Below are 72,089 nucleotides of genomic sequence, written 5' to 3' on the forward strand. Positions count from 1 at the left end.
ATCCCATCCCATCCCAAAAACTCTTTAATTTCCACAGCTTGAAAACAAAGTGTGAATTGTTAGGTTTTCAAATGTGTGTTGGAAAGTTAACAATTTGTGTGATTTAACAATTTAGGAATTTAATATTTTAGGTTAAAAGGCAGGAGTTTTATTATTGTACATTCTGAACAGCTAAGCATTAATCATTTAAAAAGAAGCAAGCTTATGTATTTGGCTTCAATGTATTATATAATGCATATTGTATTATTATTGTTTTGTTAAACCGCTGTACACAATATAAGTGTATACCTACAATCCTAAGTAAATATATTATGTAATTGTATTATTGTCAGATAAATGCTTATGCACTTGTACATAGCATCTGATGTAAATGGCTGTACAGAAAATGTGTGAAAAAAATAAATAAAAGCAATCTTTAGCACTACATAGTTTGACCAATACAATTACTGTAATGCTAATTTAGACATTTACTGAAATATGTTTATAATAAACATTAACCATTCTGAATAGCATTATCTGATGATTTAACATCTCCTCTCCTACGGGGATCCATAAGAGGATTAATCAATATGTTTTACTTGTATTCTTATGTTAGAACAATTGATATGTAGTCTACTTGCAAATCTGTGTATCCATAAAGGAGCTCTAATGCACTAATCTGATCCAAGGTAGAGAGAGAGAGAGAGAGAGAGAGAGAGAGAGCGAGAGAGAGAGAGAGATACTCCACAACCAGCTCACCCACAGCTGCTGCTTCACCTTGCCAATAACCTGGACCAAGGGCAAATGGTTTATTTTAAGTTCAATCAATACTTTAAATTCTAACAGCATGTCCTCTCCCCTATGCAGCTTATCCAAATCAAAGTCAGTGTAATCAAGATCTACTTTCTTCCTACATGCCTATCAGGAATCTTAATCTCCTATTTAGCAAGTGCTGTTTAAACCTTGGTGTTCCTAAATGCACAGGGACCTTTTGCTGGCTTATCCATTTTCTTTGACCATGATCCCCCTGGGCATTTGCAGATGGAAGATTATCCCCACACAGCTCTTTCTCATTTCATACAACAGGACAGCAAGTGAAATTCTGTTTTCTTTGTGCCACAAAAGTGACAAGGATAAAGTGAGATTGTTTATCAAAAGCCTTGGCTCTGAAAGCTCTTTTCATTAATAATTCTTCAAGTGGGAATGCCTCAGGGCAGAATTCTTCAGTGATCAAAATAGAAGTCCACTGTTCACTTGCAAATGGATATTCAAATGTACTTTTAATTTCCAAATTATTGTAAAAAATACATTCCCTTTAATAGGTACATCTTCATATTAGCATCCTCTACTCTGAAACATAAGGAATAAATGGGTTTTTACTTAATTTCAAGGTGACAGGTTGGGGAATGTGATTTACCTAAACATGAAAGTGGTGGGATCATTATAACAAATTTCCCCATTAAAGTCAAGAGTTGTCTTCAGTGTCAAATATCTTGTGTAACAGCTCTTATCTTGTATCACAGTATGTTGATCCCCTGGGTGCTTACGTGTTGTGAAATGTTCATCTCCTGACTCAGCCATTTGACATAGTGGGTTTGCTGGTTATATGGGGCATCCAGCTTGGGCACTTCCAGACGTTGCTATTGTAGCGTTATGGTGGGTTAGTTTGATAAGAGCATTTTAGCTCTGAGCTGAAGCACTGATCCAAAGAAGACCTCTCCCCCCAAAGTTATCAGATTTCCTTAAAGCATGGGACTGGTTTGCATCAAAGTGACAGTCTGGGAGGATGGCACCGAGAATAGGCCAAATAGTTTGGAATCCTGCTGTGAAATGTCTGGGGAAGGGGGCCTGTAGGTAATAAAAACTCTTTGAAATGGACGAGAGCCGAAATCCAGACACAGAGCTACGAACCCGGGCCAACCGGCATTTCCAAAAGATGGCATGGATTGACATCAGTCATAAATCAAGCCCCCCCCCAATAGGACACTGGGGTCTGAAACCGAAATCCAATCTCAAAAACTCAAGAACCAATCACCTATTGATCTGACAGACGTATAAAGAACAGCGCACGGTCTCTCACTCTCTCTCTCTCTCTCACCTGAACCAGAAACTCGCTGCCACAGCTCAACCTGTAGCTCTGTTGCCCGAACCGGAACCAGAAACCAACCAAGTCTTTGCCGGCAACAGAAGAGTTAAACTGGGAGAAGGAGATTGAGCTGTACGAAGACTTCTTTTAAAGAACTTTATTAAATAAAGAACTTTACAGACTGCGCTGCCCGCCTGTGCCCACCTGATCAGTGGAGTTTTACAGCTGGACAATTGACTAAGTCGACTGCATACGAAAGTGTTCAGTCATTTAAATAGCTATTTGAGTCTTAAGAAACTTGACCCTTGGAACGAACAGGGCCCTGCTTTCCTCAAAGACTTTGTCTTCAAGTAACTACGGTGGAACCCTGCTTACAAAGAAGATTTTGTGCACAACCTTGGAGCCTTCAAACCAGTGGAAAATCTGTTTGTAAAAGACTCTACATTCGCGAAACCCCAACTTCCAGGTGCATCGACTGAGTGGAAGTTCTTGGACAAAGCCGAACCGGACTGCCTTTGTTCCAAACCACACGGACCTCGTGCCGTGTGCTGTTATCTGAGCCCGAAGCCAGAGAGGCTTCATAACTCTAGAATGTGTAATATCATTTAGTTTTCTTAAATATAAATGTGTGTTGCATTAAACTGTTTTGTTGATAATTTTAGAAATAAAATCTGTCAACGCCGAGAAATATCTTCTCATTCCTGTTTAACTGTTTAGTCTGAAATTGACACAAGTTAATAGACACCAGATTATAGGTGGCCCTGCCTATCCTTAATCATTGAATAATAATCAGTTAAGGGAAATTGTGGTAACAAGTAATGATAGGATCTTTCTCGGCACCTAAATGTAAATGAGACTGATATATATATAACGAGAAGTTACCTGACTAAGCTTAGTTATTTAATGTCTGACTAACAATACTAATGAGAGACTCACCTTCGTCTTACTAACCGGTATTGTAGTCAATGTGTTTATAACCTTTTTTGTTTAACGATTTGTGTGTTATCATATGCAATCCCATGGTCTTTGATTTGGTCACGGAAGTGATTTGTCTTTGATTTGTTGATCTAGAGTTGAATTTTTATTAGTTTTTCCCTTTTGTATAATTAGTGTAGTGCTACATTTAGTCTTTGTTTTTGAATAAATTTGACAATTTATATCTTTGGAATTGGTGTCTGCATCCAATTATTACAGAAATTGAGTTCTACAAGATTCCAGGATTCATGATAAGGTGATACTATAAATTCACTTCTTTAATTGAAATTTATAAGTGTACCTTACGCTACACTATGAATTATGGTGGTTTGATTCCAGGATCTCACTGCATAAGCTAATGTATTATATAGCCTAGACCATTAGCATACTAATACATTCACTTTGTGAACACTTACAACATTTAGATCTTAGTAATCTTCAGCCTTCCCCATGCTGAGAGATAGGCCTTGCAAAGTGATGACCCAAAAAACAACTGAATCCCTGAATACAGTAGTGACAAATCAGCAGTGGGGTTTATTATTTTAGATGTAGGCTTAATGAGCAGAGCAACTATAATTTTATTTTCAGGAATTTTTGTTGTTGTTTGCTTGTGTATTTTTGTGTATTGTATTTGTGTATCAATGGTTTAATAGTATTTCGAGTCTCCCTTTCTTCTCCTACAAAGTCTGAAATCATTCTGTTACAACATAGAAAATTAAAATGGACAGCATTGGAATTCTTTAATGTAACGCACAGGTAATTTCCACTGAATGTCAATGATGCTATTGCTTGCCAACAATTGCATACAAATACAGACTAAATGTTTCAGAGATGTAATTGTTGTCCTATTTTTCTCACAATAAAGGGATTCAATTTATTTTCAGTGCAAAAAAGAAGATACAGCAAAATCAATGGATGTATTCTATGTGTTAAAGGACAATAGTTTCACACTTAATAGCAATGTTTGCTTTGTCTCTTAAATTCTGTTGTGGAAATGATATTTGCCTACTTTTCAGCTGGCTGACATTCCCAATTAAATTAGTTTAATCTCATGGAAACTGCATAGTTATACAATATTAGTACGAGGTATTTTCTTTCATATAATATACCTATTCTGTGAAATTCCATTTCATTCTCTGCAAAGCATGTTTTTAGTTATTTGAATCATGGTATGAAATGATATCCATTTTGTACAAACACAAATTCAACTACTATCCTCTCTGCCACATACAATACAGCCTCTACAGTATTAAAATCCTCCATTATTTCAGAATTAAATTATATATCAGTAATTTGAATATTCAGTCCCTATTGCTTATTGAAAAGAAGAAACAATAGTTAAAAAAAATGTCCTTATTTTTTCCTCGACAGCATACACACACCTGCCTACATATACTTTAGTCATGAGTATGATGGGAAAGGGAAGGATGAAGCATAGGGTACCTCTCATTTACACGAATAAAACCTGCATTCCATGTGAAAATGTTGATGAGCTCAAGTGAGTGCACTGTAAAGACTCAGATGGCAGCAGGCCAATTACTGTCGGTTCCATGGCCCCAGTAAATGGCTAACAGGTGTTTTTTATGGTTAGCAATAGAGTATTTAATCATAATGATAATGTGGGCAGCTATTTTATTATTGGTATTGAGATTTGGTATTTGTTTCTGTCCTGCACTTGTCCATTACTGATGTAATAATGTAAATCATGCTTTATACTTAAGTGGATTTATAGGTCTGTATGAAACCACCTGGAAATGATCCATAAGCTACATTCTCCGCTTAATGTAGCATTAAGCAGTGATTTCAGAAAACCCACACTGTATAAACTATAGACTTACTGTTAATTCCCAGTCATATCTAAATAAAATGCATGACCACACTCATTGTGAGAGAATGCATCAAATAAGCTCTACAAGGTAAGACTCTCTGTAAACAGCCTTGGAAAAATTTCAGGAAAGGTGTCTAGCACAGGTCTTAATAATCCTGTTTTTGTTAGTTTTCAGTCAAGGCAGAAATGTTATATATTTATGGAAACCACATTTTCAGAACTCCTGCCTTTCCCCTTCATTTGCGTGACGTTTCAATGTGGAACCCATCGAAATGTAGAAAGGAAAATGTTTTGTGTATAACTGAATACCAACAAATGAATGGATGGTGGATGTTGAAGGTAACCTTTTTTCAGCTTATTTTGAAATCAGTTTGGTAAATCATGCAATACCTCTAGGAAAGTGATTAGTGGTTGAATAGTTTTATCTTCAACATGCTAATGACCAGCTGTGATAAAACCCAACCTAACTTAAAATTAATTCGAAAGAAAGAAGGAAACAAAACAACAGATGCTAAAAGTAATGCACTGGTCTCACGTGTTGCCTTAACAGCATTCACATGTGTAGTGACCAGCATATTGTGTTGGTTCAATTAATAACAATTGATACAAAGTGGTGATTCTTTAACTCTTCTTCCTCTCAAGGTCTCTGACCTTTCATTGTCTGGTCAGTTCGAGCAGGTCATACAATACATCAAGGATTTACTGTTTTGTCTCTAATGTCCACAGTTTGTGGTGGAATACAGACATCTTGATAGTAAGCCATTATTCAGGAGATGAGACTTCAGCCTGCTCGGCACCAGCTTGACACTTTTTCACACAATCAAAATCTACAATTCTGTTAAGGAAGGTGTCAGTATATTCACATTCAAAGACTCAAACCGGTGTTTAAGACTTGCTAAAACGAACTTTGAAATAACTAACCAATACTAACATATGAAGTTAGGGTTGCAGTAACAATATTGAATATTAAGACTAACCTTTCTCTTAAGTAGGATATTGTCACTGTTATAATCATTAAGTCACTTTTATCCCTCCTTCATACAATTTATCTGACATTTTGATCTACTTTTTAGTATTTTAACATAGTCAGTGTACCGTTGTTTTGAAATAAAAAGTTTTTTTGTTTCAAACTTGTGATTGTGTCCAATCTATTCTAATGAATCAAGTTCTATTGGTCAAACGTATTACAAGAGTTACCGAATTGGGAAAGCACTACACGAGTTATTATACAATATTTTGATGAAAGATTTAAAATTCCCACAAAATATACATATATGTGTGCGTGTGTGTGTGAAATTTTATGTCAGGTCTCAGATTCAAACTGCCATCACAGATACTACCATGGTAGTATAAAATTTGACCCACATAAGTTTGATCCAAGCATTTTCATAACTTAAATAAAATAGTTTTTATATAAATCCCAGAAATATCAATTGGACTTTAAAAACAAATTTTATAAGAAAATATTCTGTTGTTAATTTAAGAAAAAATACTTTTTAAAGACAATCTTTAGACTACTTTGCATGTCACCCAATGTTATTGAAAATATATGGCATGAGATCAAAAAGGGAAAATGCACTTTCTTGGGATCGAAGTAAACATTAATGTTAACTGTGTTGGGAGTTCTGCTCAGTTGCCGTATATGTCTAGAGCAGTTATAAGCATCCTGCAAAGAGAAACCCACTTCTTCTTTATGATTTGAGTTTGAAGCCTTGCTGAGTCAATGTACACATTCAGTTTTTCATGGTTTGACTAGATTAAGTTATTCTCAGTCCCCTGCTAACCCCCTGCTCCCATTCATGTTTTTCACTTTTATTTATGAATTTATTTATTTGTCATGTTGTTTTTACTATGCACTTTTAAATGAGAAATGAGATGTTCTCCCTTCTCTGTTCCTGTGCAGTGCAACACTTTTTAAATTAATTTTGGATAAATGTAAAGCCCTGGCCACTCCCCACAAAGTGCAGGTTAGAGGATGCACAGAACTGCAGAAAACTGAGCCACATGCATTTTTGTAATACATTAGAGACAGTATAATTAAAAGAGAATGGAAGGTTTAATTTTACAACTACCTACTCTCATCTGCACTGGTCACTGATTGTATCTCTTGTAAGCATGTGTATGTGTTTTGTGCATTTTAATTATATTTGGATCACTTGTATTTTAAATAGTTTTAATAAATGTCAGCCAATTATTATAACCCAGCTGGTTGACTCTCCCACAACACTGCTCATCAAAATCAAAATAATGTAATTAAAAAGTGCCACGAATACAAAAAATAAAATAAACCAACAGCAAATTTTAGTAGCAGCCCCAGAGGTAACAGGTGCTGAACAGATATGAATAAAGCTCAACTTGAAGAGCAAATAACCCATGGGTGGCCTACACCTAGGAGAAAGCAATACAAAATTAGCATATAGTTTCACTTAAAATGATGAATATTACCCTCTAATCTACATACCCAATCTTCTGAATACATATCCTTGCAGACACATTCCCTAATCTTCTCCTGTCATCTCTAGAATAGCTCAAAAAACAAAACAACAGTAACTGTTCTGCAAAGGAAAACTTTGAAACTCGGAATGCTAACTGCCAATTTAGAGCATAAAGGAAACACACTTTGACAATTCCCAAACCACATCTTATAAAAAATGTATATCTTATGCAACACAGTTTGGGGTGTGAGCCGTGCGTGTTTGGGGTCGCAACTCTGGATTGCGGTGTTGTATGAGGGAGCCAGACAGTCCCGTTGCCGACAATCGAAATTCTCAGTTTGACAGGTGTGTGACGCGGTGTCTTCACCGTCATGCAACGTGTGAAAGGTCAAACGGGGGGAAAAGTGCGGTCCTGAAGTATCTCCATTGTACACCATTGCCCGTAAGCTGTCACACTTAGAATCATGAAAAGTGTTTCATACAAGAAGATATATTTGCATTAATAATAATAATACATTAATATATAATTGTTTATCTTTTTGTTATAGCCAAACGCCACCTGTAAAATATTGCCTGGCAGCTAATAATAGTTTGGTGACAGCAGGACTGACAGCTGTTTAATCAGAAGGATTGCAATTAGTTCTGGTCAGGGTGTTCATCTATTTTATCATCTTCTGGAAGGAGAAGGCCACCTATCTAAACAGCAGTGCAGAGAAGTACGTACCCAAGTCACACAAGACAAAAGAGGAGGGATGAGCAAACTTCAACAATACAAACAAATTGATGCAGTATTATTATTGTAACAGTATTGCTGTGCTTAAAAGCTAGTGTGTCTTAAGGAGAAATTTAACATAGGTGGAGGCCACTTAACTTACTGTGTGATTTTGAAGGCCTTTGCTTACACCTGAGCTACTTTAGGTTTGTAATTTACAAGGTGGGTGGACACTTATCCAACCTATTTCAGTGTGTATATATTTAATTCCAGACTATTAGGCAACAAAAGGTGAAAGGTTTGAAAACAGGTCAAGACTTTCTATTTGTGTGTGTGTATATATGTATAGTGTCCTTCACTTTGGTAAAAATATTATTTATTTCCCTTAAAAGCTACCTGTTAACATAACACCATGTATCATACAAATAAGCAAAATGAGTGATACATTAAATTACTTCACCTATGTCTTCCATTGTCCTTCATAAATATTGTGTATTCCAAATGCAAGGGAAGACTATTATGCTGAATATTAAGACAAACATTTTGTTCTGATACATTTAATTGCTCATAAAATACATTCATATCAGATCACAAACCATTAAGCAAAGATGTTTCTTCAAAAAATTCTGTTTACTGTATTCTGCCAAATACATGAAAAACATGTAATCTGGCATGTACTATAATTAACAATCCACACTGTATATTCATAGCATATAATCATCAACAAAGCACATAGTTAAGTGTACATTTTAATGTATAATTAAGAAGAAGTGCAACATTGACATATATTATATATGATAAATACAATTTCACTTTTAAGGGAAATTTTATATCAATGTATTTGTGTAACACATACTTTAATAAATTAGGTTTATCTTCTTATCAAAGCAAAATGTTTTAATTTCAAACAATATAGAAACATTTATTTTTATTTTCACAATATATCTAGCACTAGAAAAAAAGATTTAAGTACAGGGGAAAATATATAAACATTTAACATGTATTATGTTAAACTAAATGTACAATGCCAACAGTTGATGGCTGATTCTTTAGCTGACAGAATAATTTCTTCAACCTAATGCACTCAGTTATCAATAATTGTGTATCTAAATTTGAATTGGAAGGTGGGTTGAAAATCTGGTCCAGTCTCTTCTTACACAATGTATGTAGTCTTTATATACAATATCACAACATGCACCCATGACACCAGAGTTATAATGAACAATACATTACATAATTTCTTATTCATGGATAATAACAGCATTAATGTCTTCCAGAGTGACGACTGGAAAATCCACTGAACAATTTCTCAAAGGCAAGAGTAATGAAACTACCAAATCGGTCTTCAATTCGGTCTTTCACTCCATCATAGAGGTCTGGAGATTTCCACTGCTCCTGTTCATTTTCATACTCTGCTGTCTCATCTTCCTCTTGAGCATGTACTATGTGAAATAAATTAGAAGAGACAGAAAGTTTGTATTAACACAGTAGAAATAACCAGTATTTTTAAACCAATACATTTAATCTACTTGGATTACTATAAAACATAAATAGGATCGTTTTACTCATCATTGAATCATTATCAATTATCAATATTACTTGTTAGACAAAGTAGATCTTGGGAAAGGTTTTATTTTATTAATTAGCAAAGCATAATAATTCTATAAAATACTAACAATAACACTTTTAAATAGCAGTCACAACTACACATTTATTTTAAATACCACAGGAATAATAATAATAATAATAATAATAATAATAATAATAATAATAATAATAATAATAATAATAATAGATTAGATGAGTGATTTCTAATATAATATGTGGTCAAGAAAACAAATAATTTTATTTCTTACCCATAATGGCAATCAAAAGAACTATGAGCATCATTGCAGTGGCCCTCATATTGTAAGGTTTTCGAGTTTTCAGAGGTTTCTGAGTTTTTTCTCATTATTTATCTTCTGTTTCTCTACTCCACCCTGTAACACAAACCAATCACAGAACCTGAAACACCTGTAAGGAAATCTTCACAGCTGTCTGTATCTCAAATTCTGCTGATCACTGACATACCTACATACAGTAAATGCACTGCAATGCAATTTCAGAAACTCTACATCTATTTTTTATTTGATTATTAGTTTGTTTCAGATTCACAGTAGGGCTGTTACATGATGTGTCAGAATGCTAAGTCACTGATGCGAATAAAGTTAGCCTAGGCAGAACACGTACACTGCTCACCTATGGTTTGAGTGTGACTAGTCAAAATACAGAGTGGAAAATCTGCTGATGTTTCTGCAAACAATGTGAATCAAATATTTAGACAGATTTAAATTTTGCTGAGATTAATAAATTCTTCTTGTGAGTAACTGGTCTTAAATGCAAGTTGTGCAATGGAGCAAAATGCATTTAATTTTTGTTGTTTAATTTATCTAGCAACATCACCAATTACAATTATATGTATTTCAAGAAACTTAACATAACTATCAGACAATGTAATCAGCTATCCTGTTGTACCATAACATTAAATATAGTTTTATATTCAACATTATTTTCTTCTTGTTATTTATATTCACCACTGCTTTCTATCAAATACAGTTTTTGTACATACAATGTCACGTTTACATCTAGAATTACTAATATGAATGCTTGTCATGTTTTCAGTCAATTAGTCTCGTCTTATTATTTATTTATTTATTTATTAGCAGACACCCTTATCCAAGGTGACTTACATATTATAAGCACAATACAAAGTGCAAACATACAGTGCAATTCCAAAGCATAAAACATTTTACAACTGAATTCAAATTAATGAGTGGATACATTTTGCATGTTGTTATTGGTATGGCAAAAAGTGTCAAACAACATTTTAAAAGCGTAATCATAATATAAAACAAATATTACTTAAAATATTTGATTGAAGCATCAGGCTAAACTTATTTATTTATTATTTATCTCACTATGTGTTGAAATCATATTTTCCTTATTTTTAAAGAGGCTTGTGTTTAATCTAAGGGGCCATTCTTGTTTTTCAAAACATGCAATTTAGTCTGTCGGGATTCAGGACAAGCAAAGTCTGTAAAGAAAACCCTCAAGAAACAAAGTAGTAATTTTAAACTATGTGTACAAGACACATAACAAGCACCACTCCAACACATTACATTCCTTATTACAATCAGACACTGTGTTTTTAACTTGCTTAACATTGTGGGTATAGCAATACTGTAAGCACTACAGTTAACATCCAGTAAGAGTATCACAGTACATATATGAAACTTCTTATTTCAATTTGATAATGTATAGCATCTTCCATGTTATTTCCATTTAAATTTAACCTTTCACAGGTATCACATTGGTGATGTTTTATTTTTATTCTCCTTGGGTGTCTGCCTAAGTGGAAACTGCATGGTCTCACTGTGGCTGTGTGGGTTTTCTCCTGGTGATCCAGTTCCCTCCCACATCCCAAAGGCATCATACATAGGTTGATTGGTTACTGTAAATGTTCTTGTAGGTGTGTGTGTGTGTGTGTGTGTGTATGTTTATGTGCTGCCCTATGATGGACTGATGTCCCCTCCAGGGTGTATATATATATATTTGTGTTAATGTTTGATTGGTTAATTGGTATTGGTCACGTAGAGTGAACATGTGGAGAAAGACTCGCCTCGCCTGGGAGAGCCAGAGTTGACGGTGGGCCGCCACAAGGGTTGCCAGGGAACTGGCGCCTAGCAGGACTTGCTTCTGTAAGCGCATCTCCACTGCACTGGGGCACTGGGTTTGAAAAACCAGGGAACACTTCTACCAAGTTGTGCCTTTACTTTTGTAGCAACACGGGAGGTCCCAACGAGTAACACCAAGCACCGTCGAAGCGCGCTGAACAAAGCACTGCACACTACAAGCACTGCGCGGGCGTACAGGCCTAGTCGCACCACGTGCACCTGGGGTTGGGGGGGTTCTGGGGGCACTGTGCGCTGTGCTGAGCGGAATCCGGGGGGCTCATGGTAGAAAAACCACCAGCCCAAGCGGGGCTTAACACACCAGAACCACTACATGGATGAGGGAGCGCAGCAGAGCTCTGTCCAGAAAACTGGACTAATAATAATATTAATATGAAACGACTAGTAGTCGTGTGAAAGCTGAGATGAACCGAGGCGCCGACGGAACAAATCATCATGGCTAATTTAAATAAAATTAAAATAGCACAACAACACACAACTGTAGCGAATCGGTGGAAGGAAAGCACAGTATGTACTGCCAGCCAACCGAAAAATGCAGATTTCTGGTTTGGACAAACACAGAAGGCTCTCTTATGCGTCTTGACGAATCAAGGCAAAGGGCAAAAAGAGGAAGTCTTTGTGCAGACGTCACCTTTCATACAAACAGAAAGTGGAAGGGTCCTGTTTGAGTGACGGGCACAAGGGCCAATGGCAGCTTTGATAGACAAAAGTCTTCGATGCGTTCCAGCGATGTGCGCTGAAAACCCCTCCCCCTTGGGCAGTGCTTCTGACTCGAAAGATAACCGACAGTATTTGTAGTGGGGTCAGGGCAGGTGAAGTGTTGAGTCAGTGTTGGTAAAGAACGCTTGTTGGAGTTACTTCAGCCCCACCGTTTGTTACACTATCAATCTCTTCTTGAATTAAATGTTGGTCAGAGCTACAGAAATTAATTGTCAATAGTGGTGAATGACGTTTTAGTCTATACCATGTGTGAAAGATGTTTTAGCATATATGCTCCAATTTTCTGTTGTGTCGATGGAATTGTGAGATTTTCTTTTTTAAGTTGCCATTATGCCACCTCAGTATTGATATATTCTGCATGTATTTGCAACAAAAAAAGGAACTTCCTTTTTGGTTATATAATGAATACCTTTTTTTTGTTTTTTTTACATTTTATACCTTAATATTTGACATGTTGGCAGAGCAGAGTAATACTTTGGAAACAATTTCATTTCAGTTAAACTGAAGCATTTCCTGCTTTTTCTCACACAGTACTGTTAATGCACAATTGATGGTATGGTGTTGTTGCATATTTTTAAATAACTTAAATAACAAAAACAAAACAAAGCACTCTATGGAGGTTACCCTATGAGTAAATAGGTATGAGTAAATTAGGCAGCACTGTGGGTTGTGGGTTCAAATCCTGGGTGGTGTTGTACCCTTGAGCAAGGAACTTCACTTAGATTGCTCCAGTAAAATACCCAGCTGTATAAATGGGTACAAATGTAAGTTGCCCTGGATAAGAGCGTCTGTGTATGTCTATGTAATGTAATGTAAATATAAGGTGCTTTACTATGTATAATTTGGACAAATAACAGTACCCTATTTTAAGTTGTCGGGCAGCCACTAAATTACTATGAGCTGAAAGTTAAGGGTAGCATTTCTCAGACTCAGGTACCCTGTTACATACTAAAAATAAACAATAAAAAAATGAATAAACAACTGAACAAAGCATAACAAAAATAATCATACAATACAACAGTTGCAACCCCTCTTTGGTAAATGAAGTCATTTAAATCACACCTTTCGAATACAGACACAAACATGAAGCTATTTGTAAATTATTTTAAAGAAAAGGAGATTGGTTGATTTAAGGGTGGTGGTTAGATATTCTCGTGAATAAATAGGAAGCCTGAACCAGAGAGAATCATTGCAGAACTGAAAGTTAATCAAGACATACACAATGAAGACCATTTTTTTCATTTTCTTGACCCTCTTAACAGTCTACCGTGGTAAGAATCTCTTTGATTTTAATTCTACAGCACCTCATTAATCCAAGGCTTGCATTAATTAATTAACAAGAAATATGGTTGAGATTAATTAGTTAATTATGTTCCTGTCACTGCCATCTTGCCATCTGTAAATTAACATTTCCTGTATTTTAAGTATTTTCCTTCTTTATGTAGGGTTTGGCTATCCTGCAGTACTCTCCACATACCATAAACAATGCTGAATTGTATTTTATAAACTGTCTGTAGATTAATTTCATGGTACATTGCTTTATTGTACCCCTAACATATGATGTATACAACACAAAATATTTTGTAATTTTGTAAGTTGTTTGGGGTGGGGAGGGTGGGTGGGTTGGCTTTCTTTTAGGATAGCATCTGTATGTGAATTGTCATCTTAACTATTTGCACAACACAAGAGTTAGAGAACTTAATATTCTGTGTCTACAGTTAGTAGTGAGGAGTTTGGTGAGGTGATGTCATGAATTATTTTGATGACTGGGTGCTAACATTCATATTTTATGTATTTATTTAATACAATTGTTCTTTAAAGGTTAATTAATTATGAATTATTATGAATAATAACTGTACTGTTATTAATAATGTATGTATTTATGTATTAATTTTAAAGAATACATAAACAAAGCTAAATGTTTTTGCTCCTCATGGTCAGAATAAGTAAAATTCCATCATAGAGAAAATGAAAGATGCTTAGTGAAACTAAGCCAATCTGTTTACCATTCTAAGCATGAAGTATAATTAACCTGAGTCATGAAATAATGTGCAACAATGAAGGACAAATATGAGAATAGTTCTGTTATTGATTAATTTTCCAGCATATTATGTATGACTGAACTGAATACATATTTATTTAATCAGACTATTTAAACATATTTCCTGGTCTTAGTTGATAGCCTAAAGGCGGTTTACAAGCTGCTGTACTGTGTTTTGCACTAGTTACCTATAATATCTGCCCATTGTTAACCTATTCTTTCAGGGTCTCCTGCCTGTGCTGAAGATGACGAAGAGGAGGACCGTGCTGAGGTTGCCATTATGCGAGAGCAGTATGCACTCCTCGACCTCTTTGATGGACTAAGTGGACTGCAGGAGAAGTGGAGGAGATTCCGTATACTAAATAGTATGAATTTCCCCACCGTTTCTGCTGATTCAAGGCCTGAAGAGGACTGATACACAATTGTAGTGTACAAGAACAAGCGACAAAAACAAAATGTAAAATGCAGAATATTGTTTAAGCTTTCTAAATATTGCATAGAGGCTTGTAACACAGTGCATGCACACACAAGCATGATATAAATACAACATAGTTAACAGCTAAAATTGATGAATGCACCCTTTTCAGCAGTATGTTATACTGCTGTTTTCCTATCACATGATCACAAAATTCACATGGTACATTTCATGTTTTTTTTTTTTTTTTTATGGAATTGTTGGTATAGTATTGTTTTTTTTTGGTTGTTGATCAATGCCCCTCAAGAGGAGGGCAATATTGTTGGTTGTATATTTTCTTTTTGTTAACTGATATGTACATATAGCAAGTTATTTAGTTTTTTTTCATAAACAAATGTATAAAACCCAAACAAATATAAATTTCCAGCAATTAATATTTAAAGGATTAGTGTTCTGATGTATAGTTTTGGTTCCTGCATGAAATAAGAAAAATAAGCTTTATGTAATAACATAGTTCCTGTTAACCCAAATTCTTAATGTTTATATTATATATAGTGTGTGTGTTCCTCAATGCCCTGTCTAGATGTACAAAATATTATTTTTGCACCATTGTTGCAGCAAGATTGTGTAACCCATGTATGAATTTGCTTTGTGTGTTCTACCGGAGAGACCAGGTGCACTAGTTCTGTCTAGCTGATTTTTAGAAAAACATTTTCATCCAAGGCCATAGAGTGAACAAAAGACAAAGGATAAATGTGTGAAAGTTTGGGGTATCTCATTGACGTCATGTAGTTGCCCAGCAACTAAAGCAAGTCATCTTCTATATGATAGTATGTTATTTAGAAAAACTATAGATGTGTCTTCCCGACTGGCTGTCTCCGGAGCACTTCGTTTTAGCTGAATAAATTATTTTTGGTATTATTCTAATTAAATCAGTCTCTGAGTATTTCTTGTCTGCCTAGGTATTGAGGGAATACATTTCTTCCTATCACTTCTATTAAACAAAATATTATTTTTAACAGAAATACATCTTAATATCCACTGCATAACTGCCCAATAGACAAAAAAATATTTTATTTATAAATGTATGAATAATATTACAAATACTCCTTAACATATGGAAAAGCTTCTGTTAAAGAGGTGAAGTCTATTATACTGCAGATATATATCCGGCAGTGCCTAATTCTGGTGTGAAATGAGCCCAGCACTGCTAGTATTGACTGGAGCAGAATCAGCATGTTTTTACTTCTTGCTTATTTGTGTATCTAATGGGGATGGGGAGTATCTAGGCTTTTCCCTAACACTTACGCTCTGATGTTTCTGTTTTGAAGTTATAGTCAGTACTTCAGCCTCAAGAGAAGCTGTGTGGTAGTCAGCTGACTAAACTGATTGGCTACAGTAAACTGTTGTAAAGTCTATAAAATCCCAAACATTAGGTGTGTGCTATCAGAAAAAGTGTTTACTTTAATAGGTAATATAGTAAATGTGATAGCATTTGCTATATAAAAAGTTTTCACCAATTTACTAGTTTTGGTACCTTTAAAATATTGATTTGTACTTAAATTTAGGAACATCCAAAAGATTTAGAATGTAATAAAAATACCAGTATTGTGCAGATTCTATGTAAGAGATACAAATCAATTGCTTAAAGTATTATTGCTTTCTTCTCATAAAGTGGTGTCATATGAACATAATTCTGGGATAAAGGTATACAGATATTTCACCACCCAGAATCTACATAGATCAGGCCGTCCTCCCAAACTGAGTAGACAGCATTGGTCAGAGAAGCCACCAAGAGGTCAATGACTTTGAAAAACCTACAGTGTTCCATGGCTGAAATGGCAGAAACTGTCTATGTTCAACAATAACTCAAATAGTCCACAAATCTGGCCTGTGTGGAAGAGTGTCAAGAAAGAAGCTATTTCTGAAAAATGCTTGGAATTTGCAAAAGGATGTGGCAAACCATTCCGTGGTCCTATTACACTAAAATTTAACTCTTTGGCCTAAATGCAAAGTGTTATGTCTGCCACTACCAAAAATAGCACATCACCCAGTAACACCATCCCTAGTGGGAAGCATGGTGGTGGTGGTATCATATTATGGGGATACTTTGCATTGCTAAGGACTGGGAAGCGTGTCAGTTTGGAGGGCAAAATACAGTAAATAAAGTAAAGTAAATAGAGGGAAATCCTTGAGGAAAACCTATTTCAATCTCCAAAAGACCTAAGACTGGGATGAAGATTCACCGCTCAGCAGGACAATAACCTGGAGCACAATGCCAAACTGACACTTGAGTGGCTTAAAAACAAGAATGTTAATGTCCTAGAGTGGCCCAGTTAAAGACCGGACTTTGGCAAGACTTCAAGATTCCTGTCCACCAATGATCCCCATCCAACTTGACAGGGCTTGAACAAATTTGCCACTGCTGGGTTCTATACATGTTTTACTCAGGGGGAAAATACTTATCTAACCAAGACAATTCATTTTTTTAATTTTCATTAAGTGTTGCTTCACTATACAAATTATCTTGCCTCTTGAAAGTGCTGAGTAGGTTGTGTAAATAAAAGAGGAAAATCTGCATACAAGTGTCATGTTGTAACACAACAAAATGTGAAAAAGTCCAAGGGGGGTGAATACTTCCTATAGCCACTGTAACTGGACCAATCTAACTATTCATTATCAAATGAGGTGCTGCATTCTTTCAAAAAACATTTATACATATATCATTAATGTGTAACTGATTCTAAATAATCAAATACATGTTGAAAGGATTTCATAAAAGGTAAGTGAGCAATAACTTTTTATGCATTTTGACTCAGCCAATTCACAATTGTTTGTTTGTGCTGATGGTGTGCATTTGTATTGATGACAGCATAGACCAGGAGTATGCTCAAAATACCAACAGGTTACTCTTTATTAATTTACATCCACACTTAAGTTTGAGCAACTGACAGCATTCAAAATGATTAAAGCAAGAGCCAATTTACTTTTTCATATTGATCTAAGAGCTTTGAATTAAAAAGAGCTCATCTGTCTGATGTAAGAATAGTAAATTAATTGATGTCAGTGCACTACTGAGCCAATATTTCTTTTTCCTGAGATTGACTCAACTTTTTTGGTGAACATTTCAATAAGAAGGAGATGACATCAGGGAATGGTTTGATGTACAAAACTGTTGGCCTAGCATAAAATCAGCACCTTTGGTTTTCCAAATTGAATTTATGGCAAAAAGTCAAACCGGAAAACAGTAATTGCAGTAATTATAGTTAGCTACAAAGAAAGTATTAAGTGCTTGAGAATGAATGATGTAAAATAGAGGAGATTTATTACATCAGTCATCAAATAATTAAATTGTTGTATAAAAATATAGAAACCATGCATGCAGATGGCTGATATTTATATAGTGGGTGTGTTTGGGGAAAAGTGGACTATTCAGTTATTCCACTATGTTTGGTGGTGTTTATTTTAATGCTACGCTCTCTACATATCTATTTCTGTTTATATCTATATCTGTCTATCTATGTATCTACCTACCGACATCAAATATCAGTGCTTTATCAGTATATCCAGGAGAATTCCAATTATAAGAAAGAAAAACACAAACTTTATATGAGCTAACAGATCCTGAGACATGTTAAGTACTGCTCTTGGTAAAATTAAGGTGTTCAATTTATATTAAACAATTAGAACACTCTTCTAATATGTGGATTGATCTATTTGAACTAAAACAGAGAAGTTGAACTCAACAATGAATACAAAAAAAACATAACAAATACATGTCCCTTTCACTACCTCCTAGCCTATTGTGCCCACCTGATTCCTAGACCCCATATATAAATCAAGCCCAGCCCCATGGTCATCCCCCCATGGTGTTAAAATACACACACACACACACACTCACAAACCTAAAAACAGCCCTCCTGGAAAAGTTTTACAAACTATCGAAACTGAATTTCAGTGGTACTTAGTTAACAGAAATGGTTTCACCACATATCAAAATCAAAAAGATCATTATTTCAAGAGGGCTTGTGTTAGAGTTGCTTAGCAAAATATAATTTCCCTCATAATCACAACGCTTACTGAAGTAATTGTTTCACAAAGGAAAGTTTATTTAACTAAGGGCTACATCAATCCAGCCTATAATTATGCATTATTAACACATTTTGATCAATTATAATATATCTGTTACAAACCAAATGATTGTGCCTTATACATCATAAATGAAGGCTCTCTACTGTGGAAATTAATCATCTTCTCCACTGGAACTTGGAGGTACAGTCCCTTGGCAGGCATTGAAGCACATATTTATGCCCTGTGTGAAACTGAGACTTTGTTCTCTGTAATTATTACAATAAACAGTTGGAGTAGTCGTGGATGATAGGGAGAAGAATAATAATTACATCTTGTAATAGCAGGCAAACAGAAACTCCCTTTTTCACAATGGCTGTCTGTTCCTTCTTGTGGTGTCTACACTGGTTAATATCTCCCCCTTGTTCTGTTATTGATGTGTCTTTAGTGAACCATTTCAGTTCAGTGAAATAAGCAACACAATACACATATAATTAGTTCCAGAAAAGGAAACGCTTTCAGACATTTTAATTTAGATTTAGATGTAAAACCTCTACAAATCAAACTCTCGTCAAGCCTACGAGTGAGGATAGATTAATGAAGTACTACTTCAATACATAAGATACAACTTGTCCAATTGCAATCTGAAAATGGTTTTTTAGGGGTAGAGATGGATAAGATAAACATTGCCCTTTGCCAAGTCAATATTATTGTTCAATATTATATTATTTATGATGCTATCAGATACATATAGCATTTTCATAAATACAGTCTTCCAAAGTGCCATCCATCTCCTTTTGATTTTTGTATCTATTTGCACTTAAGAGGTAGCACACATCATTAATAACATTACATGTAATGAGCACTGGTTCAATACTATGGACCATGTAATGCATAAAATGTTGTTTCCTAAGCAGTATTAGGCTGTTAATCATCCTCATATTATTTGTTTCCTGTTCCTGTAATATTCAAATACATTGTGCATGCAAGATGACTTCCCTTCTATTAAACTGGTAATTTAAACCTGTTATCTATACCCCCATCTTTCCATTTAACACATTTCAGTCTGTTTGCTCTGTGCAATCTCATAGCACTAACAAGATAAAAATTTAAAACTCCTTTAAGTTAAGTATATTCAGTAAGCATTTCATATCACTCTTCCTCCTGGTTTGAATAAATCATGTGAGCCATTGCAGTTTTTGGACTGATGGCATACAAGTTAATTAATCTACAATTATCAGATTAAAAATGTTTTTCACTTGCTGGTCAAAATACTAATTTATGTATATATGTATGTATGAATTTATTTATTTATTTTCCATAACGGACCTGAAGACCAGGAAGGAAGATGGAAAGCTTGTGGTCGTGTTGGACTTCTGCACATTTATTTCTCCAGAGACTCTATGGGTCAATTGGGATCTTCGAGGGGCACCAATACATTCTCCCTCAAGTAATTGGATTTTAAAGATTGCTTGGAGTTATTGTGATTTTGTGTTGCTTCATTGAAACGGGAGCTAGCAATTACACCATTTTCTCCAGCTTGTCTCAGCAAGGTAGTGTGAGGAAAATCTCTGGAGATTTCTCTACTTTTCACCCCAAAAGTACTTAAATGTCAGTCTGTGCTGAGTATAGTGGTAGTATTTAAAACACTGGATTCTTTGCAGATTTGACATTACCACTATCAGGGTGATGTTTTCTCTTTTTGAGTTTTCTATTGCCAAAAAATGAATAGTATGCTTAAATTCTTGTTTGAATTTGCATTGGAGCATTGAATGTACACTACTGGCATTGAAATAGCATGTATGTGTAGATTTCAAAAGGAGACTTGGTAGGTTGCAGATGTGTGATTTACACAATTTAACTTGCATATTGCAAAGTTGAATTGTAAAATTTGAATGTATGTCTCAGTTACATAGATCACATTAACACTTGATTTATGTACATAAATGTATGTAGTTTAGTATTTGGGGAGCATATAAATAACTATCAGAACATAGTAATGCATTATGAGAAAAACCCAGGCATCCACAACCTGGCTTTCCCTTCTCCATAAAGAATGATCCAACATATTATTATTATTATTATTATTATTATTATTATTATTATTTAGTGACTTACAAAATATAAGTGCAATACAAAGAGCATGAAGTTCACAACTGTCAAATTGTATAAAACAATATGCAATTGTATCATATAAGCACATATTTCAGAAAGCATATAATGATAGTGTACTGTACATTTGTAAACATTGACCTAAATGTTTACTTCGCCTACTACTGCCTGTGCAGAAGTGCCCTAGTTTGGGTGAAATAGATGCATCTGTGTATTCAGAGGTATTCTATCAAAACATTAATTGGATTGTCATGTCATGGGATTCTGAGTCAGTTTTCCAGATATACATTATCTTTCTGGGAAAAATGTGCTCATGTAAAAGCACTGATCGTTAAAGCTGTATTTTGCTTACATGAAACTTTGCAACTGCCTAGACACACAGCTGGTCATCATAGTAGAACTGCAAAAATTATTGAGACCAATAATATATTTACCATTGTGAAAATATAGTAATTCAGTTAGACAATATATTTCTATTCATAAGATGTAATTATAGAAATATATTATATGTGCCAGATATACATTATAGTGTTATGAATATATGCATATTTTAATTCCTGCAATGGAGACATTATATCCAGTTCCCTCAGGCTGTAAACACCTTTCTTTTGTGTATTTTTGTAGGGGGGAAGAAACGCTGGATTCAAACAAAACATTGAGGAGTCAATGTTTTGTTTGAATCCAGCATTTCTTCCCCACTACAAAAACACATATGCTTAGAGTAACACTTAATGACAACTCTGTTTGTCAGAAGCACCTTCCACCCGCCCAATGGGAAGCTGTCATCCAGCATTGGGTTTGGAATTTGGGTTTGACAGTTACATCAGAGTTTTGTTTTTGTCAGGCGCCTAAATTAATGTTGTCAATATGATTACTGTATTTTCCTCCTCACTCTGCCATGTGTACTTGCAACATTGTGTAACATTTACTAAAGGATCATTCTGATAAAGTCAGACTAAGTGCCGGATTAAATCAAAACTTTGACCCATCCGCTAATAGCAAACTACAAACCTGTACATTATAGCGGATACATTTATGATTAGAAAAAAAGTGGCATCTTGTTAAAAACGCAGCCGCCACTGAGTATAGTTCTGTAGTTTTCTGTTAGTGGGTGGATCACAGTTTTTATTTATTTCAGCCCTAAGATAAAGGCATTAGAACATAAGAAGAACATAAGAAAGTTTACAAACGAGAAGAGGCCATTCGACCCATCATGTTCGTTTGGTGTCCATTAGTAGCTAAGTGATGCAAGGATCCTATCCAGTCTATTTTTAAATGTTCCCAAATTTTCAGCTTCAACCACATCACTGTGGAGTTTGTTCCAGATTGTGACAACTCTCTGTGTGAAGAAGTGTCTCCTGTTTTCCATCTTGAATGCCTTGAAGCCCAATTTCCATTTGTGTCCCCGGGTGCGTGTGTCCCTGCTGATCTGGAAAAGCTCCTCTGGTTTGATGAGGTTGCTGCCTTTCATGATTTTGAAGACTTGGATCAAGTCCCCATGTAGTCTCTTCTGTTCCCGGGTGAAAAGGTTCAGTTCCCTCACTCTCTCAGTAGGAAATTCCCGTCATACCTGGAATAAGTCTGGTTGCTCGCTTCTGAAGTGGCTCTAGAGCAGCGATATCTTTCTTGAAGTGTGGAGCCCAGAACTGTACACAGTATCCAGATGAACTCTAACTAGTGCATTGTACAGTCTGAACATCACTGCCCTTGTTCTCAATTCTACACTTTTGACAATATATCCTAACATTCTGTTTGTCTTTTTTATTGCTTCCCCACATTGTTTGGATGGAGAAAGTGAGGCGTCCATATAGACTCCTAGGTCTTTCTCATGCATTACTTCATCTAGATCTATTCCTATCATAGTGTAATTATAGTGGACATTTTTGTTACCTGCATTTAATACTTTGCACTTGTCCACATTGAATTTCATCTGCCAGGTGTCAGCCCACAACTGAATGTTATCCAAGTCCCTTTGAATAACCAGTGTTGTCGAGATTATAACTGCTGAGCCACCTATTTTATTATCATCTGCAAATTTGACAAGTTTGCTAACTATCCCAGTGTCCAGATCATTAATATTGATTAGACCTTATCAACCTTATCAAAAGCTTTTTGAAAATCGAAGTATATCATATCATATGCTTTCACATGATCTACAGCTGCAGTTGCGTGTTCAAAGAACTCTAATAGATTAGTAAGACATGATCTGCCTCATCTAAACCCATATCTCCAACATTATGCTTTTCATTAAGATGCTCCTCTATTTTCTGTCTAACCATTTTTTTTCCAACATTTTACAAGTAATGCAGGTGAGACTGATTGGTCTGTAATTTCCTGGCTCAGTTTTGTCCCCTTTCTTTTGGATTGGTGACATTTGCCATCTTTCAGTCAGTTTGTACATCCCCTGTTCTTAGTGTCATTTGGAATATTTTAGTTAGCCTATAAATAATTTCCCTCTTTTCTTTAAGTACTGTTGGAAATATACCATCTGGTCCAGGTGATTTGTTTGTTTTTAATTCTGCTAGTCCCTTTAGTACCTCCTCCTCATTAATCCTGATCTCTCTTAGGGTTTGACTGGACTGATTGTTAACCTGTGGCATGTCATCTGTTTTTTATTTTGTAAAAACCTCTGTGAAATACTCATTTAGAACATTTGCCACATCTTGTTCATTTTCCAAGATACTTAAATTTTTGCCCTTTATATGTTTCACTTCCTCCTTTATTGACCTCTTGATGTTGTATTATTGAAAAAAGCTCTTTGCATTAGTTTTAGCTCCAAGAGCTTTCTATTTCCCTATTTGCTTTCCTGATCCCTTTCTTAAGATCTCTTTGCAGTTCAACATATTCTTTGTATTTTGTTTAGTTTCTATCCCTTTTATATGCGGTATACACATTTTCTTTCTCTTGATATTTTTTTGCATACTTCTATTAAACCATTTTGGCCATTTTTTGGTCCTCAATTTGCTAGGTTTTGGTACAAATTTCTCCTGAGCCTCAAGTAGTATATTCTTAAAATATAACCAACCATTTTCAACTGAATCTGTATCCAGTGTGCTCCAGTGTAACTCTTCTAAGTGCCACCTCATACCTTCAAGGTTTGCTTTTCTAAAATTGTATACCATTGTTTTAGACTTGGTCCTTGTTTTTTGATAGTATGCCTCAAATCTAACCATATTGTGGACACAGTTTGCCATTGGTTCTCTAACTAGTGTCCCTCTGACTCTATCTTGGCCATTTCAAAAGATCAATGCATGCTCTCTCTCTGGTTGGTTCCCTGACAAATTGAATTAGAAGCAGTCATTTACAATCTCAACCATTTCTATTCCTGCTTCTGTAGTCCCAACTGGGCTTTCCCAGTCTATGTTTGGGATATTGAAATCCCCCATTATAACAACCACATCCTTGCTACATGCAGTCCTGATTACACTGTACAATGCAACATCTTTCTGAATATCTGAATTGAGTGGTCTGTAACACACTCCGACCACTAATCCTCCGGATCTTTTATTCAAAAGTTTAACCCACAAAGATTCTGTTCGTTACTAGGATCTAATTCGAGTTCTTCTGCCTCAATGTAATTTCTGACATATACAGTGCCTTGCAAAAATATTCATCCCCCTTGGCATTTTTCCTATTTTGTTGCATTACAACCTGTAATTCAAATGGATTTTTATTTGGATTTCATGTAATGGACATACACAAAATAGTCCAAATTGGTGAAGTGAAATGAAAAAAATAACTTGTTTTAAAAAATTCTAAAAAATAAAAAACGGAAAAGTGGTGCATGCATATGTATTCACCCCCTTTAGTATGAAGCCCCTAAATAAGATCTGGTGCAACCAATTACCTTCAGAAGTCACATAATTAGTTAAAAAAGTCACATGATCTCAGTATATATACACCTGTTCTGAAAGGCCCCAGAGTCTGCAACACCAATGAGCAAGGGGCACCACCAAGCAAGCTGCACCATGAAGACCAAGCAGCTCTCCAAACAGGTCAGGGACAAAGTTGTGGAGAAGTACAGATCAGGGCTGGATTATAAAAAAAATATCCGAACTTTGAACATCCCACGGAGCACCATTAAATCCATTATTAAAAAATTGAAAGAACATGGCACCACAACAAACCTGCCAAGAGAGGGCCGCCCACCAAAACTCACGGACTAGGTAAGGAGGGCATTAATCAGAGAGGCAACAAAGAGACCAAAGATAACCCTGAAGGAGCTACAAAGCTCCACAGTGGAGATTGGAGTATCTGTCCATAGGACCACTTTAAGCCATACACTCCACAGAGCTGGGCTTTATGGAAGAGTGGCCAAAAAAAAGCCATTGCTTAAAGAAAAAAATAAGCAAACATTTTTTCTGTTCGCCAAAAGGCATGTGGGAGACTCCCCAAACATATGGAAGAAGGTACTCTGGTCAGATGAGACTAAAATTTAGCTTTATGGCCATCAAGGAAAACGCTATGTCTGGCACAAACCCAACACCTCTCATCACCCCGAGAACACCATCCCCACAGTGAGGCATGGTGGTGGTAGCATCATGCTGTGGGGATGTTTTTCATTGGCAGGGACTGGGAAACTGGTCAGAATTGAAGGAATGATGGATGGCGCGAAATACAGAGAAATTCTTGAGGGAAACCAGTTTCAATCTTCCAGAGATTTGAGACTGGGATGGATGTTCACCTTCCAGCAGGACAATTACCCTAAGCATACTGCTAAAGCAACACTTGAGTAGCTTAAGGGGAAACATTGAATTATCTTGGAATGGCCTAGTCAAAGCCCAGACCTCAATCCAATTGAGAATCTGTGGTATGACTTAAAGATTGCTGTACACCAGCAGAACCCATCCAACTTGAAGGAGCTGGAACAGTTTTGCCTTGAAGAATGGGCAAAAATCCCAGTGGCTAGATGTGCCAAGCTTATAGAGACGTACCCCAAGAGACTGTAATTGCTGAAAAAAGGTGGCTCTACAAAGTATTGACTCAAGTTTTTAGTTTTTCTGTCTTATTCTGTGTGTTTTTTTATTTTTGTTGTTTTCTTTTTTTGGGCGGGTGGAGCTCTTGATTTCTGTCCCCTGGTCAACTGCTTGACTTTTTTGACACCAAGAAACAGCGCAGCTCTTTTTCAATAGCAGCTATAAGTACCCTTTTGTCTTCCTTCCCCCAATTCACACCTAACTGGCTCCAACTGATTCGACCTGGCACAACTCAACTTAACTGAATTATTGTTAGTCCTATACCAAATCACCTTTCCTTCAACCTGTTTACTTTCACCAACTCATCAGCTGTACTAAACTGACTTAAATTAAGGCAAACTGCAGACAAGATTAACTTCAATTAAAGCAGTTAAAACAAAATCAGGAATTCTAAGACTGTCTAAAACTAGGAACACAACAAGATGGCTGCCTCTCACCTGTACTGTCCTGTGTCTGTCTAAGGCAACTTGTAAATCCTCCTTAATGGGTGAATGGTTTTGTATTATACTTTGTATTAATGGTTCTGTTATATTATTTTGTTTGGCAAGTGAAAAGCAGGAACAGTGGGATTAACACCCTGTTTTAGTGTTGGAGATTTCTAAAATGGAGGAAATAAAGGAAAAGTCTAAGGCCAATAATAGCACTTGGTAATAAACTTGAGTTTTCTGCAACCATACCAAATTGAATGTATGATTAGGTAGATTTTATGTTATAATGGGTACCAACAAATACAATATAATTTTGTAAATAATCAGCATATATAAGAGATGCCTCTAGAGTTTTTATTTTATTAACTGTATGATTGGCATTGCACAGTGGGACTGAGATAATTGATTCTGCATTAATTGGGGCATGTTTTCTCATTCCTACCTGTTTTGTTACTCACTGATTTGACCTGTACAACAGCTCAAATATCAAATTAAAATAACTTTATGAAAAGTATCACTAACAGATTTGTGTTATATTTAGAATGGTATGGAGACTAACAAAAGACATCATGTATGAAGTTAAACCTTTGTTTATTCATTTGTGAATGCTGCTTTCTGCTCTGTCTGTCTGGGTTAAAAACTAAAACTCTTTCATCTCCTTTATATTATTTTCACACTTCATTTAAAGTCTTTCACATGGCCTCAAAATGAATATGCTTTAAAAGGCAAAAACTAATCTCAAACACTTATTTCAGTGTTTATCAAGGTGTCGTAGTGCAAAGCTTGTCCATAATTAACTTGCATTTGGCAGGAATGAGGTTAAATCCCATTGCTAACAGTTTAATTGTCTGAGGTCTTAACCTCTAATTAGCAGGGAACCAAAGAGAGCTTTGCATGTTTCATAACCAAGAATACAAGAATGTTAATCCATTACGGTTAAAATTACTTGGATACTGCGTAAAATGTTTTCCAAATGACCTATTTTGGAGAGAAAAGAGTAATACATTATAGTAATTACCCTTGCTTGTGAATACAATATTTCCAGCTGGTGTGCAGCTTAGGTTTTTAACAAGGGATGTAGTTGCTCTGAAGAGACTATTTTAACATTCTGTATAAAAAGGCTATGGCACTTAATTTTCTTATTTGTCAAAGCTTAAAACTTTAAAAGAAAATATATAGTAATTTGTCATTAGGGGCATGGCATTATAGATTTAGCTAAAGTATTTATACATATGGACACATTATATGTGCCCCATTTAGTTGTAAGTATGATACAGTCTATACAAAAAAGTTTATGGTTTTGCACTAAAAATATTGTCTTATCTATCTATCTATCTATCAAATTGTTTGTAAATATATATTCTGTAATGCATTATTTGCCCACCAGTTAGCTCTGCAAGTCTAAAGATGCAATGCCTTGCCTAGACTTAATCAGTATGTGCAGTAGAAGGATATGTTAACCCTGCTAGCAGTACATGCTGAGCTAATTATGCAGAACACACCGAGCTGATTTTGCTGTTTGGTGGAAAAGAACACACAATTTGCCACAACAGATACTTTTGCTACGAAGCACGACTGATAAGGCACATTTCCCAAATTACCGCAACACTGATTAACGTGAAAGATCACTATAACAGCAAGTGTATCAAATCTCCCACTGTTGGTGAAGTTACAGCTACAATTTTGGCAACTCTACATTGATGTGCCCATCGTAGCTAACAAGAAAAACAGCATAGTTAGATATGTACTGTGTTCTACAGTAGAAACTGACATTTGACAATATATATATATATATATATATATATGATGTATCATTTGTCCTTTATCCACACAAATGTATCTCTGCAACTTTTACCATTGGGAAATATTGCTTACAGAATACAATTGAGTAAATCACTGAGAGAATGAAATATGTTCATATTGTCTTCTCAGATGAGGGCTGAGGAAACCCTGTGGAGCTATGCTGTGAGCTCTATGTGTCATTTATTTGATGTGTCAGTAAATCCGTGTACAAACAGGAAATGTAATCCCTACCACAAATGTAACTGCCAAACACTATTCCTTGTCTTATTACAGCATGCCTAATAACACAGTTGTATTTAGACTTTAATAAAAGATTCAAGTGCATAGTTAAGTTCAGGATCAGGTCCATCGTATGGCTAGCATTGTATTTTAAGAAATAAAAGCAATAGCAGCACATAATCTTTTACTCTTATTTTGAAACTCAATTTTATTATTCTGTTCATTTTAAATAACTGCAATCTGACAAACAAGCTCTTCCTCAAAGATTAGATAAACTAGTGATTAGCACTGATTTCTAATTTCTCAGCAGTATGAGTTTTTTCTTCTTCTTCAGGGAGTTTTTTGTAAGCGTTTTGGACAAACATTTGCATATTTAAAAACAAACATGAATTTAAAGTTCCATAATTTTCTGTTTTGCATTTGTTTTGATTCAACATTTTGCAATAGCAAGTTGATGCATTCCTTTGCTATCATGGCTTTTCAAATGCTGTAGAAATTTGCTTTTTCTTTACAGCTCTTTTTGGCATTAATTTAAGAAATATTAGTACATTAGCATTAGAAAGGTTATGAAAGGTAATGTGTATGTAATCTGATCCCACCATTTTTTTTTTTTTTTGCTAAACAATAATATGTTAAAAACTTTCAGAAAAAGAAGAGCAGAAATTCAGCTTTAGGTAGGCATAGTAAACTCATATCAAATTTAAGAATCAAAAGAACATTTTTTTTGCAAATTACCGGACCTGTAGGAACTGCATTACAAATAATCAACCAGTCAATTAAACATATTCTCGTAATCAAAAGCGATAGAACATTAGGGTTTTCCCTACTTCAGGAAGTAATGTGTTTGTGTGCGTGTTTGTGTGTGTGTCCATTACTATATTGTGTCTAAATATTCTTATTGTATTTGCTTTACTGTTTTAGCTTCATTGCACTGGTATGGTGTTAGCAAATATATTTGCTCCCTACTATATTAGTGTCCTCATAGCTCCTCATACTACTGTTTGTGTTCCCTAGATCCTGGGCTACTCAGTTACTCGAGAATAAGGCACAGACATATTCTGTTCAGTTGCTCCTAAATTGTAGAATAATTTTTCAACTCATGTAAGATCCTGCAACAATATTTGCACTTTCTAAATAATGTACTGAAATCACACTTTAATACAACTGATTAGTAATAATAATAATAATCATTATCAATCATCATCATCATAATAATAATAATAATATATAATGAATGTATAAATGTCTAATTTCAGCTGAAAGTAATAATAAATGCTTAAATGTTTAAAAAATACATTTATCTTAACAAGTACAATAATTAATTTAAAAAGCAAAACCTTGTGAAAGAAAAAGAAAAAATACACTGATGGTCATTTAAAAAAAAAAAAAAAAAAAAAGATGGAGTGTGTGCTCTAAACCAACAAATGGAAAAGGCAATAAGTGACAACCCTAGCTGCAGCTCTCATAACACTGGATATATTGGTACAGCTGCAGAAAATGCTGTGACATTGCCATTTTATTTCATGCTGCTCTTAGATCCTTCTAACAGACACTGCTTTTGTAGTGATGTCAAATCTATCAATACAATGTAACTTTCCCTACACAGTTTCCCTACACAGAGTAACATAACAATATGAATGTATTTATGTTTATAATCTCCCTTGAAAAAGAAAGCTTGCCTAGTGAAACCTGTTAATTCACCTCCCGATTCCCTCATCAGGTGCTGCAATGATCTTGCAAGCCTCAAAAATACCCCATGGCAAACACTGACACCTGCTGGTGAATAATGATAGAATCTGAATTTCAGTTTTTCTATTTGGCTGTTCAAAATTCAAAAAAGAAAGGAAGAAGGAAAATTAAATAGAAAATTAAAGAAAGAGATTTCAAAATACTATTAAATGTTCTAGGTTTTGCAAGTATATCTATGTTGTTTCTCTTTAAATGTGCAATGTTAGAAAATGTCTTGTAGGAAGTTTGGGTTAAAAACATTGCTTTCCAGGCATTTAATAATACAATTACATGAATGAAAAATATATGTGAATGTTTATCTCAAACTACTCAACTCATAATGTTCTATGTTATGTAATATAACTGTAGTTCCGTGTATGTGTGTTTCTAACATGAAATTATAATTTGCTAATATATGTGGTTTGAATGCCCCTGTTTCTGCCCTCCTATCATCAAATCCAGCCTGATGTACTCCTGCTGTGTTTCATATGTTAATGCTTTAAATTATTATGAAACAAAAGATCATTCTTAATGTATTTATTTATACATTTGGAATGTCAGATTGTCAATTACTGAATTCTGCCTACAACTTTGACAACTCTGCTGTTTTAGGTGAGATGCGACAGATTATATGCCCTTTGATATGCAGGCTGTTACCAATCGGAAGATTTGATGCCGATGGAACTGTTATCTTCCTGAACCTGTAGGTGCCAGAGAAGTCACAGGATAAGTTCCAGTGAAGTGAACCATGATATCCCCAGCCAGTTTTCACCCACCCTCCCTTGGGAGTGCTCAAATAATTGGGAAATCCCAGCCAGACCTAGATGAAGACCAGTTTGTCCAGACTATGGAACACATGCAGCACTCTGGTAGGGGGGCTTTAACCAGATGCACTACATTGGAGGCCTAGCTCCCCCAAGCTTGCTTTGCAAAGAAAAAGTCTTGCAGTCTGACATTTTGTTATGTAAAAATCTATCTATATCTTTAGCATACCACTGAGAGTCTATGATATTAGCAAGTCAGAAATAAATATGTCTTTCATTCTGTCAAATTCAACTAGCATATGCTTGTTTTCTATATGTTATCAACATGAACCTGAATCAATTATGCACACAATTCAAATTGCTGATGTAGGCCTGGAGTTCAAAGATTAAGAAGCTCCATTGCCTTGACAACTTCTTTCACCGAGGTCAGGCCAGAGAGTTGTGATGTGGAACATATTATCAAAAATGCATTGCAGGATACTGGTATAGTCAGCAAGTTCTGCATGGATTTACATTTCATCTCTGAGGAGGGATTGTCCATTTCATTTCCCAGAACGCTTAGGAACTGAAGTGTTTATCCTTTATAAAGCTCTTTGGCAAAAGCAAGTGACAGCAAGTATGCCACAAGCATTTCACAGAACGAAAGTTACTCAACACTTGGTTGTTTTTGGAAAGACCATAACTTTGTCACAGCTTCAGGAAAATCCTAAATCTAGGTACAGCTTAATGTTTTTCCATATTATTTATTATTTTATCACAAAGAAACAGCACTGAATAAACTTGATAAGGAGGTGCTGCATAATTTAGAAAGATGTTGATTTCTCTTGCTTGCCTACTTGCAAACTCACTTTTATAGCTGAACTGATCAACCAATTATGAAAACAAAGATGGCATGATGTGGAATAAAATTCTGACAAACAGACTGACAGTAAAGGATACTTATGACAAGAAAAACATGAATAATAAAATCCAGTGTAGTGGTCAAGGAACTCAAGAGAACTGTAATGTCCCATGGCAATGTGCTTACTAGGGAGACAAACAAACAACTAAATAAAATAAAATAAAATGATAAGAAAATATGATTCACTAGTTTCAGGTGAATAAAATGGTGTATGAAGATAAGAGAAAGGAATAACTGGAGTTTAAAAAAATAGTTTAATAATATATACTTTTGAGAATAGTTAGTTTTGTTTGTCTGTGTGTTTGTTTATAATATTATGTCAATTGATTACAGAAAGTTGTGCTAACACGGTTTTCTTCAATTTTGAAGGAAAACAAATATTATTGAAATAAAAACTCAGAAGATAGACAATCCGTTTCCACGGATAGAAATAGCCCAGTGAAAACAGACAGTGGAATGTAGAACTGTTTTATTTTTGAAGGTCTAATTGTTGATTTCTATATCTTGGAGGTGGGAGGGTATTTGAGGGATACTATTATACCCTTACATGTTCACATATGGTATACTGGAAAAGCTCTTAAACATATATATTCATAAACACTAATTTAAACAGCAAATAGAATACAATTACTGGAACTGTTGGAGAAATAATTGCATGCAATACTTATTTGAATACAGGTTTGTTGATGTTACAAATTAAAACAATAATTCATGTATCATAATACTAGGCCTGTTTGCCCTAAGCTGTGTTCCATAATAGCCAGTTTTAGTTTCCATTCCTATAACAGAGAAATACAAAACTCTTATAATATATGAGCTACCAAAAATTAAATTAAGAAGGTTACAATCGGCTGTATTCAAATTGAATACATACTTCTGAGTCTTTTTATTATCTCTTATCACACACTAGTTCACATTCCCTAAAGCATTCCACTTCCATTAAATTTAGTGGCAAGAAAGAATGTTAAAAAACATCCTAAAAATGATCTCTGGATATATTCAATAAACATTCTAAATAAATTGAAGTAAGTAGCAATAGACTTTGTATACTGTATTTCAACAAATTATCAGATTAATTTAAATTTCAGATATGAATAATACATTAACTGCATTTGGGTGATTGTAAACAATTATATAGTCTCTCACTAATGCATCTAAATAGAGAGAGATTTATATACATGTTCTAAGTGTCAATATTTTAATTGATCCATGAGCTGGTAGTATTCAAATAGTAGCCTCAATAAAGCTGTATCTTTAACAACGTACAAAAAGCTAAATACACAAAACCTGTTATTTGTTACATATATTTACTAATCTCTGCATAAAATGTGCTATTGTTAAATACCACAAAAGCTTGGAAATGTCACAAAGCAAATAAGGCATCCTATATGTTAGGCTTTAATACTGCCATGTGGTGACCAAGGCTACTTTGGAGATAAACCTGTACATATACCACTGACGGGGCTCCTGGAGTGATAGCAGGGAGGATATTCCAAAGAACAAAGCCAAGGGGATAAGGCAAGAGTCGTAGTAGAGGTCACAGGCACGGTGTCAATAGATCGAGCAAACAGAGCAAACCAGAGAATCCAAGAAGCAGTGAACGAAGAACAAGCATGGTCAAAACACTAGGAAGCAGGGACTAATAATAGATAAGGCTTGGTAATGCTACAATGTGGCAAAACAATACTTTGCATCTGGAGAAGGGAACAATGGAGTATAAACTCACCTAAAGGATTATTAGGAACACCTGTTCAATTTCTCATTAATGCAATTATCTAACCAACCAATCACATGGCAGTTGCTTCAATGCATTTAGGGGTGTGGTCCTGGTCAAGACGATCTCCTGAACTCCAAGCTGAATGTCTGAATGGGAAAGAAAGGTGATTTAAGCAATTTTGAGCGTGGCATGGTTGTTGGTGCCAGACGGGCCGGTCTGAGTATTTCACAATCTGCTCAGTTACTGGGATTTTCACGCACAACCATTTCTAGGGTTTACAAAGAATGGTGTGAAAAGGGAAAAACATCCAGTATGCGGCAGTCCTGTGGGCGAAAATGCCTTGTTGATGCTAGAGGTCAGAGGAGAATGGGCCGACTGATTCAAGCTGATAGAAGAGCAACTTTGACTGAAATAACCACTCGTTACAACCGAGGTATGCAGCAAAGCATTTGTGAAGCCACAACACGTACAACCTTGAGGCGGATGGGCTACAACAGCAGAAGACCCCACCGGGTACCACTTATCTCCACTACAAATAGGAAAAAGAGGCTACAATTTGCACAAGCTCACCAAAATTGGACAGTTGAAGACTGGAATTTCTGTTGAGACATTCAGATGGTAGAGTCAGAATTTGGCGTAAACAGAATGAGAACATGGATCCATCATGCCTTGTTACCACTGTGCAGGCTGGTGGTGGTGGTGTAATGGTGTGGGGGATGTTTTCTTGGCACACTTTAGGCCCCTTAGTGCCAATTGGGCATCGTTTAAATGCCACGGCCTACCTGAGCATTGTTTCTGACCATATCCATCCCTTTATGACCACCATGTACCCATCCTCTGATGGCTACTTCCAGCAGGATAATGCACCATGTCACAAAGGTCCAATCATTTCAAATTGGTTTCTTGAACATGACAATGAGTTCACTGTACTAAACTGGCCCCCACAGTCACCAGATCTCAACCCAATAGAGCATCTTTGGGATGTGGTGGAACGGGAGCTTCGTGCCCTGGATGTGCATCCCACAAATCTCCATCAACTGCAAGATGCTATCCTATCAATATGGGCCAACATTTCTAAACAATGCTTTCAGCACCTTGTTGAATCATTGCCACGTAGAATTAAGGCAGTTCTGAAGGCGAAAGGGGGTCAAACACAGTATTAGTATGGTGTTCCTAATAATCCTTTAGGTGAGTGTATATATATTGAGGTTAATGAGCATGGGTAAATGGACACAGGTGGAGACAATTAATCAATCAGACAGGGATTATGATTGAATGATGAGAAGCGAGGATCTGAGAACAGATACTGATGAAAGGGAGACCTCTAGTGGTGGACTTTGGGAATGCTCAAGCAGTAACAGTAACAGTACCCCCACCTTGACAGGCGGCTCCAGCCGACCGGAACGAGTGGCAACAGGGACGTTCACGTGGTCGAGTGGAAGGATCAGTCAGGTGGTCTTGATAAAAATCAGAAATAAGGGAGGAATCAAGAATGTCGGAGGCCAGCACCAAAAACCTCTGCTCTGGGCCATATCTCTCCCAGTCTACAAGGTTCTGGATGCGCCCCCGCTGTCTCTGCGACCTGATGAGAGACCTGACCACATACGCAGAACCATCATCAAGTTCAATAGTTGGAGGAGGGGAAGGACTTACAGAGTCGGAAACAGGAGTGAAGGGATCTTCTGCAACTGGCTTTAGAATGGAGATGTGGAATGGAGGCAATATGCGGAAGTGAGAGCGGGGACTTAATTTCCATGAGTGGGTGTGCAGCCGAATGTCCCGCGTACACAACAATACCTCCTGACCTGGCTAAAACTGAGGATCTGGTCTTCTGCAACGATCCACCTGCACCTTCTGACATCAGACAGCTCGCTGCAGACAGACATGGGTAGCCTGCCAGATTTCATCACTGCAATGGAACCAGTCATCCACTGCTGGAAAGTCAGTGGGCTTGTCATTACCGGGAAATAGAGGAGGTTGATAACCTAGCTCGCACTGGAACTGGTGTTGGCCTCAATAGGTGCAGAGGTAACGTCTCCTGGTTCAGTCGCTCAGTTTGCCCATTGGTCTGTGGGTGTAAACCTTTTGAAAAACGATCTATGGCTACTAGGATTGTGGTGTAGCCATTTGAATTGGGGAGGTCGGTGATGAAATTGATTGCGATGTGAGACCATGGTCTGTAAGGAACAGGGAGTGGCTCCAGGATACTGGCTGGGAGTTAGCGAGGAGATTTAGCCTGAACACAGAGCGAGCAGCGACGAAGCGAGTGACATCCTGGTGTAAGGAGGGTCGTCAGAACTTTCGCTGCACTAATAAGAAGGTGCAATGGATTCTGGGATGTCCAGAAGCAGGTTAAGAATAGAGCCAGTGAAGAACCTGGGGACGGATAGAAGAGAAACATGAGAAAAATGAGAGGCAGGACAATTTGACAGTGATAGTTCAGTAGTTATGGCTCGCTGGATCTGGTCCATTATGTCCATTATTGAATGGGAGCTACAATACATGAAGAAGGCAGAATGGGCTCAATGCAAACAGGATGGCTGGGAGTCAAATTGCTGGGAGAGGACGTTCGCTTGTCTGTGTGTTTTTGGAGCCCGGGCAATAGGTGAGTGAAAAATGAAAACTTGTAAAAAACAAAGGGATTTAGTCGCCTGGCGGGTCGGATATATTCAAGGGTTTTGTGGTCCGTAAGGACTAAAAAGGGATGTTGCACACCCTCTAGCCAGTGTCTCAATTCTTTGAAAGTGAGTTTTATAGCGAGGGGTTCCCGGTTTCAGATATCATAATTGCACTCTGACACGTGAGTTTCCTGGAGAAGAATGCGCAGGGAAAGAATTTTGATGAAGTGCCGTGTCGTTGTGATAGAACTGCCCCAACCCCATTTTCGGAACCATTTACTTCCACAACAAAAGGAATGGAGGGATCTGGATGTTTTAGGAGAGAAGCAGTGGTGAAAAGGGACTTGAGATGTGTAAAAGCAGCTGTCGCTGCCTCAGTCCAGGATAGAGTGTGAGTGGAACCCTTGAGCAAGGAGGTTAAAGGGGAAGCCACAGAAATTAAGTCCTGAATGAAGCGCCGGTACAAATTGGCGAATCCCAGGAAACTCTGTAATTCTTTCACTGTCCGTGGTTGGGGCCAGTCCATGATAGCTTTCACCTTGTCCTGGTTCATGTGGACACCATTTTCATACAAGACGCAACACAGGAAAATAATGTGTTGACGGTGAAACTCACACTTCTCTCCCTTAACATACAGCTCATTCTAAAGTAAACACTGGAGGATCTGGCACACATGGGATACATGTTCAGAGAGGGTAATGACAGACATTGTGAAAAACAGTGGTTTCCCCAGGAAAGGATATCACAGGTAGACCAGGAAATTAGTGGCTCTTGGTGCGAAAGCCATGGAAGCCCCAGAATTATGTCAGCTCCAGGGAAGTCGATTACTAAGAACAGTAGTTATTCCATGTGTAGAAGTCCGATGCACAAGGTGATTGGGATTGTCATAGCCGTGATCTGACCGGAGCCGATGAGCTGATTGTTTACAGTATGTATGTGGAGAGGAGGTTCACAGGGTGAGAGATGGATGTCAAAGTGGGTCACGGTCTTCCGGTCGATGAAATTGCTTGCGGATCCCAAATCTATTAGAGTGGAGACAAACATGGTCTTAGTATTCAGTTGGATCTTAGTCGACACCATGATGAAGTCACAGGAGGACATTGCCTTGTACTCACAGTGCCGTCTGGTGAAATCGTAGGCATGTTTGGAGCATGAGTCACGGAAATAACAGGCTTGTCCACAGTACAAACAAAGGTGCATCTGTAAACGTGATGTTCTTCGAAGGAGAGTCTTGTGTGCCCTAGTTGCATGGGTTTTGTGTCAGTCACGGGACAGGGAGCAGTAGGGCTGAGTCTGACTTGTGTCCGTACATGTTCTGCCGAAGGATTTAAGCAGGTTATCCAATCTCACTGCCAACTGAATAAGTCGTTTGCGACCAAGGGTTTCGTCCCGGCAGGCGAGTTCAGATACTGATTAAAGGGAGACCTCTGATGGCGGTCTTTGGGATTGCTCAAGCAGTAGATGTAACCGCAAAAGTCACTTAACTGAAGGGGCACATACTGTGTGTGAGACTGACCAACTATTTAATTGCAGCTCTATTCGTAAAACTGTTATATAATATTGCATCTGTGTTTGAAGTTCATGTTTTGAGAATGTTGTCCTAAAATTTGTTGTAACATATATCTAGGACTGAAACTATGCAGTGGTTGTGCATTTACTATAAATAAGGACATATTTTCTTGATATTGGGGTTTGCTGCTTTTTACTTCAATAAAGCTCAAGATGGTTATTAGGGCTTTCTTCTTTTCCCTCCTACAGTGTGTTTTCTGTTCATTTCAATATAACCTTGTGAACTTGTAAAGACTAAAGAGTGCAGCCTGAGTGAAAACCTGTATGTTCTTATTGAAGATGATTTCAGTTCCTTTAATGTATGTCAATAAATCTAACTGATACTAGTGCATAGCTTGTTATAACATGAATCCAATAGGAAATCTAATTTAGGAGAAAGCCTTCTACTTTTATATAACTATTACGAAAGTACATGCCTTAAGCAAATATATAGCTGTATCTGTGCCAAGTTATTTAAAGTGCTAAAGTGGTTGACTCCACAGATCACTGACATCAGACAAAATAAATTAAATTAAATTAAAAAATCCACTTAATAATCAACTACTCCCTGGGAAGATATACAGTTCCTTTGTGTACTGTTGAGGACTAAGGCTGTAATACAGGATTCCTGGACAATATAGGTTAGGCACAAAATTCACTTGTTTTAATAACTCTGAAGTAGATTTCTAAATGAAAAATATGCCTTTTTAATATGCCTTGTATCTTAAGTTTTTCAACTATTGCAACATATCCGAGAATCTAAGACTCTGTTGCTTAGTTTCAGACCTTCAGTGAATTAGCTTCTAGGGATTAGGGACCTCTCTATATGTCCCATATTACATTCACACTGTTTGCATTCCCTACAGTCTGGCATATTCTCTGTCCCCCAACTTTGGGATAACATGCATTCATTTTTTGTTTGTTTGTTTTCCTGTTTTGTTTAGAAAACACATTTTATTATTATTCATAGGAAGTAACTTTAAATATGTATATTGTATACAATACATCTCCTTGATCTTATTTAGTGTGCTTGAAAGACAAAACGGCATCAGTAATTAAATGTTCTGTTGCAAACTGGATATTTTATAATTTGCAATTTGTTCCAAAAGTACAAATGAGCATCTAATCAAATATCAAGTGATTTCTAACCAGATGACTCATGAAGTAAAAATAGGTAAATATAGTTACAATCTGGACATGTCAAAGGACATGTTCCTCAAATTATTGCTTCTAGAATTTAATAATATTGTGTGATTCTAAGACTGTACATTTATTTTGTCAATGTCTGGAACAGGGATGTCAATATCATGCATCATCCAGCACCCAGACAACACTTGCAATTTTCCAACTAAAAGCATTTTATTCTATCTAAAAAGTAAGTAAAGTTCTATCTAAACAATCAATACTTGGTGTATGGGACATGATCTGGATTTCCCCACTGTTCTGGACATTTTTTTTTCCCACAAACTTTCCTTTGCTTAATTAAAATCTTGATGCGTCAAAATGTCTTAAAGTTTATCCTTTACTAGTACTTTAAGAAACTGGGGAGTTCTTCCTGAATCTGAATTAATTTAAAATGGCACACTACCATCAATTGAACATAGCCAGTTTCAGAAAGGTTTTATATCCTCTATTGAAACTCTGGTTCAAGCTGTTGAATTTTTCTTCACAACTGTATCTCTTGACAATCACTACTTGGCAGCATACCAGTCTGTACATTGTCCAAACTTTGAATGGTTATGAATTCTGCTTGTCTAGTATCAGCTCTTACACATTCCACTGAACACAATACTCCAAAATTGAAAATCTCTAACCCCAAAATACCTCTCTGTAATTTCAGCAGAATACTGGTATGTCCCCAGCCAGTTTATGTTTATTTACTCCTGGAGTTGTAATCATCCCCAATCTCTAGTCAACACAGTGTCATCAAGTTTGTAGTTGTCATTTATATATAATCTATAATCTATAAGCAATATAGATATATAAAATAAGATAAATATAGAATAACAGATTTTACAAAACTGTACTTGTATCATTTTCTAAGGCTAACTCTTTCAAGGTGTTTCTTATGGGATGCAAGCATGCATATAGGAAAGATTTTCTTGGGTAAGTTAGAAAATATATACTGAGATGATAAAGCAGCATGAGGTAGTCATTATTTATGCACTGTATATTTGAAAAAACAAAAGTAATTAATGGTTCCCCATAAACAGTACAACAATGTTTACATTATTTTTTGCCAAAAGCAGTGCCCTCCAAAATGTTAAGTTTGATTCTGAAATCTTAATTCTTTACAGTGGAAATATTTTGGTTTGTTTTATTTTTGGTGAATTTAAATACGATTATGCTTGGTAAAGATTAGATTTAATCTTTACTCTTTTCTAGAATCTGTTCTCTGCCAGCTATAATTCTTGGTTGCAGACTAACTGCTATTGGTCTCCTGGAATGAGTATCAATCTATTACACAAGAGCAGTGACTGAAAATAACATCAAAGCACTTTAAATGACTGTGCTTAAGGCATACAGGTCAAGACAGTGCCATACAGGGATGACATCTACTTGTATTGCACTGACAAATAGTCCATCATGGTAGCAAGCCAAATTATAGTACTGCATAGCAGCTGGCACATTTGTGAACAGAAAAAATCTAGCCCTGGATTAGCTACACTCTATCCTGTCAGAATAGATGGCATTTAGACACAACAGAAATTGCCCTTCAGCATTAACTATATAAAATAAGGGTTATGCAAAGAAATAAGTGGAAAAACACATTCTTATTTGGAATTTTGAAAACTTACAGTAACAGTTTTGTTTTCAAATGGAAAATCCAACATAACAACACGCGCCAATTGGGAAAGTAATAAGCTGCTTGTTCAAACAACCTTCATGGCCTTCACATTAACATTATAATTTGTCTATATGAAATGTAATTGCATCATTTGCTTTCAGTGATTACACCTAGCATGATAAAGTAATTTTGTATAGAGGTAAATCAGGTATGTAATTGTGTAATTAGTTTTGCTCGTATTGCATATTATATTGTATTGTTTTATTATATTCTGTACTTTTGTTCTAAAAAATTGATTTTGACCTGTACTAATGCATATGTCTTATTCTACAATGTTTATTTTGGAATTGGAAACACACAGTCATTGATGATTTTTCAACTAGAAGGAAATAATTTTGATACAAACAGCTTCTGTGTGCTGTGTTGGGGGGACAACATCCACTGTGTCCTTCAGAAAGTCATGCATTGCAGTCTATGCTCCTTAACCTTGGTAAGGCAGATAGAAAAATAGAAAGAGGGAAACGAATAAACAAAAAAAAAAACTGTACAAGTCCAGCCCATTTAATGGATGTGAAAGCAATCAGTGTTGATAGACTTTCAACCTGAAAATTTGTGCCAGCTTGAATTTAAAAGTATGATAATCTTGGGAATGCCCTTAAAGTACAGATTGATTTGAGATATTGACATTCCAATGGACTTTGACAAGGAAGGGCAAACACAAGATTTTTAGAAAGCAAGGGGAACAGTCTGTCATAGCACATTCACCAATACATTAGATTGATTTCTCTCTATGGATGTCTTTGCACAAAAGTGCATATTCAATCCCGGCTATTCCGTATTATTTTTGATCTCAGAGCATAATCACTGATACAATACAAATATTATGTGAGGTACTGAACATCTTTATTTTACAGATGCAGCTAGAATTGCCAATTATCTGACACTTGCTGAACAAGGTCACAAAACCATACACATACACTCTATTCCTTCTCTATACAGCCATAGTCTTAACACTATGACTGGTCAGAAGTACTCAGAATCACCACATTGCTTTCAGGTACTACTCAGAACAGCGACAAAACAGAACAATATTTTCTTCTGTTTATTCCTGTTGTTTAATGTTTACATCCCACAAACCTTTATTCTCTTCAACATAAGCATTTGCATTATAATTAGAAGCCCATTAAAACAGTATTTCTTGAAACGGGATTGTTAATTTTAGAAATAGCAATAACCATATGTTTGTTTATTAAAAATAACAAGAACATTCACAACATGGTTTGCATTTTTCTTCTCTTCTTGTTCATGTATGGTCCTTTTGTGACACCTAGTGGTTTAGAAAAAATAATAATAAAACAGATTGTGAAATAAAATTGTATTTTATGTATCTGTTTTGCTGTTAGTACCTTAGTCACCGAAAGGAAACGGTGTGTTAACATGTAAAGAACAGGTAGAACTGATTTATTAGTTTTATAAAATGTGATGTAACACTATGAACATAAAACGTGTAGACTACAGACTAGGGATATGTTAATAAATACAGACTGCAAGCCGACCACAGTGGCTTCATTTATCTTGTGATGAAAGACGTGATGAATATAAACACTATGGGGTACACGACCCGCCTAGGAATAATGGTAAGGAAGTCGATAGAAAAATGTTGTATCCGGCGGTATATGTGGTTACTTAACAGAATTAAAACATAAACCGCAGCTTTATATTATTAAGTTTGTATCAGTATAACGATCTGCAAAACACCATTGAGATTATCCTGTTACATCAGAGCAGTATAGCAAACCATAGACCTAAGCGGATTCAGTTCAAAAGCATAGTAGTCAATAGCGAAAGTATCCGGATGGTGCTTACGGGATTTTTGTAGTTTTTCAGCAGCTGAGATTGTAGTTTTTCGTGTCTCATGCAACTGAGCAGAGTCACTTCAAAACGTAGCATATGATAATTAAATATAAAGTGGCATGGCATATCATAATTAATTAAAATATATAATAATACGAAGAGTTTCATACCGTAAATTATTGTGCACATTAATACTTGAAACAGAATAGGAAACTTAAGTTTAAAATGAATAAACCCGCCTGCTACACTTACCATCTCAGCACCTAAAAATTGCGACCATCTCCGCAGTTCGGCGAGGATCTGCGCTGCTGCACCAATGGGATCGGTGCAATCCTGCAGATCTTTGAGCGCTTTGTTGTAACGCAGATGTCCGCAGTTCTCGACACATCTGCAGAGTTCCACAGATCCCATTGGTGGAGCAGCGCAGCATTGCGGAAATCTGCGCTTCACCATTACGGTGACGTTTTGTCCCGTGGTCCTCTGCGCGTAAGGGGTTGTGGTTTGTAGCTAAGCGCGGGTATTTCACAGACTAAACAAATGTGAATTATCAGGAAATTAGAAAAAATACATACATAAACAGATTTACAGTTGAACGACACTTTAATGGGATACAACATGGGCTGAACACGGATCGCTAAGAGTATAATAACCTCCGAGGACATCAGCACGGCTTTATTTGTCGGACTCGAGTGACTTACTAAACAGGAAGTAAATACTAAGACAAAAACAGCGGGCAAAACAAAGCCGTGTCAACATGGACAACAGACTCCCTCGCCTGGTGAGTGATTTATAACTACACGTCCTAAATTTTCTAAGTACTGCATATATGTTCCTCATAATAATCCTCACTGTTGTTGTCTTGGGTACTTTTTTTTTTTTTTGGTACAGTATTGATGTACTGCACGTAATATTAACTGACAGTACAGTAGTGCAGCCGTTACATATTATTACTGAAATATATTTAATGTCCAAAGATCTAGAAATTATATAGGTAGCCTTGCATCGTACACTGAAGTGGTAAAAATTGTAGGTATCTGTAGCTTATATATTGTGTGGGACATACATGGTGTTGCAAATCTACATAATAAAGGTCGACTGTCTCGACTTATTATGAAATATTTATTTTGATTTGCCCTTATGTATTGTATATGACCTTATGTGGACGAAGTGTATTTCTGGACTTGATTAATATGAATATGAATTAATGATTACGTTTGTTTTTTCGTGAACATAGAGTAGCACGCACACCCACCTCACCTCACAGTGGGGTGAAGAATCAATTACATTTGTTTTGACATACTTGTAGACTGCAATTTAATAGCTTTAAATTATATTTAAAAAAAAAACAATTATCCTGTTATAGTTAAATGTGCTTGTTTTAGATCAGTCAAGAGGGGGGGATTATTTTATTTACAGTGTTTTGGAGAATGGGATTTAAAGCTATTTGCATCAAGTGAATGACTAGGACTGTGAAATAAAATATAGGCTATGGGTTATTAATGGTCAGAAGTAGTAGATAGACCCATTGACATCCAAAATGCTATTAGATCAGAGTTTATTTTTTATGGTTGTTTGTCTCGAAGGATCAGCATTACAAAGTTGTTTTATTTAGTTACATAAGGATTTTTGATTTTAGAATCATAATTAGCTCCTGTTAATCAGGTAATTCATGTATTTGTATACAGTGAAACAGCAGAATTCAAACATCGTTTTGTTTGTTTTGCCATAGTGTTCACTTGTGTGTACTGTACATGTGTGTCACTTGTGTGGCACAATACATATAATCAAACAGACCGATAATTATGAAGAGTATGAATCGCCTAACTGAAGAGTAACACGGGGCCTGACTGATATCTTCCACCTGCAAGCCTTGCAGAGACTGCTGTATCCTTCTGAGACTTCTCTCTAGAGCCAGCATGCAATACAATAATTAGAAATACAATAAAATACAGTAAAAGGAGCAGCAACTACAATGATGATATTGTAATACAATATTCTGGAATAACCAGCATAGAATAGCATATGTGAAATCTAGGACTCAACCAAACTCCTTCTGCTAGGACTATGCACATTAGATGATGCTTTACTGCGAGATAACTGCAGCAGGCTGGCATTGGCTGTGTGTGGATAAAAGGTATAAAGGAGACATCAGTTTGTACTGTTAATTAAATTAATCGCTCCACAGACATTGTACAGTCCTCTATATTTATTTATTTCTTACTAAAGGCGAGGTGCAAGGTGTAGGCAGCACCAGTCCATTTTATTCTGGTTTTCATTCCATCTGTGGTTTTTCTTAATTTAATTATTTGGGTAAGTATAATCACTGTTCTTCTAGGTTTTTCTTTGTCTGTGAAACCACCAGGAAGCTGGCACGCAAAGCCCGGAGTAGTCTACCATTAATTTAACATCTACTCAGGTCTGTGTCGTTTTTTAGAAATCAGAGTGTTTTTTAACACCACTGTCATTAATGTGACCCACCAATCATTTTCTTTGATTCAATGTTTTCTTATTGTTTACAGGCCAGGGCACCTGCAAAGCTGCGGTACTTCACAAAAACTGATGGAAGGTAGTTTGTGTGATTATTATTATTCAGTTTTAACAGATTTATCACTGGTGAAATACACAATCTGCATTGATTCACACAAAACACTTTTACCATGGTGAGCAAGATCTGTCATAGAAAACATAGTGATTGAAGTATTTGAGTGTGTTTTTATACTTAACATTTACCTAATAACCCATACAGTTTTTGGGGGGACTAACTTTTATTGCCTTTTTATTCTTTCAGTGCAAAACTCATTCCAAAGCCAGGAAGTGATATCATGAATGCTCTAGAGGACTTTTTTGATGAATCAGGTAAAACAAATCCGACTAACTGCAATATACCAGTCTGCAAATGGTATACAGAGTTTTGTTAGCTAGTTGAATATTCATTATATAATAAGACAACATTGAGTTTGGAATACACAGTTTATTCCACTAACAATTTACATCCCTGTTTTACATCACTGAATGGTTGTCATAAATGATATGACTGTATGATACAGTCACTAAGGAGATTGTATTCTTCTTTATTCCAGTTTTTATAATTGTATAGTTTTGTAGGTTTCAATTATTAGTCTTTAATAAATATATTGGCTAGAAAATGGCAGCATCTGTTTGGATTCCCTTTTTCATCAAGGTATGGCAGCTTTTACAGTATTAATGAAGTTTTGTTTTTAGTGTCAGATGATTTAACTGAGCATTATAGAAGTTTTCATTAAATGTCTAATTTCAACTACAGATTCTTCACCTCTTACACTCTATGACCTGAGCATGCCAACTCCAGTCCCTCAGAGCTCTTCTACACCCAGAGTTAGAGCAGAAGGTTTGGTTAGACCCAGCATACAGCCATCAAATTCTGCAGACCCGCAATTCCAGGCACTGGTATGATCCCCGCTCTGATGTGCTTTACACTTGTTTATCATTAATACTGAGGATTAATACATCAGAAGTTCATAAACCATTGTTTTTGTTTTTCATATCTTTCAACTAAAATGTTTTAAGATAATGTTTTGACTATACAACACATACAACCATGCTGTCCTATTTATTCCAGGAATCAGAGTTAGATGTATCATCAGCACAAAAGACCAAAGAGCTGATTTTACAGAACGATGGTAAGACTATATGTGCGTTTTTTTTTTTTTTTTTTTTAAACCAGTTGAGTCGGTCACAGAGTTGTAGTTTTGTATTTATTAAAACAAAGGTTTTTCCTTCTCATTGTATAGTTGTAAATTACTTCAAATATACCTGTTTTAATTCTTGGAGATTTGGCATAACTTTATTTTAATGCAGATTTAAATGTATATTCTGGCATAATGCATAATTTCTGTTAAGAACTTATACAAGAATGGTGTAAATATAAAAGATCTAATATACATCAAGATATTTTACATTCAATTCTATTTTCTACGTAAATGTATGAAATACTAGTTTATCACCTTAGTGTATTACTTCAAAAGGTAAGATAGAGATTAGTTAACTCGTATCTCATTGATACAAGATAATTTCAAGATGTTTCTCAAGGTCTTCTTGCTTATTTCTTGAGCTGGCTGGGGGATTGACCATATACATACAAACTTTTAGTCTTCTGAGCTTGTACCAGTATGGAGCTTTGGCACCATGTGAGTTTGACTCCTGTTGGCTCCTCTGAAGAGTCAGACCATGTTGTATAGGCTAATGGGTGTGACTGAGAAAGCCTTGCAGAAGTCACAGTCAAGCCTGCGTATAATCTTTTTGGCTTTGTATTGCTACTTTACTTATATTTTCTTGATTTCTAGGAGCAAGTGATGGTAGTGTGCGAGGTTCTCCCATTCTTTTTGAGAATGAGGTGGTTACTCCTGAAAACAGTCCAACAAAAGTTGAATCAGCAGAGACTGTTTTATCTGCTGTGAAGCTACCAGTTGTAAAAAATGTTGTGACAAGGTAAGAACTGCACAGTCCATACCTTTTCATTTGTTTTATTTCATTGCAAGATGGAATATAATACTAGAAATACAATTAAACCAGAATCTGTTTCTCTGTCTAGGCAGGATGTTTATTGATACTCCCTTAAGTTCAGTTAGCTGCAGTTGATAGCTATTGACTTCCTGGACATTTAATTGAATTAATAGCCATGTATAATTGATGATAATGTATGATATTGTCCAGATTTAAAACAAGATTATATGATCTACAGCACCCCCCAAAAAAATAGGTTGCTTTATAAATATGTTTAATGTAGTAGCTGTATGAAGAATACTTAAAAGCTCTTTTTCATTTTGCGACTGGACACTACTCATATATTAGTAGAGCCTGTTATAAGCTTTATTTTCATTTTCAGCTTAAGCACCAGCGAGGATGAATTTGTATCTCTGCCTAAAAAGAAGACAGAGAATCATTTACTTAAAACGTCAAGTATTCATTCATGTGCTGAGGAAAGGAAAATGACAACATGGTGAGTTGTTATGCAGATACATGATTTGGGTATTTTGGACATTATTGTAGTGAGTCTACAGCTTTTGAAATGCATTGCAAACAATTGTCTTGTTAATTTGTTGACCAAGTGCACTTGAAAATATAGTCTATGTTTACTGAGTAATGACCTATGACTGTGAATTTGTTATGCAAACTTTTAAACATGTTCGCTATTTTCAATGCCCGTGTTTTGCTTTAAAAGAAAAAATGTATGGGGAAATAAGACTTTAACCTGCGGTGGAGAGCAGATAAGCTGAGAAAATAACTCACTGATGCATGTATGACTTTTCAACCAGGGCAATCACCCATTTGACATTTTTAAAACACTTCCTATCAGTTAGTATTGACCTTAATTTTTAAATGCAAAATTGTACATTTTTCTAATGATTTTTTAAAATCTCTTAAGCATTATTGTTAAAAATATAATTTTAATTTCAGTTCGAACACTGAGTCTGCATTGTTAAAGGATGCGCAGCCTGAAAGCAAAGGGAACTGTTTATCAGATGCACCTCCATGTCAGAAACTAGAGATTCGTCCCTCCGTGGTGGAAAAGGAATCTACGGAGTCTGTTTCAGAGGTTAGAACATCAAAGAAAGGATATGAGACATCCATGTTTCTCCAGAGGCTGAGAGGAACTGGCCCATTAAAATTACCATGGTAAGATTGTTTGAACTTTTTGAGGATGGAATATTACATTTCTAAATGAATATTGATAAAGCAGAAGATACAGACTTTAAGATAAATTGCTAAATTAGTAATTTGTTATTGCGGTGTGATTCATTAGTATTCTCATTGGAGATTACAAGTGCATTATCTGCAAATCTAAATCCCCAAAACTGACTGACAGTAACCCTTGAGCATTTTTTTGTTTTTGTGCACAGAAGTTTTTAATGTCTAACTGTTTTTTCTTTCAGTGTCACTGAAAAAGAAACTCTGGCAAAAGATCCTCAGCAAGATGAAATGGACGAGGAATTCATGGTTGTGGAAGAGGAACATTTTAACTGGCGCACTTGGATTTCCATTCCAAAAAAGAAGCAAGAGACTTCAAATAAGCAACCCAAGCAGGATGAGAATGAGAAGGTCGAGAAGCCATCTGCAAATGTGGCTGCACCTTCAAAGACCAGTGTAACTTGGACAAAAGATGATCAGAACAGTTTAGATGCTGCTCCTGCTCGAAAGAAAAAGCAACCGAGACATAAACCAGAAAGCCAGAAAGAGCAGGCAAACAAGAGTCATTCCAACAAACGAGATGAAGCTAGGTCTGCTGGTGACAGTAAAGACTTTGAGAAGCAGGGAAAGATAAAAACAGCATCCAGAGCAAAGGTGACTAATAAAAGGAAGTCAAACACTGATGACTTAGGGCCCTTAAAGGCCAAGTTAAGATTCACAGAGGAAAAAGTGAATGTGTCTGCAGAAACACAAGGCAACAAAAATTTACCTGAAGATCAGGATATTAATGACCACGTTACAGAACAGTCTCCAGAAACATTTGAATGTGTTACAAAACCAGGTACTGTATTTGAAATCTATTTGGAATTTAACATATGAGTTTGGTTATTTCATTACAGATTAGACCGTTGTGACAAAGAGAGAGCCTTTAAATGTACAATTATGTTTTTTAATACATCCCCTGAAAAAAAGCTCCTCCCTTATTATTATTAGTAATAGTAGTACAAAGATCACTATTCTTTGTAATACAATTCTTGAGCGACAAGGACCAAGGTAAAGTATGTGGCAAAAGGAGAAGTCTGAGAAGTAAATCGATTACTGTAGTTCTCTATGGTAATATTCTGAATGCCAGCTGTATAGTTTACTGAATCGCAAATGTATATTTCCAACAACATGTTGAATTGGTGAAATCTTGATTGCTTTCCCACTCCCTCATTTTCTATAAGGTAAATGGAAAAACAAGAAAAAAACTGGAAATGAAGAGAGACCATTGAAAAGATCTTCACAAGCTACCCAAGAATTGTTAAAGCAAAACAAAAAAGCAAAAAAAAAGTCTGCGTTAGGTATTGGCACCAGCAGTGAGTCAAGTCCTGGCCAAATAAAACGAGAGAGAAAGAAACCTGGGAACTGGTGGTTAGTAGACCAGGAGGAAAGTGGAAGTACTCCACAAAGAGAAACAGTAATGAGGCAGAACCAATCAGATTCTCAACCATCAGCTGATCAAGTGGAGGTGATGATTGGAGCAGAGGAGGAAAAGTTAGTCCTTTCAAAGCCTACACAAAATCAAAAGGCAGTGAGAAAGAAGCACAATCTCAAAGTTAAAACGCACCAAGATTTGAATCTGACAAAAATGAAAGCAAAACTGAAGGGCAGAGCCAAGAACAAGTCTAACATGATACAGAACAGAAGTGTTTCAAAGTCAAATGTCAGTCAGCTGCAAAGTCCTGACCTGATTGAAAATGAGGTAGGCAAGAGACGGGAGGCATCAAAAGCTGTCCGAGGGGTTCGCTCTGTCAGGCCCCTCCCTTCGTCACAGAATCAGCCCCCTCTGTGTGATGGCTCTCCCCTCCCCACTGCACAACGGCCTCCATTGAAAAAGAATGTCAGGAAAAATCAGGATGGCCAATATTTAAAAGGTAAATCTAGAAAAGAGACTAAATACAAATCTCAACTCCTCGGCAAGTCGACCACAAAGATCAATAAAAGGAAAGGGGGTAGAAAAGCTACAGCACCCGAGACTGGGAAAAACCATGAACAGTTAATCGACGCAGAGAGTGACGATGTTTTCTATCCCCCATCCCCATCCCCATCCCCTTCAAGAGTCCAGCAGTATGTGCCAACACCAGGTAATCAATAAATGAGACTTTGATTAGTACAGAAAACTATACAAGGGAATTATATGATAGATGAGCCTCCTACAAGTAATACAGTGAATTTTGTTTTACCCAATGAATCAGAGGTGTATTAAAGGTTATTTTGCAAAGCTAATAGTCATCCAATGTTTGTTTTTACATGCAAAGCTTTTTATTCCCATTAACTTGGTACTTATACAAATGCCTTGATCAGACCTTATTTACAATACTGTTAATTTGGTTAGTTCATGTCAATAAGATGTCACAGTTCCAAGGAAAGATGGATGGATTTGTTTCAGGTCTACAGGGAAGGAACTCTGAGGGCATACAGAACTGACAAAATCTAAAAAGCATGATCTGATCACTGCAGATTTGAAGCCTTCATAATATTCAAAGCAATACACCAGGGTGCAGTTTTCCAAAGCCTCTTAGATCTTATGGAGAGTTACTACATTTCTGAAACTGTCCCAAGGGAAGCTTAACTTTTTAAGTGTTTTTAGATCCTTTAAATGTACTTTAAACATCAGATGTTTTCACTTTGAGAAATGTAAGTTCTACTTAGTTATAGCTGTGAGGCTTCCCTTTTTATATTTTTAAAAAAATGTGTATGCATAACTACACCATCTGCTCCTGTGATTTCACAAAAAAGTATTTTTTAGTCATTTAGTATTTAGTTGTTTTCATTGTTTATAGCCTTTGTTTTGACATTTGTAAATCTGTCACTTGTTTTGAGTGCACTTGAATTTAAGTTTAAATGACGGCTGAACCTTTCTATGATTTATTGATATCTCATTATGCAAGATTTTGTTTTGCATTTGATTTAGTATCCAATCTAATCTACATCAAAGTTTGTTGCTGTCTTATGTAAATGTGCATAAAATCTTTTTCTTTTTTGTTTTTGTTTTTTTCTTAATTTCCTTTGTCTGATGAAATTCAAAGCTGTTTTTTGGTCAGCATTTACTACACTAATCATTCACACATGCACAATAAAACACTAGAGGGCATCATTCACCCACTAATAATTGGCAAGTTCTAATGTAAATTATTCCAGAAAAACAAATGATATATAGGCCTAAATTTTTCAGTCTATTGCCTAATTTATTTATTTTAAATCTTCACAGATTTTCTGCATGCCTGGAGTTAATCTTGACAGTGTATGGACTGTATTTTCATGTTTATAATATTTTGACTCTTTCTCTCTGTGTTTAACCTTTAGATAGGAAATTTCCCAAACATGCTGTGATTTCTGAAGAACAATCTGCAAGGAAGCTCACCATTAAAGGGCGTGTAATGGGTCAGTCAGGAATTCACAAAAGGCATGGAAATTGTCCCAGCCCTATGTCACACAAACGCCAGCGAAAACCTCCTGGAAACTGGTGGGAGATCAAAGGACATGAGGAAGAACCCCTGAAAATGCCTGAAGCAAGTAGAAAAAGGTTGTCCATACTTAAGAAAAATGGTATGAAGAAACAAACTGTGGATGAGGGAACAAACAATGACAAGTTTGAGAGAATTAGTGGGAGCTATGGAACTCCTTTACATTCAGGTTCTGAACATACAGAAGCAAAATGTAAATCCAGACTAACTTTAGGAAAGAACGTTCCAAAAAATGTCACAGTCTCTTTAGCTACCTTTGATGAAGTGTATAAATCTCTCATCACCCCTAACAGAATGACCACAAAAGTAATTGAATCTAGCACTCCAGCACCTTCTGTGAAGAATAAGATTTTGGTGTCTTTACACGCAGCTAAGATTGCCCGAAGAAATCCGTTAACCAAGGGAGTTGTGAAATCACGTGCACGAAAAGCTAGTACTAGAATGGACATTGTTAGGACTGATGGCCTTGACCAAGACTGTGCTATACTGAAAAAGGATTCTGCACAAATTAATTTGATACCATCCAGAAACTTGTTCAAAAAAGATTATTTCTCCCCTGCAATGAGGATGTCACCAGCTGCAACACCAACATTGTCCCAGGTAAACATACGTCCCTTGGATCGCATATCACTTGGCTCTCACCATGCAAAGAAGACCTTAACTACACCAAGGGCCCAGGATAATATGACACAGTTTCCTGAATTATACCAGGATGCAGTGTCTCCTCACAGAGCGGTCCCCACTGATGCCTGTGGTGTAAAGGTACTGACTGTACCCAGAGTTTGTCCTGTGAGTGCAAGACACCTCTCTGGTGCTGGGCTGGATGATTCTGCAGAGGTGCAGATACCTGTTCCAAGTGATCTAGCAGCAGACTGGAATAAAGCACAGCCATCTGGCAATACCCAGTAAGTGAAGACACTTTTTACCTTGTTTTTAAATTTTATTTTATCCCTAGTTTCTGCAGCTGTAAAAAAAAAAAAAAGTGTCATTTTTTTATCTCTAAATTTTTAGTAGAAAGCAATAGTGCAAATCTTGCTGATTCAGTTCAGGTTGCTTTTATTTCAATTGAAGACATGACATAAAGCCTAACGTTTCAGTCAGGTACGGACTTAAACTGGTTAAAGTCAACTGACAATCGGAACATTTCTATTTCTAAATTATTACAAAGAAAACTCTTAGATAATTCGGTGGGAGTTAAATGATTGGGTAATCAGAGAACATTATAATGTATTGTTTCATTGCTGTGTGATTTTGGACAATCAAGTCTGAGACAGCAAGTCTCAGTTTCACTCAAATTTTTTTTTTTTTTTTTTTTTTTTTGTAGTTACCAAGGTTATGAAAGTGGACCATCTTCAATAAGAACCATTACCTATGAAGATGATGGGCATTTTGACAATGACCAAGAGAACACCATATTAGGTGAATGCCAAAAAACTAATTTATTACTGTATGTTCTGTAAATGTCTGCTTTCAGCAACACCAAAACTTTTCAGTAACAAAGTATGTTCATCTTTTAACCAGGCGTCCCTTCATCGGGAAGAAAGTCCCGTCTTCAAGCCTCAAAGAATCCACAAAAGGAAGCCTGCCTAAATAAGGTGCAACTGAGCACAGAAGAGAGGCGTAAACTGTATCTCTGGCTCAGAGATTATTGGTCAATATCAGCCCAAGGTAATACCCTACATTACCATTACTGGGTTACTTCTGTGCTTTCCCATCTAATACATCTGCCAGTTTGCCTTCTCTTCATTTTTTAAATATAATTTTTAATCCCAGTATGGATTTTTTTTTTCTGTGACTTGATGTTGGTTGTATTTTTTCACAATAGTTTACACAGTTGTAATCTTAATACTTGCATTTTTTGTTTTCGTGTTCTTGATTATATAAAAAAAAAAAAAAAAAAAAAAAAAAAATGTAATTTGTACAGATCACTCAAGTGTGTTGTGCATTAAGCTTAATGTGTTCACCACTATCTGGGTAGACTGCTCAATTAATGGAGATGTTTTCAATATGTTACTTAAAGTAAAAGTAATCAACCGTAACATGGGCACATTTCAGAGAACAAAATACATGTTATTGAAGTGTAAATAAGAGTCCATATGTGGGGAAATATTGAGACATACCTAAATTGACTCAAATGCAATCGCAGTCTTCAAAAAGGAAAGGCATTTGATAAGCTGAAAACAACTTGAACTATGTGAGTTCATAGTGAACCAAAGCATAGTGACATGCTTATCAAAATACCATAGTGTGATCTAGTGTCACAAAATGCAATCACATTTGAAGTTTAGCATGTGAGTTTATGGTGAACCATAGAATAATGACGTGCTTCTCAAAATTCCATAGTGTGATCTTGTCACTCTACCTCTCAATATCAAATAACTACTGTTTTTCTTTTTCTTTTAGAGTTTACACAGACCATTATACTTGATAAATTTCAATGGTATGAATGTTCTGGAAAATACATGGGCCTGATTGAGGATTTTGAGTGTACCTTATTCAGGCAAGGAAAGATGCTATTGGGATCATTTATGAAAAAAGAATTTGGTCATTTTATGAGTAATTCTTTGGTAAGTGAGACATTTGTTTATTTTTTTAATATATATTTTAATTTGAGAGTTAAAATTAAACATAGCTCTCATTCTGATGACATGTAGAGAGTCTTAATTGCTTCATGGTGAAAATGGATAATGCTGGAATGAGTATTTTGGTAGAAAGCACTCTTGCAGGGACACCATTCCAAGATCTACATTAATCTGATGTGTGAGAAAATTCTATCACTTTTGAAATTGAGCAGATTGTGAAAGGGACTGTCATGTTCCGAAATGTCAGGATCTGATGTAGTTGCTACGGTTCTTCTGGGAGTGAACGAGCAATAACTAGTCTTTTTAGTTAGTAGAGAAAGTAATCTGCTGATCATGTTCTTATTATTGTCATTGATTATACCGTTCTGAAAATGATTGTAAAAAAGCAAATCATGGTCTATTTTCACTAATTTAATTTATTAGAAGCCATATGTGATTGCCAAGGTTTAAAATTGTTATAGCTTTCCCAGTGTCCAAAAGCTTGTATAAAAGCCCCTGAATAAAAAAAGGTAAAAGTATGATTTAACCATTCAGTGCTAGGTGGGATGTTGTATGTAAAATTAAACTGCTCTCCAAATGCTAGTGTTCATGTACATGTTGCTGGGTTCTTTCCTTTTTCTTGCATCTGTGCTTTATTTTTATTTCAGGTTTTCAATATTCTGAATGGCTACGTCAATGTAAAAGTTGGCTTTGAAGAGCAGGATCTTTCCTCAGGAGATATTTTTTATGTCCCATCTGGTAAGTTTAATGCAAAACATTATATATTGGCATTTTTCAAATACATCCAAGATTTGTAGCCAATCTGTTTCTAAGTCTTTGTTCTGCTGCTTTGACTTTTTCTGAATAATGCTCTAGTGAACTTTATCTCCTGCAAGCTGATTAATGTGCTTTTTGACCACAAAAGGAAACCTTTCTTGATCAAGTTGATTTTATTTTGCAGGATTTAATATTTTGGACTGACCTCAGAAATATTCAAAGTTACACCTTTTTCGTTTATTTCTAGAATAAAAATCACCCATCTCAATGTTTTGATTACCTACATAAACTGTATCAAGCTATTTTATTAACTATCTTCAAATATATACATTAATTTGAATATCTACTTGCCATTATCATAAATATTATAGCAAATGGAAAAAAGATCAAGCATTAAAATATGACCAAATATGTTTTAATGTGAATAAAATAGCCTTGGACAGCATCTTTTAATTATTTGAATGCTCATAATTTTTTGTCCTTAAATTTCAGGGCAGATGTACAGTGTATGTAATCTGACTGAGGAACCAGCACTGTTTTTGTATACACAGCTACTATATTCCAACAACTGAGATCGTCCATAGAAGAAAAATAAATATGCAAAGTTGAAAGCTTGCAAAAGTCATCAACAAATACCAGACATAAGTACACTGGTCAAGCCTATAGTTCACCATTCCCAATCTTGAGAAGTGTATTGCGGAGGTTTTGCCGTTAATGAAAAAGAGCAATTGTAAATATGATGCATAATATTGTTTCTGCTTAGTTTAAATAAAAGGTAATATTAGACTTTTGTATGATATCTAAAATGTTTGCTTGACCTTTTTTTTTAGAGTTTTCAGAGCAGAGAATCATAGTTTAAGGCTATCCATATTTGTGAAAATGTTTTTTCAAAAAAAAAAAAAAGTGAATGTAAACAAATCTTTTACTTGTTTTTGCATTAAAGTTAAAAGTTCTTATTCAATTTGGTAATTCAGCCTTTTACAGATTATAACCACAAAAGGGCACTGACCTCTTTTCTTGGAGATTAGGGCTTTCTGTTGTGCTTTTTTAGTAAAAGATTTTTCAATATTTTTTCTCCAGTGAAGTATTTTCTTCTACATAGGATAAATGGCTAGAAAATGAGTTCTGTGTTACGTATTCAGCAGTGGTTGCCTTGGGGCTTTGCAATGCTGTCAATGGTGGATTATTTTGCCCTTGACATCTGTGAACTTCTCCAGTCTCTTGGCATCACTCCCAAAGTCTGGATCACACATTGGCCAACACCAGGTTCATTGCACCGATCTCGGAGAAGGGCTACCCTCCAGCATCGAGAAATGGACACATATTTCTCTCATTAAAAATCTTAATCAAGATACCATCTCCACATTGGATTTGTTTTTATGTGGTAATCACTAATTTGCTGTAACACAGGTATATGCCATAGAACATGTGCCATATTTATTGAAGCGATGCCTAGTACAACTATCACAAGAGCTGTTATTCACATTTACATATTTCATATTTACAGGTTAAATATTTATGTTCTAAATGTTTTAAGAATAAAGTGTATTGTACCATATAATAGTTAAAGGGAAATGACTAACACATAATCCAATATATATAATAGGCATGGGTCTAATTGTTTTTGTATTGAAAACTTTCAGGCAGTGTGATTACTGTAACACAAGCACATTAATCTTCCTAATATATTCTAATCAAAATATGTATTAGTACAGTTTCACATACAGTCCCACCTGCTGTGCATATAATGTACATTTAATGCGATAAAATAAGTGTCATTTTTGGAACATAACTATTTAAAAGAACAGTGCTATATAAAAAGAATTTTTAGAAGTTTAATAAAATCCCAGCAAGCTATTTAAAGCCATCTGCTCTTTCTAAATGAGGTCTGTATAGTTTAATTGGTTATGTTATCAAGTGTTTCAATGATGGCATGGTAATGAAAGTTTGTATCTACTAGACATCAAACAATCTGGAATATTCTGATTTTTTTTTTAATTATCAGAAAGGCACTATATAAAAATCTAAGCTAATCATAAGTTTCAACACTAGCAGTGTTTCAAGATCATTTTAGTATGATAGTCACTGTTCTGACTCTCAGGATATTCTCCACTTTTCCCACCATGAATCATCCACGGACCTGGTCCACTTACTGACAAAGTGTTAACTCAGCTCTGGGACTAATTAGGCAAAACCAATGTCATATTAAGGCAAGAACAGATAGTAATTATTCCATTTGAAAAGGTGCTGAAGATGGGCCAAGTCGAGGGTAACAATATCCCCTGTGAGTGAGCATGAAGGATGAATTCTTCACAAAATTCTGCAGGTGGTGTTCCTGCTGTAACGACACTGTCCAGCCCACACTGACAGACATTCCTCTTCCCTTGTGACCTTCTTATATATGATACTGCAAGGAAAACTACCTGAGATGACAGCAGAGGTCATGGATGATACATGACTGGAGAACTGCAGCAGAAACCCACATTATTTATTTATTTATTTATTTATTGCTAGCTTTGTTATTTTGGAAACTTTATATTAAAGCTTAATTAATTAATGATTGATAAATAGTTTATAAAACAGTAAGGAACCATTAATAATGCCATGTATAAGTCGTCAATAAGCCTTCATGAGATATGATTTATCATTTATACACTCACCTAAAGGATTATTAGGAACACCATACTAATACTGTGTTTGACCCCCTTTCGCCTTCAGAACTGCCTTAATTCTACGTGGCATTGATTCAACAAGGTGCTGAAAGCATTCTTTAGAAATGTTGGCCCATATTGATAGGATAGCATCTTGCAGTTGATGGAGATTTGTGGGATGCACATCCAGGGCACGAAGCTCCCGTTCCACCACATCCCAAAGATGCTCTATTGGGTTGAGATCTGGTGACTGTGGGGGCCAGTTTAGTATTATCCTGCTGGAAGTAGCCATCAGAGGATGGGTACATGGTGGTCATAAAGGGATGGACATGGTCAGAAACAATGCTCAGGTAGGCCGTGGCATTTAAACGATGCCCAATTGGCTCTAAGGGGCCTAAAGTGTGCCAAGAAAACATCCCCCACACCATTACACCACCACCACCAGCCTGCACAGTGGTAACAAGGCATGATGGATCCATGTTCTCATTCTGTTTACGCCAAATTCTGACTCTACCATCTGAATGTCTCAACAGAAATTCCAGTCTTCAACTGTCCAATTTTGGTGAGCTTGTGCAAATTGTAGCCTCTTTTTCCTATTTGTAGTGGAGATGAGTGGTACCCGGTGGGGTCTTCTGCTGTTGTAGCCCATCCGCCTCAAGGTTGTACGTGTTGTGGCTTCACAAATGCTTTGCTGCATACCTCGGTTGTAACGAGTGGTTATTTCAGTCAAAGTTGCTCTTCTATCAGCTTGAATCAGTCGGCCCATTCTCCTCTGACCTCTAGCATCAACAAGGCATTTTTGCCCACAGGACTGCCGCATACTGGATGTTTTTCCCTTTTCACACCATTCTTTGTAAACCCTAGAAATGGTTGTGCGTGAAAATCCCAGTAACTGAGCAGATTGTGAAATACTCAGACCAGCCCGTCTGGCACCAACAACCATGCCACGCTCAAAATTGCTTAAATCACCTTTCTTTCCCATTCAGACATTCAGTTTGGAGTTCAGGAGATTGTCTTGACCAGGACCACACCCCTAAATGCATTGAAGCAACTGCCATGTGATTGGTTGGTTAGATAATTGCATTAATGAGAAATTGAACAGGTGTTCCTAATAATCTTTAGGTGAGTGTATATATATGTTTTGAATTAAGAATTTTTTGGGGAGCTGCCAGTATACATATTTGGTTCAAATCTTTATTATAAATCAACTATTTACCAATCATTTATGAATGACACCTTAATATGTGTTACCATTATTTTTTAAGTTTAAATAGTAGTGGTGACTAATAGTAGTGGAAAACTTGGTCCTGTATAGGATGTACAATACATCGTAGTGCGTTTGTATATTGATGTTATCGAAGCCTCCATGCAAGACGAATTTCCAGTGGTCTTTATGAGCATACAAGAAAGGGAAAATACATAAAACATTTTATATCCTTTCTGGATATTATATAAAGGAGTGAAGCCTATTTTAACCTCCAGAGGGCAGCATACAATCACTTATTCCTACATTTGTGCCTGCATTACTGCCAAGAGGCCCCTTTTTGAACAATATTAGAAATAAATAAACATTTCTGTTCATATATGTTTCATTTAAAGAAGCTGTTCAAATATTTTTTTTAAGATGGAATATGGAAGATTAAATAAATTATATAAAAAAAAACTATAATATGAATCACCATTCTTGGATAAACAGGAATCCTTGTGAATTTTGAACATTTACATTTTAAAATGTGATCATGTAACAATTTCTTAAAATAATAATAGGTTAAACTAATTTTGAAATATTCTAATAATTCAGTTAGGAGGAGCTCCAAATGCAATGTGAATCACAAGGCCAATAGTTCAGACTCCACCTGTGGCAGCAGCTGGCTAGTTGTTTAAAATTAGAAAGGAGATGCAGTGCACTGCCTCGGACACCCACCGTCTTTCTCATCTGTCAGGCTGTCTCTCTTCATCAGACAGGGCAGTGCAGAGGCCATGGGAAAATGAATTGAAACTCTGATTCCTGAACAGGAGGCAGGCTGTAAGCAGACTTTAGGACAAATTAAAGTTAATAAAAAAGCACCAAGGGTTGTATTAAAAGTCAACAATATTTAAACTTTAGGGCAATAGATTTTTCTGATAGGAACGATCAAATCCATGTGTTGGTCTTCTTCCCTGTTTTATCACAGACAGAAGTAATTGTTAGTGTGAGTGAGAATAGTTTACAGCAAAGTTTCCTGCAATATATTTCTGATTGGATTATGAAGTATTGCAAAAACATTAAATGGATATACAGTATAATGATATCCTTAAGAACTATGTTAGACGATATAGTTTGTTATAAATACAACTATTTCCTTTGCCTCACATTTCAGTACTAACTTATTCCACAGATGCAATGTGATGTCTATAGGAGTAACATAGAGACTTTAAGAGAAGTAATTCAGTGGGAATGTCCTTGATTGGGTGGTATCGTACCAAAACCCACATCTTTAGTGCCTTTAGATAAATAATTAAATTTTTATAATGAGAATATCCTGCTGGCAGGACATCTAAAGAACACCAGCTTTGGCCTTGTTTTTTTTAGCTTGTTAATTTACAGACATGTTCTGCTTTATATAGGATTTAAATACACACAGGTACTTATTTCTATGCCAGCTTGAACGGCCTTGTAGTAATTCTGCAGTGACCACAATTTCATGTGAATTCAGTGTAATCCACATTCTTATATGATTCAATAAATAAACTGGCATGTGTATTTAAAAACAAAAAACTACCAGTTTATATATATATATTTACTTATTGTAAGAAGAGTTTTGTTTTGGTTGTTTAACATTCTCTGAAAAAAAATTAAAATAAAAAAAATGAAATGTTTAATGAAAAAGTATAGATCAATGGAACTCAAAACAGATTGTCAAGTGTTTCTATTTCACCTTATTTGCCCATTCATATCTCATTCTTCATCTCATTGTTATCTGTAGTGCCTATAATGTATATGTATCCATGTGTTATTGTGAAGATATTGTCATAACATTTTATTATTATTATTATTATTATTATTATTATGCTTGTTTATTTTTTGGAGATTCAATAGAAATACAATTTGCCTACCATGTGCTTGACTCAGACACATCCCTGCAAACTTATTCTGTGCTAATGACCCCAATTAAAAGAAGTAACCGGTACAGGACAACAATAAACCATAAGGCATCTAGCACATACATCCTGATTTATTCAAGAAACTATAACAGTGGAGATTGCAAAGGTTTTTCTTTTTTATTATTGAGGATTCACCTTTTTATATAAATTATACATTTGAATATAACGTATCTGTCAGTATAAAGCCACCAAATATAAATTATTTTGGTTGTCTTATGCTAGAACCCCATTGTGGAGAGAGAGAGGCTCTGACAGAGATTCACACATATATAGCAAGCAAGTGCTACAGTATATTTCTTTTCTCGTGGCTTTTTGGTTAGGGGTTTCTCCTCAAAGGTCAGTACAGACAGACTAAAGATGGCACATCAATGAACAGTGTCCAGTTACCTTTAGCCAATTGTTCAGCATTTCAAATTAATCACTTAATAGCAAAACAAAGAAATAAAAATAAGCTATTCTGAATAGCAGCATATTATCTCACACAGAATCACTGGAAGGGGGCAGAGATGGTTGGTGCTATTGTTTTCAATGAGACAATTAACTCAGGAAGTGAGACACACCAACAGTATGTGTACTGCCTGGTAAAAGTGCAGTTGGCAGATATTGAAATGAACAGAAAATTAATTATATTAAAATAAAGAAAAGGCTTTACAAAACCAGATATTTCACAATGTCTTTCAATATTGTTTTACTTTTTCTTTTTTCTTTTCTGCCTCCAGAGTAAATCCTTTGTTTCATTTTTGGCATCTAAGGCAGAACATTCAATTTTAAAGGAAATTAAATACCTTACATGGAGAGATGAAGCTTTGCACAGTTAAAACACAGGGGAGCAAGTTAATTACTGAAAATAATTCAACATTTCTTATGTTAAACTAAGACACTGACAGTTACTACAGTTTGAAAAATGATCATCTTACTCAACCAAGCAAGTACACACTGAGATTCTGTGAAGGACATTATTCAAACTAATTTTGATTGAAATCCAAAGATGACTTTGATTAATGATGAACAGCTATACAACAAAGAGGTTATGTCCATATCAATGGTAATAAAGTAAACATTGTGCTTATAATAGATTTTCTTCCCCTCTGATTGAGCAAAAACACATAAAAAAAGATGTCAAGTAGTCAATGCAAATTCACATTCCTTGCAGGAATTGTCCAATTGTAATATTGGTTTTAGTTCACATTTGTGTCTTTCATAGTTTAAACTGGATTTTTTAAGTATTATGAAACATGAAGATAATCCACAGTCTGTGTAATCTACTATCGACAGTACACATACACACATATATACACACAATATATTATTATTATTATTCCATCCTCAAACATGCAAGTGTTGTTATATTAAACAAATGCTACCTAGTTATTTGTTGCTGTTGTTGCTGCTGGTTATTTTTTCCTCAGAGCAACTCAAAGGGGATCAGGAATTCATCATATTGTGCAAAATATCGCTTAAAGGATTTCTCCCATTGGGAATGAAGTTGTCCATCATTACACAAAAGATGTTTTTAGATAACACTTCAATTAGCAAGACATTTTTCAGTGAGATCCACCATCCAATGATAAAAACGCTAGATGTCCAGTTGCATGCTAAACAATTGGGAAATAGGGATTATGCATGAGACTGGTTCGAAGAACAGCTGCCCATGTCTTCAATTTGTCATGTTGTAGTCATGTCCTCAGCTGTCGTAATAATTAATACAAGTGATATAGCATAAGAGAAGCTAACATACTCATATATGCACATCAATTCAAAGAACATTCAAAATTGAATTGGTAGATTCTCTTCCATTATTTTGTCTGTCAAAATTATATATATATTATCTTTGGATCTGCAAATATGTTTTGGTCTGCATTTTTCTTTAAGTTCAGTATCTGAAATTATTTTGTGTTAGATTTCTATTTGTTTAATTATTTCAATACATCTGCATTGTAAAAACTATATTGAGTGTTTATAAAAGATATTCAGATTTCTAACCAGAATCTTAAAATGACATATGAACTGATTAGACATTTAACTATGGGGCATAAATCGACATAAACTGACTTTTGTATTTGCCACATAGTTTTTGATTTCTTTAACAACATGACACCTTTCACTCACCAAAACATGGTCAGATTAGTTGCATGGGTGGATATGAAAGAGTGGGTATATGACATACAATTAGCCACAAAGAAAAGATGGATGGTGGAGAGGAACTGGAATGCTTCCAAATCAGCCAGTGGAAATACCAAAGTGTACAGCTGTTATACTGAATGTCTCACAGTTGGTCATCAGTTGCTTATGATCTCAATAACAGAAATGTCTCTGAAATACCCAATAGTCGATGTTTGAGACTCATCTCTGGCCACCAGGACTTCATTCTGGTAAAAACCCCGGAGCTGTAAATATGTGCCTGCCACGCCATAGATATAAAACAAAGATTTAGTCCCAATACCTCAGAAGAAGAGTTGTGATGAATTTATCATAGTGATGAATTTATGTATTAATTTAGCAAGGTTTCTTGTGCTAATGTAAGCCAGTCATTTGCACAATGTTTACACATATGATTGTGATTTACAATGCTGGTATGTTGGTTGTATTCATGTTTTTTTTTTTTTAATAATTCGTTATTTAATAATTCATTCAAATATTTGCTTTGTGTTACTGCATTTAATGAGAAGCAACATGCCTAATGGTATCTTATTACAAGTTCTATAAGACTATTCTGTTTTCTGATCATTTGTTTCTGGTAATTTGTTATTTGTCATGCTTACATGTTCTCCAAGTATACACATTATTTGAAAATTATAGTCAAAGCTGAATTAGAAGGAATGACTGAAAGTTTCAAAGTAATACCATAATGCTTTTTTTCTAATTGGAAAAACAAATACCCAATAATTCATTAAATTAATTCCCTTTATTCATGTGAGTTAGTAATTATAGCAACTAATAATTGAAGAAGAATTGAACTATAGAATGACACTGAACATATGCCAGTTAATGCACTATATCCGAGACTTAAAATGTCTAGTAAATGTAGATGAAATACTAGTCCTTTGAAGGGAAAATAACAGATTGCTAGAACTAAATTCAATGAAAAGTTCCCTCAGTGGGAAGCCTATCTAGGAAGTTGCTCCTCCTTGGACACAGATTATTTTCAGAGACCAAATTAATTTACAAAAATGGCATGCACCATTACTTTTAAAATCCTTTACCAGATTCTGTTATGATCTATGCACTGTCCTGTATTTTTAATGCAGATGTCACTTCTCATTTAGGCATCATGACAGCTAGAAATTAAAATCACTATTATCGAATAAGTATAACAAGCTCGGTTGTCATTTGGCAAGCTCACCAATTAAAACCCCAGACAGCTGTAATTAATGAAAATATCCAGACTAATGTACTGCTATTACTATGTTTTAACCTTTCCAAATGTATCAACATTCATTATTTTAAGCCGATGCTCCCACATTTTTACAAAGTATCACAATGTGTAGTGCTTAATGATGGTACCCTACTGTAAACTGTATACTGCTGCTTATTAAAGTGGAATTGTCTTCATAAATTACTAAAACAATAATAATAATCAAGATCTTATTTCAAAAGCTAGACGTTAGCACACACATTTTCGTCCACAGGTAACACAAAAGACAAAGTTGCACATGTTCAGATTGCTTTACTGTTGTATCTCAAGATTAATCAGTCCAATGGGGTAAATATGCAATACAATGTATGTAAAAAATACATTTATGCACATGTATTGACCATTTACAGAACATCTATATGATAATGAACATTGCTATATGCAGTTTAACTAGTTATATATGACAGTAGATCCATAATGCAGACTGCCTCTCAGTTTGTGAACGGTAGTTCGTTATTTAAAATCCGGCTCAACTGTCATCTCCACTTTCCGTTTTTACACCAACAATTCATGTTCATTGTTTAGTTTTCTGAAGCGTTCAGATTCCAGCAATTCTGAAGCTCTCTGTCTTTGAAATGTTTTGGTTAGTGTAGTATACACTAATTAATATCCTATAATACTTTCCCCACTGGTTTTATAAGTTAGAGTAGCTTAAAGTAATATGTTTTGTAGGCATACCAAATGAGCCAGGTTTGAAATACTAGCAAAGCCAATTTAAAATAATCATGAGATGTATATTTCCCCTAAAATGAGAAATTACAACTTTTGAACCCTGGTTAATAAAAATATTTTGTAATAATTTGTGCACTTAGATTGAATGTGAATAATTTCCAAAACTTTGAGAAAGATTCTGCTGTGATTCCAAGACACATGATGCAGAGAGACTTCTTATCTACACATCTACTACTACTACTACTACTACTACTACTACTACTACTTCTACTACTACTACTACTACTACTACTAATAATAATAATAATAATAATAATAATAATAATAATAATAATAATAATAATAAAACTAAATAAAATTAAATGTCAAGTGTTGAATTTTCAATCAATTTAATCAACATCCACGAGAGATGACTCTGACACATCTACAAGAGTGTTGGCCCCATGCATGCATCATTGTATACAGGGATTTAACAGCTTTATTTCAGTTTAGAAGAGTTAAAAAAAAAAGTACATGCTAAGTAAGCAGAGGGATCTTTATCAAAATAGCCAAGGTGTCAGGTGACGCTTAAAAGGGATGGATCTAAAAGCCATCTGGAGACATGGATATATGACCCAGTGGCTAAGTAATGGACTTCTGTATGAACAGTCCCACTTGACCTCCTAATGCCTTGTTAAGAAAGTGTTGATTCTATTTTGTGCCACTTTATTGCTGCTAACAAAACTATTAAATTACAAAGGACTTAAGAGAGGACAGGCAACCGCAGGAAGGAAGAATAATAGGAAGAAAAATCCCCTCAGAAAGACTTAATACAGTTTTCATGAGATGTATGAAGCCTCTCACTGACAGTATCATCAGGCACAATTCTGCTTAGCAGCCCAATGGTGGGGTGGAAAGCTATTCACAAGTGCTGAAATGACAAGAGGCTTGTTTAAGATGTGCTGACTTGTTCATAGCTCTGTTAAAGTTTCAAATGTTACTATCAGTTAAATACGAATACAAATATTTAATTTAACTTAAAAAATCACCTTATATATTCTACTGTACCAAATACAAATCAGTGAAATATGATGGAAATGCAAACAGACATTTTTACCAAGTCAAGGGAAAACCTGAAAACAAGTAATCCATTCTATTGTCATGCTATGGAATTTGGAGTCAGGTACGTTCTCCAATCAAGCTTTGAATTTAATTACGTTTGGTTCAACTGATTTTCACTTTTCACCTTTGCAATCTATATTTTTCTCACCAGAAATGCTATGCGAATTGTGATTAATTCACATTAATTTGTAAACAGCTTTCAAAACCTCTACTTTTTTTCCTGTTATCTCAAACACACACTGTCACATGCAACAAAACCTTTACCTTGGTGGCATTTGAGCTCAATTTTACTCTGGGTACCTGACATTGGTAATTTGTGTACCATCACTGCAAAATGTACAATTGAATAGAACTCCTTTCATCCTTGGGCATGCCATACTTAGTCATGCAACAGTATTTTATGGCGACTATTACATGTCCACAATGGTCACAGGCAAGCAAAAATATTCCAAGCAGCTGCTCAAAACATGTTGGGTGAAATAAATCACTATTTTATGATGCATTAATCCTTTAACCTTGGCAATGTTAAAGTTCTTATATGTTTTCATGTTCGAAAACAGAATTCAGTATCATGCTTGACCATATGTATGTCCACAATAGATTTATGTTGCAAAATCAGTGCTGCGTATACAGACACTCACCACAAACATATCAGTATATGCTTAACAGTATGCTTGCCATGCCACTACAAACTATATGTTTTTGTTTAAAACCCGAGTCATACATTGTATTTGTTATTTTGTTCTAAAATACTGTGACATCATCCTCGTTCAAATTGTAACAGGTTTATGAATTCAATTACATCAGCTGTGATTTATTATACTGTAATGTAATTGTGCTTTAGTCTCCCCAGCACAGTAACACACACAATATAGAATGGATTTACGTATGTATGTACACCGATCAGCCATAACATTATGACCACTGACAGGTGAAGTGAATAACACTGATAATCTCGTTATCATGGCACCTGTCAGTGGGTGGGATATATTAGGCAGCAAGTGAACATTTTGTCCTCAAAGTTGATGTGTTAGAAGCAGGAAAAATGGGCAAGCGTAAGGATCTGAGCGACTTTGACAAGGGCCAAACTGTGATGGCTAGACGACTGGGTCAGAGCATCTCCAAAACTGCAGCTCTAGTGGGGTGTTCCCGGTCTGCAGTGGTCAGTACCTATCAAAAGTGGTCAAAGGAAGGAAAAGCGGTGAACTGGCGACAGAGTCATGGGCGGCCAAGGCTCATTGATGCACGTGAGGAGCGAAGGCTAGCCCATGTTGTCCGATCCAACAGACGAGCTACTGTAGCTCAAATTGCTGAAAAAGTTAATGCTGGTTCTGATAGAAAGGTGCACACAGTGCATCGCAGTTTGTTGGGGCTGCATAGCTGCAGACCAGTCAAGGGTGCCCATGCTGACCCCTGTCCACTGCCGATAGCACCTACAATGGGCACATGAGCATCAGAACTGGACCACGGAGCAATGGAAGAAGGTGGCCTGGTCTGATGAATCACAAGTTCAAGGTGTTGACTTGGCCTCCAAATTCCCCAGATCTCAATCTAATCGAGCATCTGTGGGATGTGCTGGACAAACAAGTCCGATCCATGGAGGCCCCACCTCACAACTTACAGGACTTAAAGGATCTGCTGCTGACGTCTTGGTGCCAGATACCACAGCACACCTTCAGAGGTCTAGTGGAGTCCATGCCTCGACAGGTCAGGGCTGTTTTGGCGGCAAAAGGGGGACCTACACAATATTAGGCAGGTGGTCATAATGTTATGGCTGATCAGTGTATGTATGTATATATGCATTTATGTATTTATTAGTGTTGTTGTCATTTGACTTTTTCATTATAAGTTCATTAAACAAATCCTACAGGTTAGGGAAATACTTGATGAAAGTGTGTGCATGAGGTTATGTTGTGCCTGGATAGTGTATATTTAATTCAAGAGGTATAACTCTTTTTCTTTGATGTCATATTATTTTGTGTTTTGCTCCACCTACAATGTGGTGTACAGGCTTACAACTCACTGCAGACATATATACATAGCTGAAAAGGAAAGATCTCGAATGGAACAGATGATGAAAAAGAAAAAAGCTATTCAACTTGGCCCATTCTGCTATATTACTTCACAGATCTTCTGGGCAGTAATATATTTCTGTCCTTCCAAAACAGTTCTTCACAGTTCCTTATACAAACTCATTAAAATGCTGCAATTTTCTTGTTTTCCTTTCAATGGTCTTCTCCACAAGACTTCAGAGCACAAGCCCACCGCTGAACAAAGCAATATACAGGTCTCAAATACCCCCAAGCAATGTGTGAAGCAGAGAGCTGAAATATTAACTGTAAGACGATAATCGTCTACTCTTCCTGTTTTAAATGAGGCAATTTGTGACTGGGAATTGAGAAAGACGAGTGCTCTCCTAACCTCCTCTCATGACTAATTGTTTTTCCTGGTCTATATTAGAAGTGACACGTTGCTGGTGTTAAATGAAGTGAGGCACGGGACACTGGCAGAGGAGAGATGATTGACAGTGACAAGGACCTGCCGTTGAAGCTTGTCCTAGAGCGAGAGATCCAAGGACACCTATCCGTCAAGATGGCAACAGCAGCCGTGGGAGAATTAATTGGGGATTCATTGAAGCCTAATGATCTGACAGAAAGAGGTAGGGGGACACAGAAATTCAGAGGTGAAAATGCATTTTTTTCCTTCTTTTTCTTGGTGTGTAACAAATCTGAGGACATGCAGGAAGCCACACTCATAAAGAGCTCTGACTGCCACATTTGTTCAATTGCATTCGTATGGTTCTCTTTCAGAACTTCTTCAAAGGTGCCTTTGTGGAGTCTGGATTATATGAAAGTCCCTTGATGGCCTCACTGATCCTTTCCTTCGACTTCGTTCCTTTTTTTAAACTTGAAAAAATAATGAAGTATTACCCTTTCTACAGCTGACAGCCACATGATACAAAACACTGCATTTAAAGTGTTTTAGGTGTTAGTATTAAACACATTAGTCACCCACATTAAACTATAACGTAGCAGTGCCATTTATTTACTTTTGCAATATTTGCTTTATTTTAAGAGCATCTGTTAACTGTACAATGAAATGTATGGCAAGCCAAATTATTATAGAGATAATTATATTAGAGATATCTTAATAAGGTGTTTTTTTTAAGATATCCCTAAATGATTTGCAGATATCTCTAAATTATTTGAAGATATCTCAAAATGATTTGAAGATATCTTTAAATGATTTAGAGATATCTGCAAATGACTTCCTATTAATCTAGAGAAATCTCTAAATCTTTTTCAAGATATCTTCAAATGACTTCCTGAATGAGGAAACAGGAAGATATATTGAAATATGTGCAGAAATTTTTAAATGAATTAAATATATCTCTACATATAATTTGGCTTTCAATACAAATTGGTATTCAACATGGCTAGTTATACACACACACACACATATATACAAATATATATGCAAGCTGAATCAGTTTTCAACAAATTCATAAAACATTTCAGTGATATTGGAATATGAATAATATTTATTAAGCTAAATGAATAACTGAATAACATTGTTTCAAATACAAATTCCATTTTGAATATATATTAGTGCTCTCTCTGTTTCTTTCTAGGACTCAGAACTCAGGTTGTACACTTGCATAGTTTCACTATGAGTCCCATTAGGGTGATTAAGCTACTAATAAGGAAGTGCATTCTTTGCATGCTCTTGCCAATACATTATATACTGTAATTACCGTAATTTGGCAGCATTCGTTCTGCAGCTGTAGGATTCCACGAAGGAAAAGGAAGTCTGTGGTTGTACACACATGGTAAAACAAAACATGCCTACTTACCTCAGTACATGTCATTTATATCTAGATTCAAACTTAGGGGATGTATTTCCATGCTTAATTTAGTTACACTAAAGCTAGACAACAAAACACTTTTAAAAGTCTCTTGAAATGTTTTCAAGGAACCAATTCAGTTTTGAAAGAAACCAGTAATGTTGTATTAGAGACTGTAACTGATTTGAAATCTCATAATTTTAGTTATTTAGTATTTGTTAACTATACATTTTAAAACCTTAAATTATTATTATTATTATTATTATTATTATTATTATTATTATTATTATTATTATTATTATTATTATTATTATTATTATTATTATATTTTATGGAAAAATGATGCTGAACTGACATGTACTGTCATGTATACTGTTCATTATATAGAAATAAAAACCATGTGGTTCCAAATAGAAAATATCCTTCTAAATAACCAGTTTGTTTTAATCTGTATAGGAATTAGTGTGTGCTTGTGTGTGTGTGTGTGTGTGTGTGTGTGTGTGTGTGTGTGTGTATATATATATATATATATATATATATATATATATATAAACTCATACTGATAACAAAAATAATGGGATTTTCAGTTTTACTGCAAAAAACACCATCAAAATTGAACATTAAAACTTTTGGCAATTACACCAATAGCACATTTTACATGGGGTAACAGGTCCTTTCTCAACTACCATAATTAATGGTGGTTCAACATTAGCAGCAAGGCATGCTGGGCAGTGAAATCTGATGGTTTTATCAGCTGACAACAGCACTTGAAGGATGAATTAACATTAGTTTAGACAATCCACTGTAAACAACCTTTCAATTGGTTTTAATTGGGCAGCAGTTGTTTTTGGAGACATATCCCATCAATGTACGAAACATTTTTTTTGTGCGACAGGTCTGGGGGCATAGCTGGCCCAGGCAAGGTGTGGATGTTCCTATTGACGTGACAGCTATACATGAGTGATTGCCACCATAACAGGAAGCGAGGGAAACAATATGTCTTAAAATTGTGTTGTATTGATAGCTTGTATCTGTGACACAGATTCATGCAGAGATCAAACATATGACCCTTTTGAATCTGAGGAAAACCTTGACTGCTCCCAAAGGTTTATTTTCATCCTTAACACAACATATATGTACATTTGTTAGCTGCCCTGTGAGTTTTACTGATACAGGAATGATGTGTTATCTATTTATATCTGTTAGGTAACACTCACTTATTCATGCTCTGGTATAGGTAACACCTTGAACATTTGAGGTTAAATTGATATTGAATTTCTTCAATATAAATAAAGGGACTTGTAATTGTGTAAAAAACATAATACCAAAAATATATGTCTAACATTGAGAACAATTATATTTATTTTGTCTTAATATCTTCCATTTTATTGATAGTGTCTTGAAAGTAATACTATGTACAATGTGATTCTATTTAATTGTATTTGGTGTTGTGAAGTAGTTGCCAAGGAAATTGGTACATGACATTAGTGGCTTTAGTCATTAGGAGGAACTTTGAAAGCTCAATTTTACAGCTGTGTTAAAGCTTTCATTCCTACCATGCGTTTTATTCCTGGATCTTTGCTTAACAAGAATTCCGGATTGTACTCAGTTGGGTTGCTATTTTACGAGCCGATATTAACCAGGGCCTCCAGAGATGAAAGGGAAATACATTAGTACGGTACAAGAGTCAGCCCCTACAGCTTGGAAAAGCATTTTGCCAAAGGCTAAGGGTTTTGCATAAAATGAGCATAATCTCATAGTGTCAATCTCACACAGTCATGCACATTTTTAAACATTTGAATGTACACACAACACAGCATGGGTATCTTAGCCTTTGGTTGTGGGTAATTGATATTGGTTTTAGTGAACATTAATCACATTGGATAGGCCTGATATGACTTGAATCCACTTTAAAGGAATTGGACATGAACACCACAAAACAAACAAACAAAAAATCTTATTATAAAACATACCTGGCCAGTTAATCTATTTTAATAAAAAATGAAAAAGAGAAAGACTCAAAAGTGTTCTTAACTGGCAGGACTGCAGATTCCTGGGGGTTAAGATACACATAATGTGATAAGAAGCAGTAAAGTGGTGTTTCAGGAGGAGCACTGTATCATGAAAACAGACAGATCGATAGGTGCTGAACGCCACATGCCTCATTTCATATGGTATTGATTTGCTTTTACACCTCCAACAATGACATGAAAACATTGTTTTCAAGACACGTCGACATTGAATGAGCTGGTGGAGAGGAGAAAAAATCTCTCTCCATTACATTTTAAAGCATATCATTACA

The 72,089-nt window shown here is 35.7% G+C and overlaps 1 protein-coding gene and 1 long non-coding RNA gene across 2 annotated transcripts; one reads left to right on the forward strand and one right to left on the reverse strand.

Moving 5' to 3' along the window:
• Nucleotides 1-8,890: 8,890 nt before the first annotated feature.
• Nucleotides 8,891-42,771, reverse strand: LOC136755253 (uncharacterized). Its single transcript, XR_010817652.1, has 3 exons — nt 42,699-42,771; nt 9,872-9,994; nt 8,891-9,457 (listed from the first exon to the last, which is right to left on the reverse strand). It is a non-coding gene; the product is annotated as an uncharacterized LOC136755253 (long non-coding RNA).
• Nucleotides 42,772-42,922: 151 nt separating this feature from the next.
• On the forward strand, nt 42,923-56,028 carry LOC136754857 (titin). Its single transcript, XM_066711050.1, has 16 exons — nt 42,923-43,224; nt 44,966-45,012; nt 45,235-45,302; nt 45,730-45,872; nt 46,045-46,105; nt 46,769-46,913; nt 47,311-47,424; nt 47,883-48,101; nt 48,359-48,954; nt 49,340-50,239; nt 51,462-52,527; nt 52,947-53,041; nt 53,144-53,290; nt 54,026-54,189; nt 54,852-54,942; nt 55,453-56,028. Exons 1-16 carry the CDS (start codon nt 43,201-43,203, stop codon nt 55,530-55,532), a joined length of 3,960 nt encoding a protein of 1,319 aa, XP_066567147.1. The 5' UTR covers nt 42,923-43,200; the 3' UTR covers nt 55,533-56,028.
• The last annotated feature ends 16,061 nt before the right edge of the window (nt 56,029-72,089 follow it).

The sequence above is a fragment of the Amia ocellicauda genome, chromosome 8, assembly GCF_036373705.1.
Source record: "Amia ocellicauda isolate fAmiCal2 chromosome 8, fAmiCal2.hap1, whole genome shotgun sequence".
Taxonomy (NCBI): Eukaryota; Metazoa; Chordata; class Actinopteri; order Amiiformes; family Amiidae; genus Amia; species Amia ocellicauda.

Coding starts and splice junctions, on each gene's coding strand:
- LOC136754857 (XM_066711050.1), top strand. CDS start 43,201: ATGGACAACAGACTCCCTCGCCTG. Junction 46,106..46,768: donor GCTGATTTTACAGAACGATG/GTAAGACTATAT, acceptor CTTGATTTCTAG/GAGCAAGTGATGGTAGTGTG. Junction 54,190..54,851: donor ATTTTATGAGTAATTCTTTG/GTAAGTGAGACA, acceptor TTTTTATTTCAG/GTTTTCAATATTCTGAATGG.